Here is a 62,629-nt window from a genome sequence, read left to right as displayed (position 1 = left end):
TCCTACATTGAGGTAAAGACACATTAGAACTTAAACTTTAAGTCTCTTCTCTTGCTTGGTCCGATCCCTCACAACTCTTAACTAATTTGACCGTTAGGGGCCCCGGGAGGAACCCCAGGAGCGGAGACTCTAGGATATCTCCCGGGGCCTCTAACATCTTCTTTCTCTCAACAAGTTGGACCCATCAGCTTCGGATGCTGGAAATTATGTTGTTGCCCTCGGCTCCACATTTGGCAACAACAATTGGCATCGTCTATGGGAACGTCTTTAAAACTTTCCCTTAAGAAAAAACAAACCTAATTTAATCGACTAGTGTCCCTGAAATGGCTAACAAGAAAAACCCCTTCCCTGGCATTCGAAACTACGATCGACTAGTTCGAGTTGGCCCTTAACAGGTTGGACAACCTGGCCTAGCAATTGGACAATATAGGGCATCTGGTAGGAAGCCACCTATTGGGTGGCTGCCCTGCTGGAAGTCATGGACAACTTAGTGGGCGATCCGCCCATACCTCGCTAAGCCAACACTTGGGGGGATCAAAAGGAGCTAACCCCTCGAATTCTGATAGTAAGAGTTTACGGGTTAACAAGCCCCGTTCCAAGACCCCTCGGCTGGGAAGACGAGGTGGCGAACCTGTAGGGCCCCATGCCAATTGCAAGAATCACAACCATTGACACCATTGCACTGCGACCAATCGGGACGACGGTAGGCACCCAGGCTACCATAGTCCTCCTCCAAGGGTAGGAGGCCGATGCCACACCTCCTCCCTACCAATTTTCGACCTCTGCGACCTCCTCAATGATCGTCATGCCTTCAAGGCTCAAGATGTACTGAAGTCCGAGCACTCCAGGAATAGGGCCAACCCGTTCTGTGTGATAGAGAACCAAGATCATTTCGAAGCAACGATGCCCTACATCGACCAATACTTCGAAGATATTCAAGTGCAAATTGGCGCCCTTCAAGACTAGCTTCGACAGGTAAAGGAGGGCCAAGGTGATGCCTCTACCAGTTGCCCTACCACATCCAACCGAATGGAGGTGTTGAAGGATTCCGTTCTCTCTAAGCCCCTTTTGCCAAATTTCAATGCCCCAGCGTTGGAGACCTACAACGGGAGTACAAACCCCGAGGACCACCTATAAAGCTTCTGGGCCTTCACGCTCCTACACGGGTACACCGATGGTTTTCCAATGGTTTTCCACATTGCCTCTACACTCCATTGGCTCTTTGGAACAGTTCGCGGACCTTTTCCTAGGTCACTTTATGAGCAGTCAACGGTGTCAGCAAACTGTTATCTCTCTGATGTCTGTCAAGCGGAAGCACGGGGAGAGTCTCCGGGCATACATGAAGAGGTTCAACTAGGAAGAACTCGAGGTCAAGGACCTCAACCCCTTGGTCTCCATGCACACAGCCATTAGTGGCCTCCGGCTTAAACCCCTCAGCTGGTCCAATTCCAAGACTCTGCCCAAGACTAAAGCCGAGTTCTTGAAGAAGGTTCAAAAATATATCACCGTCGAAGAGGCTAAAGCCAACAAACGCCTCCAAGAATCGGAAGTTGAGGCCAACTAAGGGCCCAATGGCAAGAAGGTGAAGGAAAAAGACGGCCTCGACGGCTGTCCCACCAACAAAGGCGGAGAAAAGATGCCGTTGACCCCTTCCTTCACTAAGTACACGCCAACAAAAGTGGAGAGAAGAAGCCACTGACCCCTTCCTTCACTAATTACACGCCACTAAACTCCTCCTGAACGCACATACTGATGCAAGTAAGGAATGGGGAATTCATGAATTGGCCGACTAAGTTGAAGAACCCGAGAAGGGGGAATCCCAATAAGTATTGCAAGTACCACCACGACACTAGCCATAACACTAAGGACTGCTACTATTTCAAGAACAAGATCAAGTCCCTCATCCATCGTGGGCACTTGAAGGGTTTTGTCAAAGGCGATGCCCCAGTGTCATCCTCACAGCAGCCATAGGCTGAGCCCCATAATCATCGCTCCTTGGCCGGAGTCAGTGAAATCATAGTCGGAGGCTCGGCCTCATGGGAAGCATCCACCTCATCTCGAAAAGCATATGCCCAACAATACAACATCTAGGGTCAAGCACTAAAGAGGTCAATGTTACAAAACCTCATTTCCTTCTCAAATGATGACCTACGGGGGGTATCTGTGCGCTACGTTGATGCATTGGTGGTGTCAATGACCATCACCAACTACATTGTGAAAAAGGATTCACATAAACAATGGCTCTTGAAGGGATAAGAGATCCATCATATGGATGACCGAACCCTGCAGGTAGGTTAGGCGAAATTTCAAAAATTTCCTCTCCCCTCATCTGAGAATCACATTCCCTGTTTTAGAAAATCTGCATTTTCAAAGATCAATCTTGAACCATAAACCAAACCAGATCTGAAACCAAAAGCAGGAGAGGAATATACCTGATACAGAGAAGCAGTATCTCCTAATGGAGGTGTTCACGCCCAAGGTAGGAACCAAAGACTGCTCTCGCTGAAGATGGCATAGTGTAGGATGAAGCAGAATCAACAATGTTCTTCCAAAAGAACTGAACCCTTCACAAAAATTCGCTGGAGGCAGTGAGTACACTTTCAGATCAGCCTTTCTCCAAAGACTGATATCAAGATCCAATCTTGATCACTCCTGCTAGAAACAGGAAATCGAACTGGCAGTAATGGCGATGGCAGGAAGGAGGCGGCAAGGAGAAAACAACTCAGTCTCACTGAGTGTTGTGTTCTCTCTTTGAATTTCGAATGTGATTGATCTTCTATAGTTGCCGCCCCCATTAGGAGTTGCTGATCCAAATCATATTTGGATCTGAATTCCCCTTAAGAGATAAGGATAGATCCTTATCTTATTTGCATATTAGATCAGCCCTCTCCTAATCTGATTAGGAGGTTTCCAGATCTGAATTTGTATTCAGATTTGGACTCTCTGAGCGGATAGGGTAATCTGCTAATCTAATTTCAGATTCGCCCCTTCTTTAACTGATCAAATCAGCCCAGTTCGAAATGGGCTTTAGGCCCATTAATAGTATGTGCTCACTTAGCCTTCCAAATTGCTGCCCAGTTGGGCTTCCTTGTATGGCGTGGGACCCAAGCATTGAATACACATCAACCACAAGGGTTCAGCCCAACCTTTGTTACAAGGCCTAGCCGAATTCTCTGGAAAGCCTAGTGAACCCCCTGAGCCCATCACATGCACTCTATGGGCCCAACACTTACATTAAGTGGTCCTTGGGCCAAGCCACCTTGTAACACCCAGGGACTATGGGCAGATACAAGATTAGCCCATCAGGTATTACCCTCAATGGTCTTACACTTAACTTCTCAGCCCATAATGATCATACACTGCCCGACAAGAGAGGACCTCTCCCTCGGCTGCAAGGAACAGTGTTGCACTCTCTGCTCACATGGATCCCGGGAATTAAAACCTTTTGCGAACAATTTGAAACCGTAACATATATATACTTTTATATCTCATATAAATATATTTTGCAAAACAAATCTCAACGATTGAAATCGGCTGCCGGCAGTCTTGGTTTCCATCAAAGAGAGTGCATCCCCGATCATTACCTTTGTCCGGTTCAAGATTTCAAGTAATCCTACACTACATGTGCTTTGGGTCTCACCCTGGCAGTTGAGACAGGCCACCCCAACACTTGGCAGCACACTAGTGTCAATCTTAACAGGATAAATCTCCCTAGACTTATCCAACGGATGTGAACATTCTAAACTAACACGAGTCTCATTAAGTGTCCAGTTTAAGGGTATTACACAGAAACACACCACAAGAACATGAATCAAATATGCACTTTATTCATTTACAATAAATGTCATAAGTACATCAAACTGATTGGAGCTAAGGGCATACAATTGTCTAACAACTCCCACTTGCACTTAGGTCCAATCTGGTATAAGCCGAAGTCTCATATTTTCCATGTGTTTCTCAAACACTTTTGGTGTCAGTGGCTTAGTCAATGGGTCTGCTACATTCTCCACCGACGCTACCCTCTGAATCAGGATGTCCCATCTACCAACAATCTTCCGCAGTACATGGTACTTCCTCTCAATGTGCTTGGACTTCGAGTGGGCTCATGGCTACTTAGCCTGAGCAATCGTTCCATTGTTGTCACACAACAACGAGATGGGTGATGTGCTGGACAGAACTACTCTCAATTCGTAAATGGACTTTTTCATCCACATGGCTTCCTTGGCAGCTTCACTTGCGGCAATGTATTCGGCTTCGGTTGTGGAGTCTGTCGTGGACCCCTATTTGCTGTTTTTCTAGCAAACAACACACGATGTCAGGACGAGCTACCATCGAATACCAGACAAAACTCTTTTGTCCTTCGAAGGTACTTCAGTATATTTTTCACAGCGGTCCAGTGCTCCTGCCCTGGGTTGGCCTGGAATCTGCTTACCACACTCACTGCCTAAGCAATGTCAGGACGAGTGCACAACATGGCATACATGATGCTCCCTACGACTGAGGCATAGGGAACGTCCTCCATACCCTCAATCTCCTTAGAAGTCTTGGAAGACATCTTCTTGGAGAGAGTAACTCCGTGCTTGAAAGGAACATTTCCTTTCTTGGAGTTCTCCATGCTGTATCTCTTGACAATTTTGTCAATGTAGGCAGATTGAGATAATCCTATTATTCGCTTCGATCTATCTCTATATTGTTGAAAACCCAGTATATAGGAGGCTTCTCCAAGATCTTTCATGGAGACTTGCTGTGAAAGCCATACTTTCACCGTAGTCAACATTCCTACATCATTCCCAATGAGTAGAATGTCATCTACATACAGAACCAAAAACGTAACCTTATCCCCACTGGCGGGTGGTTGAAACGTCCAATCACCATCTTTTTTGTTAGCGAGAGCAAAAGAAAGTAGAACGGGTGCTCATGAGTCAGTTTTTTTACGAGCTATCCGAGTTTGGCTTAAATCAAGTTATAATTAGTTTTTATAATTCTTAATTTTACATATATTAAATAAAAAATATTTTTTATATGTGATATTTTTATTTTTATAAAATATTTGGTTCACAGTCAAGTTTGAGCTTACGAGCTTTTGACTTGAGCCGAATTTAAGTTCGAGTCTCTAGTTTAAATCAAACTCAAACCTCATATTTTATTGGTAAGCCAAGATCAAATAGTTAGATATTTGGCTTGGCTTCACTCAAATCCACCCCTAAGTAGAAGCAATTCCCTTCCTAGAAAAAGTTTAGCTGTCAATGTTCGTCCGAATGTGTTGTCATCAAGGTTTTCGAACCGCCGTTGACCCGGATGGTCGGATCGTTCGGCCCGGGAACCATCTAGGCAACCGGTTCCATTTTACCCCAAACCCGATTTTTGGCCAAAAACCATTGAAAAAGTCAATAAACTGTTGAGTCGGATGGTCAAACCATTAATCCATTCAACGGTTTTGACCATTTATTATTTATTATTTATTTTTTTAATTTATTTATCAAAACGGGCCATCCATTCAATCCCGACGGTCGGACCATCGGCCAAAAAATCAGTAGCAAAAATAGTTATGTTTCCAGGTCGTTTTTTAAAACTGGTTGTCATTAGTGCTCTCTCTCCGCCTTCAGCACCCTTACTTTTTTTATGAAGTTAAATACGGGCTAATGTATCACAACACACAGAGAGAGCCCTACCGGCAATGCAGGACAGCCAAAGTTTTTTATCCCTTAGTGGTAAAGGGCTAGGGGCAACCACTGTCTGTTGTTTTTGTTTCATGGGGCTACACAATGGGGTAGTCCATACCAATAACCTGCCATTCCTGCCTCTTGTTTTTATCATGTTTTAACTACTACTTTATTGCCCATGACCCAGTAATTGAGATAGTCATTTCGCATCCCTTAGAAAAATGGATGGAGGCATTGGATCAAACAGGTTATGGTAACACTAATAGACCCTAAGGCTGTGCTTGATTGCAGTAGAAAAATCTCTATGTAAAAGTCAGTCGATAGAAAAATAACTCCATAAACCTGCATAATCATAGGCTATGGTAAGGAACTTAAGGTTGTGTGTGATTACAATGGAAAGATCTCCATGTAAAAGTCGGTTGTTGGAAAAATAAATCCATTGGTTTAATATTTGAATGGATTTTTGGGGGATTTTTTATGTGAAAATCGATGTAAATGTATATCGATAAAATTGATATATCATTTACATTGATTTACAATGAAAAAATAAATCCATCCCAAACAAACGCTTAAAAAAGTGGACTGGGTGTGAAATTTTACACTAGAAACAAAGACGTATAAATGTGAATCAGCGATGGAGTTTTATGACGATTCACATTTACATCGCAATCAAACCCAGCCTAATTACATTTGCCACCAGACGTAACAGAGTTTCCAAAAATCAAAACAATGGTAAAAAGTGACTATGAAAATATTAGAACCAAAACATTAAAAAAAAAAAGTGTTTTATTGTATATATTGAGTATATCGATAATTTAAATCTCAAGTAAATCGGGGCTGAAAACTAAAAAGACCTTGTTTTTCTTTCCTGTTGGACCTATTGGTCTTAGGATCTTGTTTTCTTCGCTTTTTTTTTTTTTTTTTTAAGAAAAGTTAAATTTTTTTGGTGTGTTCTGGATGAATGATACACATTGTATTCTGGAATTAATTTCTTGAGATTTGAGAATAAAAGACGATGTCATGTGACACGAGTAGGTGATAGTATGGCAGTTGAAAAAAACCATAATGGGCATGGCTGATGGCTTGAATGCTTACTCATATGCAGATATGATATGAACCATATTTGATACGACACTGTGGTAGCAATGTACTGAAACAACAAAATAAAAAACCTTTGTGATGTGACCCCATTTTAAATTAAATGAACTGACAACAATAAAATCGAAAGCCTTCATTTTTTGTTTACGTAGCAAAAGTAAACTCCATATTGGAGGAGTTAAAAGAGTGTGGGTCAACCGGATACAGAAGTCGGTTTAGTGATACGCCCGGGCTAAACAAGTAGGCAAGTAGCAACCAATTAGGCAGTTGACCCAATAAATAACTAGGCTTTACTTTTACGTTCCTGTGTCTGTGTGTCCCTCATTCCACTCCAAAAAACACTCGGACTCACGGTGGGTGATGATGCGCAATCCGGTCGGTCTTAGCTGTCAATGACCTTGCCTCTGAATTGAGTAACTGGGGACCTGAAATGGGGGAGATGAAGAAGCTCCAGGGAGAACCCGGTGTAGAGGCTCCGAAGCTCAAGTTAGAATCCTTCAAATGCAAGATAAACAAGATAGCGCAAAGTTTGCATACCTTGTTCTTGGGAGGTAGGGAGCCTTTTATAACCACCTCGCGCACTCACTTCCAGGCTTCTGTCAGATCGGGCCTGACTATCTCTAAGCTCCTGCCAATTTGGATGTCATCCCTTCTGGCCGGGCAGAACCGCCACTGCTCCTTTTGTCGGAACCATTTCTGCGGCTGGTGACGACGGTGGCAGGTGGCGGTGGCAGGAGGCCGTTTGAAGTGCGGCTCTCAAGCGTCAGATCCCAAATCAGTCAGGTGCGCCGCCCTTGGAAACGAACATCCTTGGTGTCAGGTATGGTACGCTTGGTTAGTCTGGCGTTTCGGAGGCGAAGTGCCGGAGTAACGGGGGGGACAAAGTCTTGAGTTCGGTTTGGGGAGTGCTCCAAGCTTCCATGGGCCAGCTCGGGTCACGGCTTCGTGAGGTTTATGGCACAGGAGAGAGCTCGGGCTCCTTGTAGGGAGCTCGGGTCCTTAGTAGCGAGCTCGGGCTCCTAGCAGGGAGCTCGGGTTCTTAGTAGGGAGCTCGGGCTCCTAGTAGAGAGCTCGTGCTCCTTTTTCTTTTGGTGTGTTTTGGGCGCTCTGTTGCCCCGAGCTGTTCGCTTTTGCCACGCGTCGAGTGATGGCGAGGTCGGGCCAAATTTCCCTTCATCAATTGCCCCCCCACTCCCTGCGCCAAGGGTCTTGGTCTTGGCGCGGGGAGTTCCTAAGGCGGGAGGATTTTGGCCCGTAATTTGAATTTTATTCAACTGGCGGCGCCCACTTTGGTTTGATTTTTCAAAAAGGCGCGCGTTTGGGAGACGTGACGGTAGCCGTTTTCTCAAATTTCGGGAATCGTGCTGCAACCGCTTTTACTGTGGGGAGACGTGCGCTGACACCCTGTCAATTTCAAAAAGGCGTGCGCTGGTCACGTCTCGGCTTCGAAGGACGTGCGGTCAACGCGATTGTGGGTCGTTGGATCGACTTCGATCTGGATCGTCGTTTTCCGGTTGTTGTGGATATAAATAGCGGGGAGGGGGGACCCCAGTCGCCGCTACTATACCTCTCGAGCTCGCGTCTAAGTTTCAGTTCGCGTCCAGGCTCTTCAGCTCGCGTCCCAGGTTCCTCTTGTTCGAGCTTTCGTGGTCTACTCCAGTCTTCCCGGGTGAGTTCTTTTCCTGGAACCCGTCTTCTACCCCCTGATGTCTAGCTCGGATGGCTCAGACAGTCCAAGCGGGTCTGATGCAGGTTCTACGAATCGTTTTGCATCCCCCGGTAGTTCTAGCGAGCCTGATGTAGATCTTGAGGAAGAGGTTGAACCCATAGGTCGAGGGGCCTCAGGTAGTTTTGCGTCCACCTCTCGTCGGGGTTGGGCTCCAGACCAGTTCGGACCTTCGACCATGATGCCTGAGGGACTCCAATCCCTCATAAACTACTATAACTTGCCTGGGGAGTTCGCCTACTTTATCCCTACCGGTAGCTTTCCTTGGGAACATGGTCCTGATGAGATCGTGATATTTCGGGAGCAGCTTGCTGCGGGGCTGCGGCTGCCTTTCCATCCTCTTCTTGTCGAGGTCCTGAACCACTTCGGTGTGACGGTCGGCCAGCTTCACCCGAACTCCATTAGGAATTTAGTGGGGACGATCTCCCTATTCTGCGAGGAGAACTTTTCTTTGGACTTGGAGATTTTTTCTTCTATTTTAATGCTTAAAAAGCAAGTGGGTCCCCTTCCTGGGCGTAGGCGGGCATACTACCTGTCTCCTCGCCCTGGCTTCAAGCTCTTACACGAACTCCCTAATAAGGTCCCAGCGTGGAAGCGGGACTATTTCGGGGTGCGAAGTGCGCTGGGATGGCCGTTTCAGACCGACTGGGGGATGGTCGCTCCCGACTCTGGCGTCACACTTGACAAAGAGACGGTGAAGGGCCTCCGTCAATGGGCGCGGCTTGGGTTGAAGTGTCAACAGTATCTGACGGAGGCCAAGCTTATTGCTGCTGGCCTAAGTTCAGGTAGGTTCTTCCCCTAGCGATCCTGTCTTGCTCTTCTTTTGCTTGTTTTACTGATGCCGAACTTCTTTTCGCAGGTGCGATGGACTCTCGAGGGACCCGAGGTGGGCACTTGTTCCAGGGCATGAAGAGGAGAAAACGGGTGGCTAAGCGAACTCGCGCCGAGCTACCCCAGGGTGCGGAGCCCGAGGTGCTGGACTATTCGGCGGAGGATCAGCCTATGGAGCCCGAGATGGTTCCTCCTATGCAGGAGCCGGCGGGGGCTCCTTACGCCGAAACTACTCACACGGGGGCTCCCGCCTACTCCGGGTCTATCCAAACGCGAGCTGGGCCATCAAGCTCGGGGGCCCCGGGGGACTTTAGGAGTGTGCTGTCGCCTACTCACACTCTTCAGAGGAGTAAGGAGGCCATTTTCCCCGAGGAAGTCGCGGCGTGGACTGATCTTCCTCTGCACCAAGTGGCCTGCCGTGCCGTTACCCATGCCATGGTGGTAAGTGATCTCCCTTTTTTACAGTTCTTCGGCTTTTATTCTTCTATTCGTTCCTCTGACCACTTGTTTCCTTTCGATAGGTGAACTCTTCTATTCACGCCTTGGCGAACCAGGTGGAGAGGAGCTCGAGGCAGGCGTGAGCTGCCGAGGAGGCTGCTCGCCTCGCGCGGTCTAGGCAGGCGAGGTCTCAGAAAGATGCTGAGGCTATGGGAGTGGTTGTGAAACATATGGCGGAATTGAAGCTGGACCTACAACATCAGGTCGAGTATCTTCAGGAGGATATCAGGGAGAGGACTCAGATCTTCTCTCAAGGCATCGAAGATGCAAAGAAGAAAGCTGTTAGTGATTATATTGCTTCGCCGGACTTCGATGATCTGATGGTGGACTCCTACAGGAGGGGTTTCAAGCTAAGCCGGTGGATGATCCGGAATACGTACCCCGAGCTCGATATCAGTGCCATATCCACTTCGCGTATTACTCTGGAGATGGCCAACGCTGCGGATGGTGAACCGGACTCCGAGGGGGAGGCAGGGCCTTCGGGTATCGTCGAAGTGGCTTCTGATAACGAAGAAGTAGCCCCGGACTTGTAAAAAATGAAATGCCTCATCATTTTTTTTTTGTACACCTCATTATCTGAAATGAAATGGCCTTTTTGCTCAAGTGTTGGTTGTCCTGTCTTCGAGCTGTGTTTTTTGCCAAACTGACTATTTCGGTCCTCTACTAGTTCGTTTTCTACCTCAGCTTCGGGGTACTTGGCGGTCTATAGGTAGTATCGCCTTAGGTTGACAATGTTCCATGCTCGGGGTACTCATTTTCCCTCTAGGGTTTCAAGCTCGTATGCCCCCCCCCCGATTGCTTTCTTTACTCTGTAGGGTCCTTCCCAATTTGGTCCAAGTTTCCCTACACCGGGTTCGGGCACCATGACCTTACGGAAAACCAGGTCGCCGACGTGGAAGTTCCTCTTCTTTACTCTGGCGTTATAGTACCGAGCTACTTTTTGCTGGTAGGCCGCAGTTCGGATGTGCGCGAGGTCTCTCACCTCGTCCAGTAGGTCGAGGTTGGTGCATAACTCGCCTTCGTTTGTCTGTTCGTCGTATGCTTCTAGTCGCAACGTAGGTACTTCGATTTCCGCCGGGATCACCGCCTTGGTGCCGTAGGTGAGGTTAAAGGGGGTCTCTCCTGTGGCGGTTTTTTCCATGGTTCGGTGAGCCCATAGAACACTTGGTAGTTCATCTGGCCATAACCCTTTGGCTCTGTTCATTACTTCTGTTTGGCCATTTGCCTGCGGGTGTGCGACCGGTGTGAAGTTCTGACTAATTCCCATACTTTGGCACCATTCTTGGAACTTGATATCCTCGAACTGTTTGCCGTTGTCAGAGATCAGTACCCGAGGTAGCCCGAAGCGACATACTATGTTCTTCCAAAAGAAGTTCTGTATGTTTCATGCTGTAACTATTGCCAGAGGTTCAGCTTCTATCCACTTTGTGAAGTAATCTACTGCCACCACTAGGAATTTTCTCCCGCCTGTCGCTGGTGGGAATGGCCCCAGAAGGTCGATGCCCCATTGGGCGAAGGGCCATGGACTGGTGAGGTATTTGAGGTCTGCAGCGGGCTGATGGTGGATATTGGCATGCTTCTGACACTTGTCGCATTTTCTGACGAGCTCGATGGCCTCTGTCTTCATCGTTGGCCAGTAGTATCCTTGTTGTAGTGCTTTTTGGGCGAGGGCTCTGCCCCCCAGGTGTCCGCCGCACAAGCCTTCATGAGTGTCGCGGAGTACCAGCTCGGCTTCGGCTGGGCGCAAGCACCATAGGTAGGGGAGCGTGTATGATCGTCGGTACAACCGTTCGTCTGACGTATTTGGCTGCCTGGCGCTACACCCTCTTGGCTGTGTTGCAATCTGCGGGGAGGGTTCCGTCTAGCAGGAAGCTCGCGAGTGGGTCGATCCAGCTCGGCTCTGCTTCAGTGACGGGAGCGACCTCTCCTGCCCCACCGAGAATGCTGGGCCGAGGTAAGTCCTCTATGTACACGGTTCTCATGGCGTTGTGACTCGTGTTGGCTAACCGGGACAGGGCGTCGGCCTCAGTGTTCTTTGACCTCGGGATTTGCTTGATGAAGTGTGAGTAGAAGTTGAGCAGAGCCTCCTTTACTTTTGCCAAGTATGCAATCATAGTGAGTTCGCGTGCTTCATATTCGCTTGTAACCTGGTTGACCACGAGCTGGGAATCACCGTAGATAACTACGTGCTTTGCTCCAACCTTGTGTGCTAGGTTCAACCCGGCTATCAGTGCCTCGTACTCCGCCTCGTTGTTGGACGCCGCGAACTCAAAGCGTAGTGCGTATTCCAACCTTGTCTCACTCGGGCCGCGTAACACTATTCCAGCCCCGCTGCCTTGCTGGTTCGAGGAGCCATCTACGTGAAGGATCCATGGCTCCTCATCCCAGTTCGCGCTTGGTCTAACCAGGAGAGATGCTATGTTGGCTGCTACTCCACGGGGTTCGGACCCGATTGGCTTGGGAGCTCCGAGCTCGCCCGAACTAGGGACCTCGGGCTCGACCGACTCAGGGGCTTCGGGGCTAAACGTGCATTCTGCGATAAAATCTACCAAGGCTTGGGCCTTAATGGCAGTTCTCGGCTTGTATTGGAGATCGTACTCGCTGAGTTCGATGGCCCACTTCGTCAGTCGACCGGAAACCTCGGGTTTGAGTAAAACTTGTCTCAGAGGTTTGTCGGTCAGGACGATGACAGTGTGAGCCTGGAAGTACGGGCGGAGTTTCCGAGCTGCTATCACCAGTGCATATGCTAGCTTTTCTATCTACGGGTACCTTGTCTCTACTCCCTACAAAATTTTACTAACATAATATATGGGTCGCTGGACCCGGTCTGCTTCCTTTATTAGTACCGAACTGACCACCTTGTCACTTGCCGAGAGGTACAGTTCTAAGACCTCGCCCTCCTCGGGCCGGGCTAAGGTTGGCACACTGGCGAGGTAACCTTTTAGCTCGTCAAACGTGAGCTGGCAGTCTTGGGTCCAATCGAACCCTTTGCCTTTGATTGCTTTGAAGAAAGGTAGGCAACGGTCTGCTGACTTGGACATGAAGCGGCTTAGAGCGGCTATGCGGCCGTTTAGCCTCTGAACTTCTTCTACTTTCCGAGGTGGTCTCATATCTAGGATGGCTTTTATCTTGTTCGGGTTGGCCTCAATACCGCGTCGATTGACAATGTAGCCCAGGAATTTGCCCGAGGTGACGCCAAAGACACATTTGTTGGGGTTCAATTTCATGCTAAACTGACGCAGGATTTGGAAGACAGAATCTAAGTCTTGTATTAATTCTTGTGAAAACTGTGTCTTGACGACCATGTCGTCTACATAGCACTCTATCTTGGTGCCAATCAGGGGTCGAAACAGCCTATTTACAAGTCTTTGGAAGGTCGCCCCGGCATTTTTTAATCCGAAGGGCATGACCTTGTAACAATACAGCCCGAACTCGGTTATGAAGCTGGTTTTTTCCTCATCGGACTGGTCCATCCGGATTTGGTTGTAGCTTGAGTAGGCGTCCAGGAAGCTTAGCAACTCATGTCCCGAGGTCGCGTCCACTAGGCGGTCAATTCTGGGGAGGGGGAAGCAATCTTTCGGGCAAGCTCGGTTCAGGTCGGTGTAGTCGACGCACATGCGCCACTTGCCGTTCGCCTTTTTTACCAGCACAGGGTTGGCCAACCAGCTCGGGTAATGGACCTCCCTTACGAAGTTTGCTGCGAGGAGCTTCTCGACCTCCTCGTCGACCGCCCTCCAGCGCTCTGGGGCTAAGTTGCGTTTCTTCTGTCTAACGGGTCTGACTATAGGGTCAGTGTTGAGTTTGTGAGTTATAAGGCCAGGGTCAATATCGGGCATATCGGCCGCGGACCGTGCAAAAATATCTAAATTTTGAAATAAAAAACTCACCAGTTCGATCCGTAGGGGTTCTTCGATGGAAGCACCAATCTGGAGTGTGCGAGCTGGGTCCGTAGGTGAAGTTGGGATTGCGACTGTTTCTTCTGTGGGCAAAGCTCGTTCCTCGCCTTGCTCCGCAGGCCGCTCCAGATCGAGGTCGCCGGCTGCCTTGGTTTTTCCCTTCAGGGCGGCAACATAACATTTGCAGGACTCGAGCTGGTCGCCCCGCGCTACCCCCACACCGAAGTCCGTAGGGAATTTCATGGCCAAATAGTAGGTGGAGACCACAGCCCGTAGGATATGCGTGATCGGCCGCCCTATTATGCCATTGTATGGGGAGGAGGTTGCGACCACCAGGAAGTCATGGTTGAGCCTGACCGCGCAAGGCCATGTGCCGACTTCTACAGGTACTGTTATTTTCCCGAGGGGCCTGACTTCCTCTCCGCTGAAACCTACCAGGGGAGTGTTCGCGGGCTTTAGTTCGCTCCTCCGTAGCTGTAACTGGTCAAACGCTGATTTAAAGAGGATGTCTACCGAGCTGCCCGAATCTACGTGTACGCGTCTGACCTCGAAGTCGCTGATCCTTAGTTTAATGACAAGCGCGTCATCGTGGGGGTAGCGGACTCCTTGTGCGTCGTCCTCCGTGAAGAAGATTGGTTCTTCGGTCTTCGGTCTCTTTGGAGGGTTCCGCTCCTCGAGGGCCGCTTCCCGAACTGAAGTCCGAGCTGCTGCCGAGGTACACCCTGCTACCACCGAACCTCCCACAATTACATGGATGGTTCCCCGAACTGGCCTCTCCACCGGAGACTGTCGCTGTAATGGTTCGGCAGGCCTGCTGCTAGATTCGGGGGCGTCCTTTTCGTGCTCCCCTGGCCGATTTGCCTTATTGTTATTATTGTTGTGCTGGACAAAGTTTCTCAAGTATCCGCAACGGATGAGCCCCTCTATCTCGTCCTGGAGATTATTGCACTGCTCGGTACTGTGACCATGATCTCTATGGAAACTACAATACAAATTCTTATTTCTTTCGTTCGGATTTCCTGTTAGGCGGGGTGGCCACTTCACATATGGGGCGTCCTTGATCGTCATTAAAATCTCGGTCCGCCTTGTGTTCAGTGGCGTGTAATCCGTCCGAACTGCTAGGGGAGCTCGGAATGACTGGTTCGGCTTCGGCTCTCGGGTCGGGTTTTTCCGGTCGACTGGGTTAGAGGCTCGCCTTCCCTCTTTCTTTTCTCGTTTCCGCCCTCAGTTCGTTGGTTGATTTCTTCCTCTGTCCTCATGAACTTGTCCGCGAGCTTGAGGAATTCGGCCACGGTTGCGGACTGGTTAGCTACCATGTGCCATTTGAATTCTTTGTGCGTTACCCCTCTTTTTGCCGTCGCGAGCTGCACCGCGGGGTCTAACCGCGGTATCTGCAAGCATGCTTCGTTGAATCGCTTGATGTAGCCCCGTATGGATTCTCCTTCCCTTTGGACTACTCCGAAGATGCTTTCCTCTGCTCTGGGGCACCGTTTGCTGGTGACAAAGTGTGCGGTGAAGACCTGCACGAACTGAGCCCAACACTTTATCGACCCGGGGGCCAGGTTCCTGTACCAAGTACGGGCTACCCCCCGGAGGATGGTGGTGAAGGCCACGCACAAGCATGATTCGTTGGCCCTGGCGAGGTGCATTTGGGACTGGAAAGCGTCAACGTGGTCATTGGGGTCGAAGGACCCGTCATACTTGTCCAGAGGCGGGAGCTTGAAATCTCTGGGCAAGGGGAGCGCCCTATTATGCCATTCCGGTGCCTTCGCTGTTGAGTGGGCCTTGTACCCGCACTGCTGGCCTCCGTGCTGCCGAGCTCGATGGGCCCGGAATGCTGGTAGTCCGCTGTTGCCAGTGCGCTGAATTGGTTTCCTGCGAGTGGGAACTCGGGCTTGGAGCGCCGAGGTGCCGATCTCGCGGGCGAGGTGCCCGACCCGCCTGCGAGCTGCGAGGCGGGGATGACTTTTTTCTCTCTTCGGCCTGGGGAAGAGGCCTGGCTATTACGGGGGTTTTGGGGCCTGGAGGCCTTGCCTTGGTGGGGGCGTCCATCCTGCGGGGAGGCCTTGGCCGGCCTCGGAGCAGGGTGGCAAGGTGGAAGTAGTGGTTGGTTCAGTGGCAGTTGGGGGAACTGCTGTTAATAGTGATACTGGGAGATGTTGTGCAGCACCTGGTGCTGGTGAAGCTGGTGTTGCTGAAACTGTTGCATTTGGGCTTGCATTGCCCGCATGCACTGCATCAGGTCGTCCAACCGGTTTTGGCTGGCTGCCAGGGGGACGACAGTCGGTTTAGTAAATGTTGTCTCAATAGGGGGAGGAAAGGGGATGCTTGTGGCAGGGAGGTTTATGGGCGCCACTGCTTGTGGCGCACTTAAACTGGGGATTCCATCCACCGAAAGGGGGATGGTGAACTGTCCAACGCACACCACGGGAACTTGAAGCTGTTCCCCGGTGGTGTTTGTCTCTGTGCCGCGTCCGGCGTTGCTGGAAGAGGCCATGAGCGTTGGGTTTTTTGAAGAAGAAAAAAGGGGGTATGAGAGTTTGGAGGGAGGTTTTTTGAAGCGTTTTCCCACAGACGGCGCCAATTGATGATGCGCAATCCGGCCGGTCTTAGCTGTCAACGACCTTGCCTCTGAATTGAGTAACTGGGGACCTGAAACGGGGGAGATGAAGAAGCTCTGGGGAGAACCCGGTGTAGAGGCTCCGAAGCTCAAGTTAGAATCCTTCAAAGGCAAGATAAACCAGATAGCGCAAAGTTTGCATACCTTGTTCTTGGGAGGTAGGAAGCCTTTTATAACCACCTCGCGCACTCACTTCCAGGCTTCTGTCAGATCGGGCCTGACTATCTCTGAGCTCCTGCCAGTTTGGATGTCATCCCTTCTGGCCGGGCAGAACCGCCACTACTCCTTTTGTCGGAACCGTTTCTGCGGCTGGTGACGACGGTGGCAGGTGGCGGTGGCAGGAGGCCGTTTGAAGTGCGGCTGTCAAGCGTCAGATCCCAAATCAGTCAGGTGCGCCGCCCTTGGAAACGGACATCATTGATGTCAGGTATGGTACGCTTGGTTAGTCTGGCGTTTCGGAGGCGAAGTGCCGGAGTAACGGAGGGGACAAAGTCTTGAGTTCGGTTTGGGGAGTGCTCCAAGCTTCCATGGGCCAGCTCGAGTCACGGCCTCGTGAGGTTTATGGCACAGGAGAGAGCTCGGGCTCCTTGTAGGGAGCTCGGGTCCTTAGTAGCGAGCTCGGGCTCCTAGCAGGGAGCTCGGGTTCTTAGCAGGGAGCTCGGGCTCCTAGCAGGTAGCTCGGGTTCTTAGTAGGGAGCTCGGGCTCCTAGTAGGGAGCTCGTGCTCCTTTTTCTTTTGGTGTATTTTGGGTGCTCTGTTGCCCCGAGCTGTTCGCTTTTGCCACGCGTCGAATGATGGCGAGGTCGGGCCAAATTTCCATTCATCAGTGGGCTTTGCCGCTTTGTTACGTTCATACGTCAGGCGTGCCATAACTTATCCAAGCCCACCCATCAACTATCAATGCCAATGTCTGTTTCTTTCATGTTTATTAGTATTTGTACAGGAGCAGATGACCCACACCTCTGACCCACCTTTATCTATCGGATTTGAGTTTGGAGACTCTACTTAAAAAAAGGAAAACAATTTTTCATTGGGAGAATAACGGTTCAGCTCAATGTCAGAATTTTTAGGTCTAAAGTACAATTAAGATAGGTGCCAATTCACCTTTTGGCCATTCTACGGTGGTCTACTGATCTGTACCAAAATATGGCAACCCCTCCCCCTTCACCTTCAGTAATTAACTCAACTGATACACCTTTGGTACAGATCTGGTACCCTATGATCAGAGGAAGTGAGACGGAGTGATGGGCCAACGAGTTTTACTAATACTTAATAGAGGAGCGAGAGAGAGAGAGAGAGAGAGAGAGTAATTAGTGACAACTCCCCCCACCCACACAATTGTTATTAGCCAACTATCTGGTAGACTTGTGATCTGCTCTTTTACTCTTAACTCTGCAGGACTCCTTCCAGATCCTTCCCTCCGTTTTCTTCTTCTCTATCTTCCCAGCGCATTTTGTCCCGGGAGAGAGATGGTGCACCCAGTAGCAGATGCCAACGATCAAAGCCCCTTCGGATCGCTCTCGCCTTCTGAGTTCTACGCCCGACACTCCGTCTCTCATTCCTCCGACCATATAACCAACTCCAGAGGACTAAAGCTCTTCACCCAATCTTGGACCCCATTCCCCCCTACCAAGGTCATCGGCATCGTCGCCGTCGTCCACGGCTTCACCGGTGAGTCCAGCTGGTTCGTCCAGCTCACTTCCATTCTCTTTGCTAAGTCCGGCTTCGCCACCTGCGCTATCGATCACCAAGGCCACGGCTTCTCCGAGGGTCTCAAGAACCACATCCCTGACATCAACCCCGTCGTCGACGACTGCCAGACCTACTTCGAGTCCTTCCGAGCGCGCTACCCGCCTTCGCTACCGGCCTTCCTCTACGCCGAGTCCCTCGGCGGAGCGATCGCAGTCCTTTTGCACCTCCGACGCGGGCCCCGGCCCTGGCACGGCCTCGTGCTCAACGGCGCCATGTGCGGAATCAGCTCCAAATTCAAGCCTCCTTGGCCGTTGGAGCACTTCTTGTCACTGGTTTCTGCAGTGATACCCACGTGGCAGGTTGTCCCCACCCGCGGTTCGATCGTGGAGAGGTCGTTCAAGGAAGACTGGAAGAGACGGCTGGCGTTAGCGAGTCCGAGGCGTAGCTCGGCCAGGCCCCGCGCTGCGACGGCGCTGGAGCTGCTGAGAGTGTGCAGGGAGGTGCAGGGTAGGTTGAGCGAGGTGGATGCACCGCTGCTGATCGTGCACGGTGCAGACGACGTGATCTGCGACCCGGCTTGCGTGGAGGATCTTTACCAGCGTGCAGCCAGTAAGGATAAGACCATTCGGGTGTACCCCGGGATGTGGCATCAGTTGGTAGGCGAATCCGAGGACAACGTTGAGTTGGTCTTCGGCGAGATTGTGGACTGGCTACGAAGCCGAGCCGAAAGTGCCGGAGCCACCACCGACGACAATGAACAATCCGGTGGTGGTGTTGGTGACGTATCGCAGTATTGATGATATCTATTCCTTTTTAGGGAGGGGAACGTTATTTAATCGTTACTATTTTTATCACTGATAAGCTAAGCTAAGCTCAGTAATTATTATAGAACAATAGGGTAGGGCTTGGTTTGTCTCTGGCGATCAAAAACATTTGGTTCTACTACTTCTACCGTAGACTTTATATTTGGATATAATAATATATTATTTGAATAAATAAACAAGGTTTTCATCCTCTGTTTATTCTTGATCTAAATTGTGCTTGCTCATGTCATGAATGAAACAGTCTCATTGCAATGCAATCAATATAATGATGAATCAGGGAGGGATTGGCATGTTATTTTCATCATTTAATTTCAGAACAGAAAACTGCAAATGGGAGGAATACAATTAAAAAGCAGAGCTAGTAAAAGTCCATGTTTGGTATTTAACTATTCAATGTTCTCATCTACCACCCACGAGAACTCAGAAATGCAATCATAGGCCCCATCGTCTGGTCCACTGCTTTGTTCCACAGATGAGTAAACTCCAACCGATATTTCTTTCCCAATTTCCTCTCCTCCATCTGAAACAAAGCTCCATTCCATTTTGTCATAAGTTTACACAACTTACGAGTAACATATCATTTGTTTTGTTCCTACTTACAGAAACCCCCTCCCATAAGAAAAGGGAAAAGAAGAAGATGACGATGATGATGATTTTTAACTGATTCAACGTAAATTTGGGCCTTCATTTCAGATGAACCCCCTCAGAGCACCCCCCACATGCACATCGGGACCATCTCCTGTATTGCCATTGGGAGATGTTCCCAATGGACAGTTGGGATGTGCTGTGAGCGCTCTCTGTGGGGGAGCCAATGCATATTTTCATTAAAGACGGTAAACTTTCTGTCCGGTCAGCTACTCTCTCTACAAGAGCTCGAGGCATTTCCAATAGAAAAAATCTAGTAATCACAACCCTACTTTGCAATAACCATGTTGACCAAACTTTCAACTACCAACTAATTGTCTTGCAGAAAGTAATTGTAATCAATTACCTACCAACAGTTGACAACCTTTCATTTCAGCAACTTTAAAACTTTCCAACTAACGTAAACAAGAAGCCATCTCTTAGTATTATATGAATAAAAATGTCCAAGCCATTCATGTTATAACAGAAATGGCATTTCATACCTCATTGGACAAGCCAAAATAAATAAATGAAATTTACTGTATCCTCTACCTCAATGCAAATCATGTATAATATCTTCAACTGTCAAGGTAAAGGTGGATAACACACTTAACCATAAGCATCTTCAAAAGTCAAACGTAAAAGAAGGGCAACATTTGTAATGTGCTTTGAACAAATCGAAGTGGTTACTTCTCAATATCAATATATCATTAAATCACCATTAGGTGAACAACTGATTCTAGTCTACTGATGCAGCTATGCTGAGTAGATCAACATTTCAACGAAAATCATAGTTTCCGCAAGGTACCAACTGGTTGATTGATAAGGGCCTCCTTTTGGTTGTAGCGGAGCTGCGGAGGCTTGGGATTGAATCCCGCCTGCATCAGGGTTCGGGGGTCATGAGTTGGGGGATGGGCTACCCCCATTGTGTAGCCCCGTGGAGAAGATCATAGTTTCCAAGGCTCCAAGGCAAGGCTAGAGATAGAGGGTACCTTGTCACCTATAGGATTTTTTTGAATAAAAAACCTGAATCCTAATGTAATTCCCCAGTTCTGTAGCAAGCAACAACCATCTTTCACTATAAATTATCCATATAATCTTCATAAAAGAATGTATAAAAGCTTCATTTAAAACATAGAAAATCAACATATTCATTAAAAATGGAAGAAAGAAAAGAAATTTCAGAAAATAAAAGAGGGGTGAGCCTCTATTTTTGTCCTAGGAAAAGAAGAAAGAAAACAAAGGATGAAAGAAGAAGAAGAAGAAGAAGAAGAAGAAGAAGAAAATCAATGTGTTTGGACAATATTGAGTCTTCTTTCATGCTTTTTAATTCAGGTTTTGAATCTTCGAGGGTTTAAAGCAGTATAGAACTTGATTGAACCCTAAACAAACAAGAAAAATAATAAACATAAACTAGTATTTTAATTCAAGCTGAATAGTTTATTTGAATAATATCTTTTTTTTTGATAAATGATATCTATTTTATTATTATAATCTCAGAAAGTTAAGAATATAAAAGTATCCAACAGCACCATGTAAAAAATATATTGGCAATTGAGGTGGCCCTCCATAAGCATCTTATCGCCTAGGTGTCACTCTACATGTTAAGCTATCTTGGTATTACCTAATCCTAGAGGTACTCTCTACTTTATATGATAGTGGGTTATTGTATCATTTGGTATAGCAATAGCAGTCATGCCTTTGCTGTGTTATTTGGCTTTTTATTTGATTGAAAGCATCATGTTTGGATGGTCACAAGAAATTGTTGTGATTATGTGAACTCATGAAAACCAAATCACCCAAGCATACACTCACTGTGTCATTTGGTTTATCCTTTGACTTATAACATGTCTAGGTTTTTCTTAGAGGCCACAAGAAAATTTTATGATTATATGAACTCATCGCTTTACATATTAGATTACCTTCACATTTCTTGATATTCCTATTAAGGTAGTGGATCCTATTTTTTTTTTAAGAAAAGATAACAGATTTCATTAATCAGGAGAGGGATGTACAAAGCCTTGTCAACAAAAAACAATTATCACTATAAGTTTGGCATGTATGTGCACTATACAAAAAGTCCCTTCCCAAACCCAAATTTTGCTAGGACATCTGTCAACTGGTTTAACTCTCTGGGAATCCATCTAAAACTGCACTACAAGTAAGAAGAAATCTCCCAAATTTCTAACAAGAGGTGAGAGAGTTCCCAAGGATCAGGGGTTTGTCCAAGCAAGAGGAAATCTCCCGAATGTCTATGTTTTATTGGAGGATTGCAAAAAAGTGTTGTGACTACATGGACTACCAAATCACCCAGGCATGCACTCACGGTTTTTTTTTTTTTATTGATAGTATGTTAGGCTGCATTTGGCATTCCTTATTTTAAGGACTCATCTTCTTTTTGTGGTTAAAAACTCAGTGTTCATAGGGGCATTTTAACTGCAAAAAGGAGATGAGTCCTTAAAATAAGGAATGCCAAATGCAGCCTTAGTGTTTTATTGGAAAGCCTTGTGAAAGTATTGTGACCATGTGAACACATCACAACACATACCTTGGCAATTCTTGATTGTCATAATAAGGTAGTAAACCTTAGATGTAGTCTCTATTTTTTCATATGTTAGCAGGTTGTTTTTGTATCATTTGGGATAGAAAAGAGGCATGTGCTTACTAGGTGATTTGATTTTCCATTTGATTGTTAGCATTTATATGTTTTATTGTAGGGTTTTTTTTTTGATAGATATATGTTTTATTGTAGGGTTGCAAGAAACTATTGTGACCATGTGAAATCATCAAAACTAAATCACCCAGGTATGCATTCATCAGGTGGTTTTAGCTTTTCATTTGATTGTTAGCACACTTGTGTTTTATTAGAGGGTTGCATGAAATTATTGTGGTCATTTGAACTAATCACTCAACATTAGGCTACCTTGATATTTCTAAATTGTCATATTAAGGTAGCAAACCCTATAGGCAACTCTATTTTTTTATATGTTAGTGTATCATTTGGGATGACAATAGAAGGATGCATTCACTGGATTATTTGGATTTCCTTTGATTGATAGCATGCCTATGTTTTATTAGAAGACCACAAGTGTTGGGACGGTGTAAACACATTGAAACCAAATCACCCAGGCAAACACTCACTGGGTGACTTTGTTTTTCACTTGGTTGATAGCATGTCCTCTTTTATTGGAGGGTCAAAAGAAAGTGTTGTGATCATGCAAACTCATTGCTCCACATGTTAAGCTATCTTTGTTTTTCTTGATTGTCAAAGGCAGTGAACCCAAGAGGCATAGCTTTCTTTTCTTTTTTTTTTTTTTTGATAGATCCCAAGAGGCATAGCTTTCAAGAGGCTAAGTGATGTTTTTTTTTTTCCTTTTTGAATAAAACCCATTTTTCACTATTAATTGTCACCCAGTCACCTAGGTGATGGGTTTTTTTGAATAAAAACCCATGAATCATAGGGTAATTCCTTAGGTTCCATAACAAGCAGTAACCATCTTTCACTAATAATTGTTTATAATCTTCATAAAAAAAGTATAATCTTCATTTAAAACATAAAAAAAATCAACATATTCATGAAAAATTTGAAGAAGGAAAAGAAAATTCAGAAAAATAGAGGGGTTAAGCCTCTATTTTTGACTTAGGAAAAGAAAGGGTGAAAAAAGAAGATGATGATGATGATTGTAATGAAAATAATCAATATGCTTATCAGTTCAAGTTTTGAAGTCTTCGAGAACTCAAGGCAGTATACATGTTGATTGAACCCTAACAAATGAGAAAAATAATAAAAAACTAGTACCTTAACTTAAACTGAATAATTGATTTTAATAATGTTTATTTTATTATTACAATCTCAAAAGGTTAAAAATATAAAATTATCCCAGAGCACCATGTAAAAAATATATCATGGTGATTAAGCGAGGCAATCCAGACCCTTCATGAGCGCTGCATTTCCTAGGCACCTGCCTAGGTGTTGCCTTGACAACTATGACCAAGACATCAAACATGAATCTCATGGAAGTTCTTTGGGCAATTCCAGTTTAGCAGGGAGGAATTTATTTAATGGAAAAAGAAAAGATGGATGTGGTATTTTCAGTTTTTTGTGATCGTAGAAGATGATTTCAATAAACCAAAAGGCATTCATTGCTATCAGATCTTTGCAATTACAAGAAAAGAAAGAAAAAATATATATATTTTTTTATAAATAAAAGAAAGGAAAAATATATTTAGAACCCCTTTTAGTTGAAAGTGATTCAAGCAACATCTTTTTTTTTATGAATATGATTCAAGCAACATCTTTAGATTAGACAAAAGAGAAGACATTAGGCCATATGGAGGATAGCTCATGGCATCAGGGATATACAGTTGTTAGTGGGGAATTTTCTCTCTCTGAGATGGATCCTAACCATCCTTTGGCTAGATATTCTATGACAGACTCAAGTAGCAGTCATACACTCTTGTTAGGAACATCGAAGTTCCTTAACAATGTAACAATGGATCACCTAAAGCATGGAAATATTGACCACAATTTCTCTGGTCTTCTGAACTCAATCAAGCCTTAATACCAACTATTTGGTCAGCTACACTATCCCATATTTATGCTTTATCAAGAACCATTTTTTTCTTTTTATAACTAATAAAATTTTCAGTTACCTATAAAAAAAATTAAGAACGATTTTCTGTCTGAACTCAAGTCCTTGAATAATATTTTACCATTTCACATCTTCTTTGGCTCTTTTAAAGCCATTTATTTGCACCAATTCATGCCTCACCAATGCAGCCATCAGTTGTCTATGCACATGACTAAACCATCTCAATTGACTTTCCCTCATCTTATCACTAATTGGAGCCACTCCTAAATGCTCTCTAATGCACTTGTCTCTGAATCCATCCTTTCCAGTCTTGCCACTGACCCAGCACTCTAGCCTATATAGCAATGCTGGTCTCTTATAGAGTTCTTTCATTTGATCAGCAGTCTCTTATTTTGTTTTCCATTTAGCCTCATTGGTATATGCTAAGCACACAAGACACCAGATGCACCTCGCCGCTTCAACCACCTTGCTCTAATTATATGGGTAACACCCTCTTTAATTTCCCCCTCATTATGGATGATTGATCCAAGGTACCAGAAGTCATAATCATCTACTGATCATCAATCTTAATTGTATTGTATCAAATAACAAAAGGGACAAATATCATTCAACTCACTGGGTCATATTGTTCAAATCAATTTCCCAACCACAAGAAAGTAATGCACACCAATTAATATGCGCATGTATATTGCTGGTATGATTCCATCATATTCATCAGAGATTTGATGTCTCTAATCAATTGGTGTGACTCCATAGTATTCCAAGGAGAGACGCTAAAGACTGTACATCAAAACTTAATGACTCAGCCCACTTGTTGATTTTTTTTTTTTTTGCTATTCCATGAATATCGATATTTCCATTTTCTTTTCCTCTTACAACTAGCAATGGCCACTATTTCCGTCTAATTACCTCTAAGCACACTATATCACCACTTTTTTTCCTGAACAAATCTAGAATTATGTGAAAAATAAAAGGAAATGATACCACTGCACTGAATTCATGGCCAACTAGAATTGAACCATTAAGCAAATAATAAACAATATAATTAAAGCAATGGTATAATTTGGAAGGATGGGAAAAAATAACTAATTCTAATAATAAGGCCACTCAAAAAAGTTGAGACACTCCTCAGTCATCTACTTTACTTACTTTGCATTTCACCATTTGATAGTACCTAATGAAGCTAATCTCTTTGGCATTGCTGTGAAAGCACTGTAGCACATAAGCCTGTACTTCCTGAGAAACCCATGGAGTTTCCACAAACACAGAAAGCATGAGATCCAGGGGCTTAGTTTTTCAGATGTGAGTTCCAGATGTTGGAGTATTTCATTTTCTCAGGAAACCCTAACGTTGAGGCATAGTATATAGTGACAGAGAATGTTTAACCAACCCTAACCCAGGTAGAAAGCGGATCCCTTACCTCTGTGCTTCTCAAAAAGACTTCCCAGTTCCACTTTCTTCCACATCCACGAGCCATGTTAACCAAAACTTCTGATCCTAGGGCATTTATGTCCATAACCCACTACAGTTGATCCCTACATAAATTTCCTCAATGTTCAACTAGGCACCAAAGTGATGTTTCTGAAATGATGGCTTGGTTAGAATCTTGATAAATAGAGGTAAGCTATAGATATTTTGATGTTTTTGAATCCCTCGAGAATAAGATTGATTTTTTGGTTGAACTGAAAGCTAATCATGAATCATTAACCTGAATGATCGTCATTAACCAATTCTTCAGAGCTTGACTTTATGAATTCCCCAGACAATCTATAAGATGCCGAAAATCTTTTACCTGGGGATGGTGTTTCATAGGGAAAATGCGTGAGATAAAACACTAGGACTTCTTTAAGTAAAGAAGCAATTGAACAGATTAAAAAAGAAAAGAAAAAACAAGATAAACCTGATCGATTTCTCTAATCATTCTACAAGAACCTTGCTTTTGATTGATTCATGAAGCAAGGTCCAAACAACTGGTACTTTGGGGCATCGACCACAAAGTTGAGCCTTCGCCCAAGACAAGCGACATTTAAAACATAATTCAGAAAGTCACTGCCCTAATCCAAATAACTTTGCCAAGAAAAAATATGCATTATTTGTAAACCAACCAAGCAAAACACACATACCAAAGAACCACAATCACATAGAGAACACAACTTTTAATGCAGTTCAGCAATGGGTCTATTTCAATGTATGAATCCCAGAGAAATTCCATTAGATTTGCAACTAAAGTTACAAAATCCTGAAAAATTCCACTACATTTGCAACTGAAGTTACAAAACCTAGTTTCTTGTTCTAAGACCCGAAGAACAGGGTTTAACAGGGTTTTTCTCCATTTTATTCTTGGTTTTGGATGTATTAACAGACTAGCACAACAAGATCAAATAAGAAAGTCATGCGTTTTCCTCTTCTGTTAGCAAGGCAATGTTGATGCATTGGATTATATCATCAGAACATACAGAAAAGTACTATGTTACATCAATCCATCACCATAAAAATAAGCAGTTCCCATCCTTGTTTCTGCTAGCACACTGACCACATCATTTACATTTCTATTGATTCAGCTGAACCAAAAGGGATGAGCAAAGCTCCCATTATCTTTGGGGAAGTAGTGATCTAAACTAGAGATGCAAACTCTACCAATACTCCATCTAATTGCATTTGCTGAATCTCCTTATATTATAAAACGAGAAAGCTGCAGACGATGGCTAGTTTTAGCCCAGTTAAGAAAGAAGACAGCTCATCCTAATGAAGCTAGCATATCCCAATTTTCCAAATGATATTTCCATCCAAATTACCATTCAGGATGGCTTTAGAAATACCAAGTCACATATTCCTTTTGCTTCCGTTGTTTACTGTCTGGGATGACTAGGAAATACAACTGAAATGGGAGGAATTCTTCCGAACTAATTAGGGCAACCTATTAGGCGGGATTAGCCGAACCAAAGGAAAAGGGAAAAAGAAATAAGAGTCAACCTAGAGAGGAAAAAAGAAAACAGATAAAATAAAACTCTTATGCCTATATTAAAAATCACGCACACAATGTGCTGCATTTTACTCGAGGTGTTAACTTTTCATGTAGTATGGATAGATAGATAACCAGAAAATTGTATTAGACAAGTTTCATTAACTTCCAAGTTCCAACAAGCCAAAGAGTTTGTAAGGGATAATAAATGTTTGATGAGATAGGATTTGAAAATATGCTCCTTCATAGTTCATACAAGTGCACAGGTTTAGATAAATCAACGTGTATTTCTCATAGTCTATCGCACAATAAAATGTACAGATGGGTGAGATTGCGCAGAAATACAAGACCAATCCTGGGTATCTAATAATAAGAGAGCAAGAGAGCCAAAATAGAAATTACCTGAGATTGAGGTTTGGGTTGGAATTGGTTCTCTGAAATCGAGCTATAGATGCTCCTGCGTTGTTCGAAAACAACGACTCCGGTGAAAATGCTGCCCAAGGCTGCGCCAAGAAAACGCTCCTACGTAACCCAACAACAATAAACACGTTCTACCCATTAAAAACAAATGATAAAAGATTTCTTTTTATTCCTCCTTTTAAAATTGAACGAAATGCAAGTGAAGAAGGGTATAAAAAGGAAAATTAATAGATTTATATGGTTGGGAAATACAAATGGAAGCGGACAAAATGCGACATGGGGTAAGAGGTAAAGAGATAATAGCGTTGGCTAAAATATGAGAGAGAGAGAGAGAGACGCTCACCTGAGCAAGAACGCTGATCATGGTGGCCTTCGTTTCTCCTTTTTCTCTAGGACTAGGTACACCGGAAGAACAAGGTTCTGAACTTTCTTTTGACAAAATTCACAAAACAACCATCCAGTCTTTTGTTTATAGAGGGTAATGACGGTCTATAAGCAGCTTCAGATGTCAGATGCACGCTTTTGGTCTATATGTTAGCCTGTATTTTGTATATAGATGGTGCTACTCCTTTTCCTTATTTTGGGCCGCTCATCTGATGATCACATTTTATATCTAAGTTTTGAAAAGATAGATCTTCCTGGTCGTTCCAGATTTTTGGTTAGCCACGTCTTCTGGTTTCTCACTTTCTCCAGAAAGAGGACACATGGTAGAGGGTCTACTCATCAAACGGCTTACATTTGCCTATTTCTATCGTACCACATGATGATTCCAAAGAAATTATATGGGAATGTCCATTCTTACTCCTAACTGACGACGAGATGCAGATAACTGAATTTCAAATGAATGAGAAGAAATAGAGAGAACTGGAGAAAGAGATTTCAGTTTTGATTGCAAAAAGCCGGTTTCAACTAATTCTTAGAAAATGTCATTTTATAATGGGGGAAAAAGAAAGCAGGATGATTGCTGATTGCATTAACCTTTCATTCATCAATTTCCCTGCAATATTTTAGTAATTAATCCTCTCATATTCATTTTTATCTGCATGTGTTGATTAGGGTTTCTATTGGCTTGAAGGATTTATGATCTCACTTCCTGAAACCGTTTGGTTTTTGAGGTTTCGTTTACTGGTTCTTTTTGCTTTGATGAATTCTTCTGTTTGTTTGGACTGTGGGGAGTTCTAGTCTATCTATTTATGAGTATATTTTTATTGACTCTTTGTGGGATTAATTATTTTTCTTCTTTGATGGACTATTTTGATGCTTGGACTGGCGAAGGTGCGGATGCATCCGTTTTCTTATTTTCCTTGAATTTGTTTACCATTTCCTTGATTATTAGGCAGGTCTCTTGTAAGTAGGAATAGATAATTCTGTGGTCTGCTGCAAGCACAAGCAGTGCTTATATTCTTAGATATTATAGTTGGTAAAACGTGGAAAATGGATGAGTTTTTTGATGGCCTGAGTTGCATGTCTAGGGTTTCTGGGAATGGTGGCTGATTCAATTATGATTGGGATTGTAAACTATCGAAGAATCACTTGAGAAAGTATGCTCTAACAAAAAGAGATATAGAGAGCTTGAATGATATACCAAGGTTCTGCATATTAGCAGTGATGCAACTGCAGTGGTGTTCAAAGTTTATGCAGGAAGATACTGATAGGTATGTGGTTGCGAGCAGCAATGAACAAGAAAAACTTGTGACAAACTTAATAGAATTAAGAGATAACGGCTGGTGGAAACTGAGATTGCTCTTCTGGAGAAGGATAGAGAATTAACCAAGAGATTTGGAAAATGAATTGACTTTGGAATTGGAAGATATGCAATTATGTAGTTTGCATTCTAACCTCAAGCTTGAAAGAACAATTAGTTGCAGGAACTCATTCTCAGCAATTGGGTCAATGGGTCGATGGAGATGTAAATTTTTTGAATTAAAGAACTCTGCAAATCAACAGTTCTGGAATATTAGACAAAAACTTGAGAGTGAAAGAGAATGAGGACAATGAGCAACAGCACTTCCAATAATGCAGATTGTGGATTCAGAAGTAGTGGAGAAGGAAATAAAAATGAATCTGAATTATATGATAGCGATAAAGGTTGTAAATCTGATACTCCAAATTGTTCCAAAAATAAAAAGAAAGAATTGCTACCTAATGCCAAAACTGAACACAGGATTCAAGATGGATTGACATATAGATATTCCAAAAGAAACATTTTATCTTGCTTTCGAAATGGACAATGCTATTTCCTTGTGCAAGGTGGGCAATCAAGAAAGACAAAATTGCAGTAGTCCTACAGGGTGTCCTGAGGGATATTCAAGAGAATTCTGAAGTGGAAAGGAGAAAGGGAAAAAAAGCTGGGCAAGAGTTGGTTTACAATCTTGCATAATGAACTTGAGCTGTTGGTTAGTTGATGCATGATGTAGGTCAAACTTGTCAAAGCTGCTGCCTTTCCATCCGAATTCTCAAATAAATACTAAACTCCATACTGTTCCTACAAATTGAATTCCCCAAGAGGGAACCCAATTTCTGAAGGTGATCACATTCCCATTCCCTGTGAATTACAAAAAAAAAAAAAGTCAAAAGTCTAACCATGCCTTGTCAGAAGGTTGAAATACTAGAAAGTCTAGAATACCCAAAAGAGAAACATAAAAGAGGACCCAGCAAGGCAGGTAAGCCACTTTCTTTACAAGGTGATAAGGAATCATGAATCCATGATAAAGAAAAGAAGTGAAGAGCTGAATTGGCTGAAGGGATAAAATCTTCGAAAAAAGAGTTCATCCTTGAGAAAAGATAAAGACCCTGACAGCCTGAAGCAAAGAATCCTGGATGTTTTCATTAGACTGGATGATATTATTAAATTGGATGACAAGGTGAGTACCTTTTAATGATTGTTGAAGTTTTCGTAAAAACAAGATTTCTCCAAGAAAAAGTTTATCAAGGTCGAAGTTGGAAAACAACAAAATTGTGGCTATTCATGCTTTGCTTAAGATTAAATTTGAAATGCATGATAATGAAGAGATTCAAGTAAATCTTTTTAGAGGGTTGGTAAAGGAACTGCTCCTTGAATTATATAATTATGAAAAAGAGATCTTAGTAAGGAAAAATGCATGTGATTCAAGGAAATGGTTGAGAAATGGAATAAGGACAGAGAAAACTGTAACATTGAAAGCCACAACAGAAAGGATGTATTAAATTGTTTTTTGAGAAGCAGTGAAAGATTTTGATAGAAATCATGGTTCAACATCAGAGGAATGTCAGGATATCGAGAACAAAGGGAGCATTTCCAAGGGCTCCTCATCTAAACACAAACTGTTTATAAATTATGAGGACCTCATAAGGAATGATGTCAAGAGCCACAACACAGATTCATGATATTGTCTTTAAGCAATCTGATTTTTTTTTTTTTTTTTTTTTGGGGGGGGGAGGGACTCAAAGTTTTACCTTAATTCAGAGGGCCTTAATAAGGGAGGATGTACATACAATTTTCCTATGTGAAATGGCTATTGGCTAAGGAATGGGACAAGGCCATAGAAACTTATAACATTGGCAACCTCATCAAAGAAGATATATATCAGCCTGTGTCCAGTGAAGCCATAATGGACATTGACTGCACTCATGGTTCAATGTAACAGAAGATATATATCAGCCCTCTTGTTCCCTTCCATAGGCCAATAGTAGCAGTACTAAATATTATGACCTAGAATGCCACTGAATGATAATTTATGCCAGAGTGATGAAAATTATACCTTTAATCACATCTAAGTAGAAAGAGATGAAAGAACGGAGCAGTTTTTTCCAAAAGAAAAAAGATAAAAATAGATTGTTGAATGATATATGGTTGCTTGAACCATTCTGTGCTTGAGTTAATGTCACATTTCTGTTTTTAATTTTGTATGATAAAAAGACTAGAAGATGGCTAGATGCATAAACACAAAAGAACAAGATACTGCATGTCATAGCAGGACTAGAGGTATGGAGAGAGAAAGAGAGAGGAATTACAACATCACAAGTCTTCTCAGATGCAGAGCACTTGATCAACAAGATAAGAGGAGCATACACTGATAGTATATGGATAGAACAGCTACAGCGAAGTCATATTTTGGACTCAGTACTTTTGATCTTGTAAATTTTACACATCTGAAACATGCTGATAACTATGTAGCCCATCAGTTAGCATATTATGCATGTAAATATAAATTAACCCTCCCCCTGGATAACCATGGACGTCTCTATGTAATATTGCTATAACAGAGGAAAACCAGTCCAACAATATCTGGATAGTAAAACAAGAAAATAAAGAAGAAATAATGAAGAAGCTGTTCAGGAGAAAAAGAAGAAAATGGATAAAAAGGGGAGGAGAAGAGAGCTGAATCTCTCTCTCTCTCCTTTAATCACTTTATATAAATAAATAGGATAAAATTACATGGATGCCCCTAGTTAGGTGGCTGATTCAAGGAACATAAGAAATAAAAGTATTTAAGGCCCATAAAGGCAGCCCACTACAGTAGAAATAAAGAAAGAAAATAACTGAACAAAACTAAGGCCCATTTGGCCCAACCTCTCTACATTCCCCCTCAAGGTGAGCATTGATGTCAATCATGCCCAGCTTGCTTACATAGTGTTGGAGCTTCGCCTTAGGAACTCCCTTGGTCAAGATATCTACTAGTTGTTCCTCTAAAGAGATGAAAGGGAGACACACTTCCCCTGAGGCCACTCTCTCTCATATGAAGTGCCTATCTACCTCAATGTGTTTGGTTCTGTTATGCTGAACCGGGTTATGAGCAACGTTGATGGCAGCCTAATTATCACATTACAACATCAACAACCTATCATAATAAATTCCCATCTCTTCTATGAGGGATCTTAGCCATAACAACTCTGAAACCCCATGGGCCATAGTCCTATACTCTGCCTTAGCTGGAGATCGAGCAACAACAAACTTCTTCTTACTCCTCCAGGAGACGATATTTCCAACCACCATGGCACAATAACCCGACGTGGATCTTTTGTCAACTATACTACTTGCCAGTCAGCACCTGTATATGCCTCTAACTTCATATGACCATGCTTAGCAGCAAAGAGTATACCCTTCCTGGGAATTCCCTTAAGATAAGACAACACCCTTTCTGCAGTAGCAATATGTATCTGTAGGAGCATGCATAAACTGGCTAATCACACTCACAACATAGGAAATGTTTGGTCATGTCATACACAGGTATAGAAGCTTCCCCAACAATCTCTGGAAAACTCCCTTGTTGGCCAAGCTTCCTAGTCTTAGTGAGAAGGTCTAGCACATATTTTCGCTAGGAGATGAAAATCCCCTCTTTAGATTTGGAAACCTCAATGCCCAAGAAATACCGCAACTCCCTCAAATCTTTAATCTCAAACTCAAAGTTAAGGAAGCATTTGAGATCATGAATTTCTTGTGCATCACTACTTGTGACAATAATGTCATCCACATATACAATGAGGAAGATGACATGTGAAGCTTTCCTCTTTACAAATAGAGTATGGTCTAACTGTGTTTGATTATAACCAAATTGAATAAGTACAATCTGGAATCTATCAAACCAAGCACAAAGGGGACCGTTTAAGTCTATAAAGGGATTCTTCAATTTGCACACCTTACTTTGCATATCCTTACCATACATTCCATGGGGAAGGGATATATACACCTTTTTTGTCAATTCACCACTAAAGAAGGCATTTTTGACATCAAACTAATAAAGAGGCGAATCATATCTCACTGCTAAAGGTAACAAAACCTTCATAGATGTCATCTTAGCCACTGGAGAAAAGGTTTCCATATAATCAATCCCATAGACCTGAATATATCCTTTGGAAATAAGGCGGGCTTTATACCTCTCAATCTGTCCATTAGCATGATACTTTAGTGTAAACCCATTTACAACCAACAGGCTCCTTCCTAGTAGGTAAGTCTACAATATCCCAAGTATTATTCTTACAAAGTGCTTCAATCTCGGTTCTCATAGCATCCCTTCATTATGGATTAGAAAAGGCTTCTGATACATTCTTAGGAACAGGTTGGGCTGAAATGAAAGCTAAGAAGGAATTATAGGAAGGAGACAACAAACCGTAAGAGAGGTGTTTGGAAATGCAGTGAACAGTACATTTTTGTTTACCTTTTCCTATGGCAACGGGTAGGTCAAGGTCTAGGAATGAGGGTACCGGTGATGGTTATATAGGACCTGTCCTCTCTTTAGTGATTGGAAGTGTCAGAGGCTCACTTGGAGATGGGGGGACAAGCTGTCCATGCCTTAGCTTTTGCTGTTTAAGAGAAAGAAGAAGAAAGTGGAAGAAAAGGGGAGGAGAAGAGAGCTGAATCGTGTCTCTCTCTCTCTATCCCCTAATCACTTTATATATGCTGAAATAAATAAAATAGTAAATTACATGGGTGCCCCTAGTTAGGCGGTTGACGCAAGGAATGTAAGAAATAAAAGTATTTAAGGCCCATAAAGGCAGCCCACTACAGCAGAAATAAAGAAAGAAAATAACTGAACAAAACTAAGGCCCATTCGGCCTAATCTCTCTACAATAACTCATAAGCAATTAATGAATAGTGATTATCTTCGTTTGTTTTGCTAAAAAAAGGAACAAAACACTACATATCCTTATGCATCATCATCATCTAAGCCTTGCCCCAACTATATGGGGTCGGCTACTTGAATCCTATTCCGCCATTCCATTTGTGCCATATCCATTGTTAACTTATGGGTGCTTAAATAATTTCTTATTGCTTCCACCCAAATCCTTTTTGTCCTGCTCCTATCTCTTCTAGTCCATGTTATTATGCATCATAGTATTATTTTTGCTTACACTCACTGAATCTATAACTAGCAAATAGTAATCCAATTCATGGCCTAAGATTGGAAATAAATCTTTATTGTATGTCCTGGACTTGGTTCTACCATAAGAAGTAGAAGTTTTCTATAATGACAAGGAGGATTATTCTCATGTCTTTTTCTGTCCTCAATATTTATTGAACATCTATTTAGCGGAAACTGTGAAGGTAGTAATTTATATTTTTATACCAACCCTTTTGGGGATTGATAGTCCCAATCAAGTTTTCAAATGTTCATAGACATGAACATAGGCATGGGAACACCATTTCCCGCCTTAAACATTAATGTATGTTGACTGAGCCCTGAGAATATCATTCCATGTAAACATGGATCTTTGCTTTTGAGAGGCTTTTACAGATAGGCCAGTGGGCTAAATTTTGTATTTTGTTAATTTGGACCGAAGTGTTTTCAATTATTTAAGCACTTATCCTGGACTACCAAATCTAATAATTTTACACCTCAAGGTTTCTGGCTCACTTTGCTGCATCACAGGAGGGACAATCAACGGTATGAAGTTTGTTTTGTTGTTCATTGCGGTCTTAAATGGAACTTCAACAGGTGAACAACTTGTTCAGGTGGGTATGGAGATCATCAAAGGATCTAGCTGACACTGTTGCTAGAGAAACAGGGTAGAGGTGGAAGTTATTCTCTTGTATGGCGGGGGGGGGGGGATGCAGGGAGGGATCCTAGGCCTAGGGTTTCAATCAAATAGCCAATTATATATAATATATTTCTATCTATTTCTGCTCTGTCTCTTTTTAATGTTTTTTTATCTTAGCCTGTATAGCACCCAGATAATACTACAAAAGATCATATGTAATCAGTTAGTTAAATTTCAAAGAAATTTTACGTGCGGTAAGAGCAAGGAACAAAAGAAAATTAATTGGATTAGTTGGGACAGGATGTGTAACAGTAAATTTTTTGGGGTCTTGGCTTTAAAGATCCTCAACCCTTCAATCTAATCTTACAAGCATTTGATAAATAAGAGTTTCTGGTCTGCAAGGGCTCCTTCAAACCCCTCCTGGGGTTTCAAAAGCCTGCTAGCAGGAAGAGGTATTCTAAAGTTGGGGGCTTTCTGGAAGATTTCTGATGGTGAGAATTTAGATATCTGGGAGGTTCCTTGGGTCCCAAACTTGCCAAAATTCAAACCTATAAGACCTAGAATCAACTCTCTCTCCCTTTCAAAAGTGAGTGACCTTATTGACTCTCAAAATATTACTTGGGACATTGGTAAAATTAAGGAAAATTTTAATTCGTTTATTGCTAGCAAAATTAGTGGTCTGGAGCTTCCTAGACTAGGTGTCTCGGACAAGTTAATGTGGACTCCAGATGCAAAAGGTAACTTTTCAGTTAGATCTGCGTATCCTTTAGCTTTCCATCAGGTCAAAAAGCAATCCTTCTCAGAACCCTACAGTAGTATGGAATCCAAGCTTTGGAAATAAAAAACTTGGTCCTTAAAAATCCCCCCAAAAATCAAATTATTTATTGGGAGCGTTGCTTGAACAGCATCGCTGTTAAAGATGTATTAGCCCATCGAGGGATGCCAATTGATTCTCAATGTGCTCTTTGTGAGAAGGAATCTGAGTCTGTCACTCATGCATTGCTATCATGTGATCATGCAAGGGCCTCTTGGTTCGGGTGTAACCTCACTATATCCTTTTTAAATTCTCCATCATCTGGTGTGTTTGCAATTGGTGGAAATGGTTGTTAGAGCAATGTGATCATGGTTCGGATTTTGTCCGATGATAATGCCAATAACTCTCTCAGTTATCTGATTTGGTGCATACGGAAAGCTGGAATTACTATATTTTCAATGATATTACTCCTAATCCTTATGTAACTATCTTGCCTTCAAACAGGATGATGAAGGAAGTGAAGAAGGTTTCCCCACAAGGCTCAACAGGATTGTCTCCTTCTACGGATGATGTTTCTCCTCTGTTTTTGTGGAATCCTCCGAAGCCAAGCTTGGTCAAAGTGAACACTGATGGAATCTTTGTTAGGATCAGATTAGGTGGTTATGGCTTTGTTATCAGATCTAACAATGACTCCTTTTTGGTTGGGAAAATGGGTCCTTTTAAAGTTTCCTCTCCCCTGTATGTTGAATGATATGCAATCCGTCAATGTTGTTTTTTGTTGACTGACCTGGGTCTTTTCAAATGTGATAATTGAAAGTGATTCCAGTACTGTTATTAACACTCTCATTGCTGGCTGTTTTGATTGCCCTCCTGCTGTGTGGTCTATCCCAGAAGACATTTATAGGTTGTGCGGAAGCTCTGTTTCTCTTCAGTTTGTTAGAAGGGATGCAAATGTGCCTGCCCACCTCTTGTCCTCTTCGGGTTTGAATGGACAGGATACTCTTTATTGGGCTCCCCCAGAGTGCATCCAGTATGCTTTAAATTTTGATTTGTCTGCTGGCTGTTAAAATCCCCCGTAGGGTAGCTTTCCTTTTCTGTGTTTGTTTGTCTGTCCTCTCTTCTTTGCTGTTGTGCTGTTCGTTTCCTTTCTCTTGAATGAATATTTTTTTCTCACCAAAAAATAAAAAGATAATACTACAAAACATCTGTATATGTTGGAAACTTAATCACATTTGACAAGATATAAGCTGTGAGAAATGAAACTTGTCTTCAAAAACAAGATATAGAAGCATGATGTGCACATACCAATATATACCTGCATCCATCTCTAAAATTTTAGGAAATGTAGATAATATACCTTTCTACCCTACCCATATCCATACCAGTATCTGTATTCAGGTACCATAGAGCTCTTGACGGTTGCACTAGAGTCGGGTTCTTTCTTTCACTCAATTTCATTATTAACAAAAATGACTTGATCATGTGCTACTGGTAAAGAAAATCATAGGGGTTGGAGAATTCAGACGAATGGGACATAGCTGGTCAAAGGAAGAGATGAAAAACGTTCCATGCACTGCCTGGATTAAGAGATTAGCTTTCCAGACCAAGACCACTAGCTTGTAGCTTCCTTAGAAATTTAAGCAAAATTCTCTCAAAATGTGCTTCAGATTTCAGAAGACCATGCAGATAAGAAAAGTGTATCTAGATGCTTTCCCCACTTCGAAGTATACCCTTGTTATATAGAATTTTGGACTAAATAAGAGACTGTGATTAGTCTGAAGATTATTAATTAAACCTCAGAAGAAGCATCAGCACTCATTTTGCAATTTCAGACCATCTCTGCAATTATATGCTTGCTGTTTGGAGGTTTATGTTGGTTTCAGTTGTAATGTATGCCCTCAGACAGGTCATGGATATATTGAAATTGATCAAGAAAGGAATTAAGGAATTGAGTGGAGTTACTACAGGACACCTCACTGGACATAAAGACGTGTAGTTATAAAGATACTGTGCGCTCTCACCTCAAAAAGTTGAAATTTTATTGGACAATACATGACAAAAGATGCAGAACTACAGAAGGAGATGATCCCAAGATGATTCTGAGAACACTGACATTATGAAACATGTCGCCTTCATGGATTAACCTTTGAGCCCTTAATTCGTTATTATTTTCATTTCAACTTTCAAGGGTAGTATTAGATTATTCAGATTTCAGAATACGTCCTACATTGTGATGAATTTGTCTTCCCTGTAGTATGATTCATGCTGAGATCTTTCTTGCAACTACTTAAGATGAGGTGGCAAAGTCGTAAATAATGGCGGAATCTCTTGTTACATCATCAGACCAGGACTGACTGAAGAGTGTAGTTTTGGCAGATATGGCAGATACAGCAGTTGCAGTCTTATCTGGACATGGGTCACAAGGCTACTCTTCTAAATTGTAATGGTTTTATTGGATAACTAGTAAATTAACATAATGCATTATCATTATTGTTATTATTAAGTAATTAGTATATTTCTGAATGTGCTTGTCAACCTAAAAAGTTTCGGGTGGAATTGAAAAGTTTATTTGCTTGGACACAGCAAGGTGTCTCTATTCTCAGGAAAGGATCAAAATCAACACAGAATGCTCTCCAAAACGATAAACTTTGTGTATACTGATAATTTGAAGGCGACAGAGAAGGCGCAGAATATTTCTTTACATGACCTTTTTTTGGGCTCATGAGCCTATTGATTCCGATTCAATTTTTCATGAGTATCCAGTGATTAATCGGCAAGAAAGTTGGATCAGTTTTTAATCCACATTCAGTTGCTGAACTTCCAAATCCATCTTAAACATTTGAACATGGGAATGGAAGTAAGATATGACCCATCAATCACGATGGTGTGTCATGTGGAGTTGCCGTGGGGAGTGGGGAGTCCCTCGTTGAGAAAGATGTCATTATTGGGTAACTAAGTTCTTTAGCTCTGTTTTTTGTCTGTTTTTGGTTTTGAAAGGCAAGAATAAGTTGATTTGATTTCAGAAAGCAATAATTGTTTTAAGCAATGTTCAAAATATCAACACAGGCCGCAGGCCAGCATATCAGCTTGTATCTTTGGTTTTTTTTTTTGAAACTGGTTCAAAGAAGTCGGTTTAAGACTGATTTACCCCTCGAAAGTCGAAACTCTCCCTCTAAGGGCATATCGGAAAGCCCTTGATATGATATAGGAACCATCAAAATAATAGTTTCTAAAACAAAAACAAATTTTGTTGTGTATAAATTATATGATTTATGGAACATGATATTAAATAATCAAATGAAAAGTTATTTTGAAACTAAATTTCAGGGACATGTTTTTTTTTTCAGTTTTGAAAACAATATATACAACCAACAATATGTTTTTTAGAAATAATCTGTTTTTTTTTTTTTTTTTTTTTGAACCAGCAACAATAAAAACAATTCACGGTTATAACGCCCCCTCAAGGTTCTTAGTTTATCGATATATGAGATGAAGATGAAATACCCCCTTTTACATATTCATTGCTCACTTGGAGAGGCAAATGAAGTTTGATTCTTTGGTACAATTGAAGGGCCTTTTTTTCTTGGGGGTGTGGGGGTTAAGAAAATATTCATTAGCACAAGCACAACAAGGAAATAGAACACAAACAAAGAGAAAGACAAACTAAACAACAAGGAAATAGAACACAAACAAAGAGAAAGACAAACTAAAGAACACACTGCAGCCTCCAACCTAAAGCATTTATACCGAAAGAAGAATAAAACCTAAAGCATTGCTGGTAGAAAAGTCAGCACTATGCTGGTCTACAAAATGTGTATTTTTCAGTCTAAAAAAGATAAAAGGGGTGCAACAGTAATTCCATAGTCTTCATCCATCTTAGACTAACTAATGTAAAAGGCACGTGCAAGTAAATTAGGGTCAAAATATAAGTTGAAGTTTATAAAATCAATTTTAGCTTTTTTGACTTACACCAAAACCAAGCTAAATCCGCTTTATAATAGTATAGATAGAAGGATTGTTTTGTATAGTTTATCCAAAATATCAAACGACAAATTGAATAGATGAAAGTGTAAAAGAGGTTAAAGCATTTGTCAGAAAAATACAAGGGTGGTATAACTAATTTACTTATAGAGGTTTGTAGAAAGTGCTCGATGTATTCGTAATTATGTATTGGAGCAATGATTGAGATGGTGTTTGGTTTCATTGTTGTTTATTTAGAAATTAGTATAAACTTGGTGCCACACAAGTGTTTCTTTCATTGGAGTTTGAAATGTTATTTGATTAAACCATTTATCAAAAACATTTTTCCTAGGTTCTGTGTGAGATATCTATTGGGAGATTATCTTTTTGATGCTTTCCCCCCAATGGCTTTTACTATTTAGCTTATGTGACGCCTAATGGTAAAGTAGTAATTGAATAGTTCAGGCTTAAGTTCGATTAAGCCCGATTAGTTTTTCGAGCTTGTGCTCGACCAATAAAAAGCTTGGCTTAATTAATACATACATACATATATTCGATCTTTCAAGCCAGCGACTTTTCTAGCTTATCAATAAAGATGTCATATAAAACGTTTATTAAAGGGTATATTACAGTGGCGTAGCGATATATAAGTATCCAGAACTTTCAATTGCAACACTTGAGTACTCTGAACTTTCAAAAATAGACACTTAGGTCCATCCATTAGTATTCCGTCAGTTAAACATTACATAATGCCAAAAATACCCTTTTGTGTATTGCTGAGATCATTTTCAGATAACCAAACATCTCCCCACAATGACATTCTCACATGGACAGAAAATAATAAATTCAAATTTTCCAATGATGGCATTATCTAGTGATGATTTTACTCCACAAAATGATCTAAAAAGTACACGAGAATGGTATTTTTTTTTTGATATTATATAATGTTTAACTGATGAAATACTAATGGATGAACCTAAGTGTTTGTTTTTGAGAGCTCAAGATACCAAGTGTTGCAATTGAAACTTCGGGATACCTATCTGTCACTATCCCAAGGTACAGGGTACATATCTATAATTTACCCTTAAATAAATGGAATTATTATTAAACACCCATTGAATCACCTGCCAGTGTGTTACTCATGGCCATTCGTAACCATGTAGCATATCAATACTGTTTATATGGAAATATGCTGCACCTAGGGGCGGAGTCAGGAAATTGTTATAAGGGGGGCCAAAACATAAATGAAATATGGATGGGCCCATGGGGAGCGGGGGGAATCATTGAGAAGGAGAGTAGGGGGAGAGGAAAATTCACATGGAAAGTTGTATTACAGTGGGGATTTTCTAAACCATAGGGGAGGCCATGGGTTCCCCTGCACCAATATGCTAATGTAAAAAATGGTGATGGATAGAAATTATTGGGCAACACTTCGGCAAAAGGGTGGATGGTGGATGGATTCTTCTCATAATAGTAGAGAGGAAGCATGATTTCTCAGGGCAAATAATAGTCATTATTTTGGCTATGTCGAACTACAAATGATTCAAAGAACTAAAATATTGCATGTCCAAACAACCCCTACAATCCCCAAGACCAGATCAAAAGGTGTTTGTAAAATAAAGTGCAATGTGTAAAGTGTCGAGTGCCAACCAGCTGGTTGGTAAGGTCTCTTATTAGTTGTAGTGGAGACTTGAGATCGAATCCCGCTGCACCTGGGTTAGGAATTTGGCTTCGATCAGTGAAACACCCATTTGAACAGCCTTTACAGTCTTGCATTATAACTCATGTACTTTATTTATGGGAGATATTCTCAATCCAAAGTTGCAAGAGAATATTCAAATGGTGTAAACACATGCTTGCACTGATTGAAGCCGGACTCCTAAGTTGACAAGGCCACCCCCAACCGCAAAGCGATCTTGAGTTGTGTAATGGTTAAGCCTTTAAGGAGATAAGTACCACGAGATATTATCCGGTTAGAAGTTACAACGGCGGAGCTTCTAGTTCTAGCCATTCGTTTGGGTACTTGGGAAGCTCTTGCCCGAGGCCTAGATAGAGTTATAAGTTGTTATTGTAGAATCTGATTCCAGTGAAGCGATTAATGAAATCCAATATGTGCCTTTTAAGTTCAACACCCCTCAGCCCTCTATGGCTCGCTCAGTGTAGAAGGCAGGCAAACAGGGTAGCCCATTCTCCACCTAGCGTTTTTTTTTAAGGACTCTGCATTCATCACCACTCAGCGATTGCATCTTTTTCCACTGTAGTGTCTTGTTAGAAGCATTTGTTGGGAGTATAATGGGCTTTAATCATTTTGGTATTGAAAATTAATATTTAAATTCGATCAATTAATTATTTTAGGTAATTAATAAATATATAAAATAAATATTTTATTTATTTTATATATAAACTATATAAAATTTTTAAATATTTTATATATTATATATAAGAATTAAATAATTGGTTGAATTCGGATATTTATCGAATCAAATCATGTTATATCTGAATTCGACCGATTAGATATTCAAATTATCCGAATTTGATTAGATTATATCAAATCTTGAATTTTTCGAATATCATTCATACCCCTAGAATGGATGATGTGTACACCCTGAGATGAGAATCACCTTGCCTCATTTGTCTTTATCCACTCTCAGAGTCTCACTTAGCCATATATAGCACCAAATTTACCAATACAACAAAAATTGAACAAAATTGTCAAACTCTTTATCCACTCTCACTTACAAGCCAAAGCCATTTAGTTCTAATAAAATAAGTATATGATGAAAATATTAATTATAAAAATTATAATTTGGTTTATAGTAAAAAACAAAGTAGAATAGATGCAAATGAAGTACAAATACATTTGTAGAATACACATATGCACAAGTTTTGTAAAAAATGTATGATTTGTACTGTATACATTTGTATTTACACCCTCCCAAATGGAGCCTTTTATAGGAAATGTTATAAATGTGAGACAAACTTTCAACAAACATCATTATGTTAATAAATGCATGTCCTAGATTTGCCATATAGGTTTTGGGTGGAGATGTTGACACAACACAACCATGTTATAAAACAATTGTAGAAAAAAGGGAGTCATGCCAAAAATATTACATTTTAGTATTTGTACTCTTCTCCACTTGCAATGCAATTTCATTTGCACTAGTATGACATAGGAATTCAAATGAGATGAGTGCAAATTTGGGTTCACTTGAAGATTCTTTTTTCATCCATGTTCAACCAAGGTTTTTACACTACTTATTTGTATATTTTTGCACTAGACTTATTATGTCTTCCTATTTATACTTCTTCTAAATAGAAAATTGTTGTTGAAAGAGACTAATTTTGATAATGATAATAATAATAATAATAATAATAATAATAATAATAATAATCTATATTATTATAAAGCAGATATTGCCTTAGTTTTAGTGCAGGTCATAAAACTGAAATTTGATTTTATAATGTCAGTTATCTTTATTTGAATAACATGCATCCTCATCAAATCATTTTCTGATGTATTTTATGAAACTACATTTGCAGCTACACTTTCATTGTACAGCCCGGATCTCCTAAAAGGGAAAAATCAAACAAAAAAAGTTAAGAGCATGACAGCCAGTAATGAATTGGGAATAACTCCCATGCTTGTATATAGTTGTATGTTAAATTCATAGCGAGATGTTCTTGATGTGTGGCCAGATGCCATGTTTCCGTGCATGCTATTAGTTAAAAAAATAAATAATTGTAACAAAAAAAAAAGATAAAGAACATTAGAATTATGGTAAGTCGTTGTATACTTTTGGGGTTTGTAACATTTGATTTAACACCTCTAGCTTTGCTTTACACTTCAATTTCTGTGCATCATAACCATTTAGGAAAGCTTTAAATTCTCGCTTGGGCATTTCTTGAAATGCCAAACTTACCTGGCGCCGACGAGTTAGCAAAGCTGGCTGAAGTTTGAATTGAACCTGTGTATCGCGAGACACTAAATAGCAACAAAAAAAACCCTAATAGATTGGTATTTGCTTGAAGGCATCTCAGTCCATCATCTTTTGTACAAGAGGTTCAACGACTAAAAAAAAAAATTCGCCGTAAGCCCTTTGTTCTTGCTTTTTTTTTTTTTTTTCTTTTGAGGAAAAAAATACCAACAACTCTCCATTGTTTTGTAGGTTTAGCCCTAGATCTATTACCAACGCACAACTAGAATCGTCTTCTCTACAAGAGGTTTGGTGACTAGAAAAAAAAATCGCTATCGATTTGTCTGACACCGATAGGTCCATCCAATCAGCATGCCCTTCATTCCATGAATTTTTTTTTGAGGGAAAACAAAGCCAATAACTTCCTTTTTTTCGTAGGTTTTACCCTAAATCTGTTACTAGAGCAAAACTAGTCCCATTTAGCCACTCCACGCTTCATCCTTGACAGGTCCCATTTGAGCTTTCATCCAATAAAACTTCTAATTTTTATCAAGTCTTCTTCACATAAGCTTAAACATCTTAAGTAAAAAACCCGCTTTCAAAATTAATTTTCAAGGTGCAAATAAATATATTTTATATAATAATTTTTTGATCAAGCAAATATTTTACTAACAAAATATTTTTCCTGAATCCAAAAACATAAGAAATTAACAAATAAGGAATGAGATGAGGTTAGGAGAAAAAATGGATAATTTGCATATAGTATACATCAATAAATATTGATTTCACACTTTGATAACCTATACCACACATTTTGACCATTAGATGTGGTTTGCATCATAAGTCTACCGCTAGATCTGAAAATCGGCAAATACGTGCAAGCATGTGTAATTTGGACCATTGGATCGACTAATGGCTCCTACACATCCAAGTGAAAGTGTCACACTGAAACACCCATATATTTGTTTCTTGAAACTCATTGCCAAACAGTCAACCCATGAGAAAATGTTTATTTATATTGAGTTGTAAAGTAGTTTTATGCATTGTTTCTTGAAACACCCAAAATAAGCTCAACCAAGAACCAAGTATGTGTTTGGAAGGTGAACATTTATTAACTAAACGTTTTATACTTGATTTATTTGAAAAATTAAGAAAAGTAATAATAAACCCATTTATTGACACTTAAGCATCATTAGGCACGACATCGGTAAAAGCCTATCCATTGGGGGAAGTGCTAAAATGAAGTTTCCCCTGGTGATAGGCCTGCACGTAAACTGAAACCTACATTTGCAAGTCGCTATGCATATGGATTCACATAACGGGGAAAATGGTGATCAAAGAAACACCACCTGATTTTCTAGCACTTTGCCCCTTATTCTCTAATGGGATTGACAATGAAAATAAAACATTACCCGCCCTGTATTAAGAAGATCTCTCGACGATGATATCATCATTTCTGGGATTACCATCGGAGATGTTCCTAATACACGACGGGAACGTTGTGGGGGACAATTTTGTCGGGGCTGATTTGAAATCAAAACAAACTGGGGAGGGGGCTATACGCGCACTCTCACGTACAGGGTGTCTGTCTGTAATACCTTGAAATTATTATCTCAAAGGGTTAGAATGGTCAACTTGACAATTGATACAAGGCGCCGGGCAGGCGGTGGACGTTAATTTAAAACAAAGTACGTCTGCGACCTGGGAAGAACAAATAATCAATCCTTCCTGCTTGCAAAATCTCTGCCATGAAGTAATTAAGGTGTCGTTCATCGTCACTCGTCAACGCATCGAGTTGCTTCTTCGGGAAGACTTTGCTTAATGCATTGCAAAGAGATCGCCTGCCTGGGAAAGGGAAACACGAAACAGAAAAAAAGCTCTCTGGTGAGCGAGTAGTAAAACTATCTGCGGTTTTTTGGATGATTTCTTGAGCTTAGTGGGTTGCAGAGGAAGGACAACTTTAATGGTGTTCTCTTTTCTCTTTCTTTTGTTTCGTTTCATTTGTGTTCGTTTGGGTTTCTTTTCTGTTTTCTGTACTACCTATTTTCTGGCATTTAAGAGCTCTTCTTGCCTGCCTGCCTTGCATCAGAACAGAGTTATAACATGTGCAGTCATTTTTTTTTCTCTTCTTTTTGTTTTTTCCTCCTCTTTTGTCCCGGTTCGTTCTGTCGTTGCTTTGCTCAATCAATGTCTGGCAATACAGTTGTAAACTTGGTTCATGAATCAAGACATTTGTTTATATTTGGCCACTTTTCAATCTTTCTGGGGCCAAAAAGTAAAAACATGAAAGAGTTAAAAGCTCGTTAAGAAACCAGTTTCCTTTTTTTTTCTTTCCCTTTCCCGTTTTGGTGAAGATCTTTTGTGCAGCCTTTTATGTTGTAGATCTTCTCCAGTAACTTAACTTTGTTGTAAAGTTTGTGGGTCTTTGGAAGAACCAGGAAATTCTCCACGATTAGATCCGGTTTGTCTAGAAATCATGAAGTTCTTGGAGTTTACGAACCAGGGGTTGGGGGATGGGAGAAGTGGAACATTCTGGTTTCACTTCGCATTGAGGTTCTTATTCAATATATATTTAGGCATTTTCTTCGTTTTACTCATTGTCTCTCCGGACTTCTAAAGGAACTCAAAATTCTTTTTTGGGGTTTGGAAAGCAATCTCGTGATTGGCTTAGGAAATAATCATATCATGGAGTTCTGAGCCTCTGACAAAAAGAGAGGTGTTTTTCATTTCCAGCTTTGCGCCGTGCAATTTGCATTTCTGAGAGAACCCAAAATTTTCATATTCAAATTGGTTCTGGAAATAAGAAATCCGTGAAAGCTCAGACAGTAGGAGGAAAAAAGTTGCACGGTAAATATATATATATATATGGAATTGTTAAGTTAAGTTGGCATTACTGTGGGTCTTTCGTAAGCTTTTTTTGTGGTTCCTTTCGTCTCTATGATTGAAACTTGACCTTTTGATAGAACCCGGGTATATTTTGGGACCTGAAATCTTAATTATGTTGACAATGAGGGTAAATGAAGTTTCACCAACTATTCCTCTCCAGGCTCTTTTTTATTTTTTCAGTTGATTTTTCTGGAATTTGCCTCCTTAGCTTTTGTAGAAATCTTCCAACTATTCCTCTCCAGGAGTAGATTACTAAGAAAACGATTGGGGTTTGAAGTTCAATCCTGAAAGGGAATGTGCTTGAGACCTACATTGTGGACCAGCCATTTAGATTTTGGACTTCTTACCAAGTTACCATAGTCAAAATCCTTCCTGTGGATTTTGTAAACCTCATCGCAAGTTTCGAATTTTGTGAGAATAGCGGAAGCCCAGATATCCTTGGTTCTTAGGAGCTAGCTTCACTGATCACAACGAACTTACTCATAAAACTTACTTAATCAACCACGAATTGAATCATCCATCCTTTTTGGGGTTTGCTAAAATGTTTGTTGGTGTGGATTCAGGGCTTTTAAGGAGTTGGTTTGATGGCTTTCCATGGACCAGAAGATGTTAAAAGAGGTTAATCTGTTGCCAGATGCTTTACAAGTTTAATGCCCCATTACCATGTGCTGTTTGCGGTGGCCTCACTTGCCACTGCTTATAATAATTCAGCTTGTAGGGCCGAGTATTTTAAACCAGAAAACATACGGTATGATCTCTCTCTCTCTCTCAAACGTCTGGGTGTTTCTCTATTGAAGTATTATAGGACCTCTTTGGACTGCTTATTCCCTAGCTTTAAGTAGTAGCTGGGTTGTTGGCTGCTACAACCATGACTTAGTTGAGTCATTCTGCTGTTTTACAAAAGTATTTTATGATCAGCTGAACTAATACCTTTTTCTTTTATGGGGATTATATATCTGGTCTCCAAATATATGATGGAGTACAGGTTTCATGTTCAATAGAACAATGCAAACTTTGGCATTTGCATAACTCATCATCTAAAATTTCTGGAGTTTAAACCAGAGGTTATCCGAACTAACTTACAAGACCAAGTTCCATGTTCGTGACATATTTCCCCATCATTTAATGTACTTGATTGTAGGACAAGGGAACTAATTATTTTCCTTATCTCTGTGTTACAGTAGTGGAAGCTTTCCATAATTTCAAGAGCACAGTTGGTGATCCTCAACAGTTAAGTAGTTGGGTTGGTAGATACCCATGCTTAAGACAAGGAAGTGGTGTTAACAGTGCACATAGATTGAAAGAGCAAGCCGTTATTTCTTTGTAAGCTATTACTTCCATTCTAAATTACTCTGCCCTGTAAATTTACACTTCTGCATGTATCTCTCTTTGTCCTTTCTTCCTCTTCTTTGGTTGGCTTCCAAGCAATTCACTGAGGATATTTTTGGGGGTGACTATTGGGTTTTGGATATCTTGTAAGTTGGCAGATAAAGTCTTCTTTGCATACAATCAATAATCAATTTACTGTAAATACATAAGCAATGATTAAAATTCAGAATTGAAACATGCATTTACTATTATGCACATCCAGAGTTCAAATAGATATTTGCAGGATGGTTCTTCTTCACTTGTTATAGACACATCCTCATTTATCTTTCTTAAAAAGGACAGCAATTGGGTTATCTGTTTGTGAGTAAGATTTGGGTTGATACAATGGAAAATTATTGTATTTGTTGCAAAATTGAACTATTTTATCATGTATACTTGGCTCGTCTGAACCAGGTTTAATTTTCTAGCTATTGGCCAGTTATTGAATCCTTTGAGTTTTTGAAAAATGTCTTTTAATGATGATAATCATTTTGCTTGAATGACAATAGTCAGTTCCTTTCTTTCTGTTCTCCCTTTTCACTTTACCTTCTTTTTTCATTTATGGAAATTCAGATAACTATTTCTCAACAGGTTGCGTGGAGCATGTCCTCCTTGTGCTCATAGTGGAATAATTAATTTATCACCTTGTTCTTGGATTTTCTATCCTCATCACACTTCAAATTCAGTACGAGCTGATCTCTATAGATCAAGAAAAATAAGGATAACAGCCACAGTTGATGGAGATATAAGTGTTCCAACATTTACACCTTTGCGTGCTAATCATGTTAAGAAACCAAGAAAGCAGAGATTAGCAGCCATAATTGGTGGTAGTGCTGGTGCATCTCTGCTTGTCGTTGTCTCTGTACTGCTTGTCTTCATTTGCTTGATGCGTGCTAAGAGAATAGTGAGAAGAACGTCGGAGACAGGATCTTCTGTGCCATCTCCTCTTGGTAATTGAAGTTTGTACATATCCTTTACATAGGAAAATTTCTCACAATGGTCAATGTCTTATTCATCATACATCTTCATCATGAACCAGTCATAGCAATCCGCTAAGAAATAATTTTCTACAGCAGAATGAAATGCAAAGTTAGGCTCCCTTTATGAACTTTCATTAACTCTGTTGCTTTTTCTTCTTTTCGTTTTAGTTGAGTTGGCAAGAGAGCATTGTTCTCCCCATATTGTTGCTTCCTCTCTATTTGAACAACAGAATATTAGGCAGTTATCCATCGTTGAGCTGAAGGAAGCCACATCCAACTTTAGTCAGAGTAATATTATTGGTGAAGGTGGCTTCGGTTTAGTGTATAAAGGATTGCTTCAGGATGGGTCTATGATCGCTATCAAGAGACGTTTCCATGACCCAAGTCGGTATTTTGTTCAGGAGGTAAAATTGACATGGACAAACACATATGTTTGCTTTTCCCCTGTTCTTTTTCACTTTGAAATTTTGGGTTGTATTAGTGAAAGAGATAATTTTGTTGGATTGACTCATCTTCACTTATTGTAAACTCAGATAGAGAACATTGGTCATGTCTGCCACAGACATCTTGTCAAGCTTATTGGTTATTGCCAAGAAATCCATCAACAGTTGCTTGTTTATGAATACCTCCCTTATGGAAACATTGGGAATTATCTATATGGTTCTCTCTCTCTCTCTCTCTCTCTCTCTATATATATATATATATATATATATTATCACACACAAATAGAAGCTTACTTACAAAATGATACTATGTAGATCGTGATGGTTTTCCAATTGGAAAGTTAGACATCCAAGGACGGTTGTCCATGGCGTTGGGTGCAGCCAAAGGTAACTGCTTGCTTTGAATAAAATCATGATCTGTATGCATGTCCTATTTTCCCAGGGAAGTATTGACACCTTATCTTTTAAATTCAAACAGGACTAGAATATCTGCACAGTATGGTGCCCCCTTTCCTACACATGCACTTCAGAACAAGTAATGTTCTTGTAGATGAAAATTTTGTTGCCAAAGTTTCTGATTTTGGACTATCCAGATTACTGGATGAGAGTAGCCGTGCTGGATCATCTGCAGCCATTGATTGCTTTCTTGACCCGGAGTATGTTCATCTGTACCCTCTTTGTCTTTAACCTTCTAAAGCATGCAAAGTAAAACTCTCGGATGCACAGACTATGGTAAAATAGGAAACTTTTCTATGTATAAAAGACTGTAGAACTTAGTATATATTGTGTCAAACCTGTTCTTTGATTGGGGCCATTTTGTTTAGTATTCACATTCCCAACATCACATTAGTTGTGTAACCATAACTGATAGCATATTAGGTTTCTATTGTTACCTTCCCCACTTCTATACTGAGCAGTGAGCTCAAGTGCCATACCAGTAGAATTGCCCCAACCACCAGTCTAGTGGGGAGCCATATCCCAAACAACATGCCAGTTGGGTTTTATTGACAAGTCGGGTCTTATTTTGTTCAGCTACTTTGAGAAGCCATAAAAACTCAGTATTTGACCTATAAAAAAAACTCAGTATTTGATTATTTCCGGTTTCATCTATGGCTTGTATAACTTAGGGTGGAAAATAATACTGACTTTTGTTTATATCACTAACATATGATGGGCTTCTTTCAGGTTGAGATTGTCACCTGATTTTTCTGAAAGAAGCGATGTGTACAGTTTTGGGGTCTTCTTACTGGAGTTAGTGAGTGGGCGTGAAGCTTTCTGTAGGAACCTGGCAGAATCTGAGCAGAATCTAGTATCTCTGGTACTTAATCCGCTTGAAGTTTTATTGTTGTTATACATAATAGAGTACTAGTTTAAAGCATCTGCATGCATTGGTATTCTTATAGGAAGAACATGACCATCTATCTGGAAACATTATCAAGTGAATTAGTGATCTTTTGGAGTCTACCATTGTTGCTTAGAGTGCTGACTGGCCTTTCATGCTTTGTGTCTTTTCTTTTTCCTCCACAATACTCAGGCTAAGGACATTTCTGATCTCAACTGGTTAGTTGACAAGACATTAAGGAATGGTGCAGAAGATGCCATTCAACGGATGGTGAATCTGGCATTACAGTGTTTGGGTAACAGTGTAAGAAGGCCAACAATGAAGAGGGTGGTTAGGGAGCTAGAGGTGATCCAGGAGAGAGTAATGGGTCATCAGCATGCTGATATGGTTGAAGACATTGGTGTTGTAACTTTGGGGAGTGAACTTTTCAAGTGAACCCTTCTCCCTCACTCAACAATTGTGATCATTCTTTTATTGGATTTATTGATTTTAATTAAAAGTCTCGAAAGTAAATTAAGTTTTGAACAAATAAGTGATGAGAAAATTAGTATTATATTCCAGGGAATTATCAAAGTTCAAAGCAGAGCGAAACCACCATGGACCACATGCAATATCATTCGCGACATTCGAAAACTTTGTCGAGGAGAGAAAATGGGAATATCAGATTTAAGCAGAGGCCAACCAGCTCGCGGACTTCCCTGCAAAGCAAGGGCAAAGTAATAGGGGAGACTAGTAATGGCAACGGGGCGGGGCGGGGACGGGGGCTCCCCGCTAACGGGGAAAAGGTTATCCCCATCCCCATCCCCGTGGCGGGGGGCCTCTCTCCATCCCTGCCCCTGCTAACGGGGACAAGGTTATCTCTATCCCCATTCCCCGTGATTCTTTATAATGCTAACCATTTTGTTTTTATTTTTTATTTTATTTAAAAAAATAAAAATAAAATAATTAATATTTACAATCATATTAGAAAATATTCAAACATATTTTTAAAAATATTAATATATAAATATATGTTTACATATTTACATATATAACATATGCATACATATATACATATATATTAGTGGGATCCCACAAAGCGGGGATTGGGGTCCCCGCAGGGTGGGGAGTGCTCTCCCCATCCCCGCCCGATCTCCGCTAACGGGGATGAGAATTTTTCTCCATCCCCGTCCCCACGGGGGGAAAATCATCCCCATCCTTGCCCCATTCAGGGTGGATCCCCACGGGGATGAGGGAAATGGGGAAAACTGTCATCCCTAGGAGAGACCCCCAACTTTATCATATCCTTGACAGAGTAGGGGCGAGGCTTACTTCGGCAAAAGAATGAAAAGGATATAATCCGTAAACAATAAAGACCTAAAAACATAAAATTAGGATCTTATATCGCTTGACACTTTGAACCATGCATACCTTTTTTTCAGTTTTTTAATTATATAAGGTTAGTTTTATATTATTTAATTATTAAAAAGAGTTTTTTTTTTAAATACCTTAAAAAAGAGGTATTGATACCCCCAAAGATACAAAAACAAATTGGGTTAGAATCTTACCAAAGTAGCTTTTTAATTTTTCCCTATAAGAATAAAACCATAGAAGTCAAATTTTCAATTTAGGGATATGAACCAACATTGTTTTTAAGAACAATGCATTCCTATTTCATTTTTTGCACTAGTATGCATTAGTGAAGAGTGACCATTTGTATGATGCATGTGCTTTAGAAGAAATAGATTATGAAGCATGAGATAAATGGGTAAGAATAAAGCAAACTATTTTCTTAGGCATTTTATATGCATTTTTTTGTTAATTGTATGTCTATTTATTTGCTCATTAGACCAATATATACAAAACAAGACATTTTTTCCTTATATTTATATTTGATCCTATGCAAACCTTCATATTCCAATTAGTATGCGGAATGGTTGAGGCCTAAGCCTTAGACATTTTGAGGCTAAAGGCCCAAAGGTGTAAGCCTCAAACAACTCAAGGCCTAAGTCTTGCTAATGGGGTCTAAGGCTATTGAGGCCAGGCCTTTTTTCTTAGTCTCACCTCGAGGCTTAAGCCTTTGGCCTTGCCTCAAGAACCTCTTAAAACAACGGGCAAAACTTGTATTTTGTATTATTTTGTATATATCTATAATGTGCATATTTGTATTTATACCCCTTCTGAGCCAAGAATAAAGGGCTAGAGGTTAAGGACTTCAGTTTATTTCCAGGGAGTAAAAAGGAGATGATCTAAACAGAACCCCAGTCTTCCATTAGATAGCCAATCATGTGAAAACATCTCTGGAAAGGGATTATTTTTAGGGTAAAAGATTTAAACATACCCAGAGGCTTGAGAAATTGACTTAAACATACTTTGTGAAGGTTAGATTTTATGGAATCAATTGAATGACTATTTTGCCCTTTGTTATGCTTCAAATTTTTAAAGAAAACCAGTGCTACAAAATTAAAGAGAAATCAAAACTCCACTTTCAATTCCATGCAACCCTCCTACAACCTCTCAAAGGCAACAAAAATAAATAATTAAGCATTGAGCTAGAGAAAGAGAGATTAGACTGCAACGCAATGGAGACCAAATGTAGTCAAAACTTGAAACAAAGAAAAGAGCTCAAATGCAAACTTGCCCCCACCCAATTGCTATTTAACCATTTCAGCTCCATCTCAAGTGGGAGTTCATATTCTTCCCACTCAAATTCACAGCTCCCCTCCCCATGACAAGATAATAACCGAATAATTCCCGCCACATTTCTGAAGGAATTGTAAAACCGTGTGCATTTGACGTTAGAACTAAAGCCCTGCTATCCTCATGGCATAGTACTCCTAGATATCTATTTCTAAGTCCTGCTCTAAGGTTTGTTCATCTAGAACAATGCCTTCATTACTTAAAGTTCCGTCTGAATCCTCATTTTTAACTTGGGATGATCTCCATGAATATGAGTGAGTTCAGTCATGAAGTTATTACTTTGGCACCAACATTTGATCAAACACTAGGAAGATGATGACCCGGCTTGCACCAGAGCACTCCTTCAAGCACAGTTATGGGTTTTGTGCATTGCTCAAGCCTCCATGGTGACAGGACTCTCAAATTCTTTTTTGCACATTTTTCTCGGAGGAGATACAGAACTAGAGATTGAAGGAGCATTTAAAAGGGAAAAACATGGTATTTAAAAATTTAGGCCCCGTTTGGTTTGCAGGAATAGGGGTCTGGAATTGGAATTGGAATGGGCTATTCCGATTCCAACTGTTTGGTTGGGCAGAATCGGAATCCCATTCCCATTCCTGCTGGAATGGCATTCCCCCATTTGAGGGAATGGCCATTCCCTGCCCCTATCTCATTCCTGTTTATTTTAATTCCCATTTTCATTCCTGTCTGAACCAAACAGATTATGGGAATGGACCATTCCGATTCTGATTTCAATGGATTTCGATTTTGATTCTGACTGCGAACCAAATGGACCCTTAGACGGGTCTTGTCAAGGATTAAAGTATGGGTATTAAGTATCATATTTGACAATTTGGATACGGATATGGATATGAATATGCTTGGGAAACACATGGATACAGATGGAAAATATGGAAATGCTTGGATACGCTATGGAAATGTATACAAATTCAATATTTGTATTAATAACTTCAAATTTAATGTCAAAATAACTATAAATAATATATAAATACATAAGAATTGTATATTTTAATGGTATATCTGAAAGAAATATATTACTATTCATATAACGGGATGCATAGATATTATACAAATTTATTGCTAATGCATCAATTTTTATTTTTATTAAAATCCAAGGCATAAAACATATGCAACCTTTATATTTGAATTATTATATCAATTATTTTTATTTTACTATTTTCAAATTTTAACATAAACAAAAAAAATCAACTAAAAATTAGTTCAAAATTGTTCAGTAAATAATACTTTTATTTTTGTAGACAATAAATATGTTTATATAAGATGTAAATGAAAATATCAATTAATAATTTATAAAAATATATAATCTTAACTCAAAATATATCAAATCTATTAAAATTTTGAAGATGCATATCATATGAAAATTCATAAATTTTAATTACTAAAATAGTTATTACATTATTAATATTTTTATTTTTATGAATTTTTTAAATAAAAAATTAACTTTTATTTAAATGTAGATTAGTGGATTTGATAGATTCAATTTATATTATATTCTCAAATATTTTGTAAATAATATTTTATCTTTTTAAATAATAAATACATTTTTATTTAATGCAAATTAAAATATTAATTAATAATTTATAAAATAATTATTATAACTTATCAAGTCTATATAAATAATTCTAAGTATTAAAATAATTATTCTATTAATAATATTTTTATTTGTATAAATTTAATGAAATAAAAAATCATTTATATATGTGGATTTGATAAATTATTTATTTTATTGGTTTATAAAATAATAGCTTTGAATATTATTCTTTTTAATTTGTACTTGGAATTATTGAATATTATTTGTTTATATTAAATGTAAGAATTAATTTTAATAAAAGATAATTTATTTCATTTATTATCACAAAATAGAATGCGGCTAGATGGTTAAGATCTTGCGCTCCTAGACACTAGGAGGCCCTGATTTCAGGGATTGAATCACATGAAATCCCTTTTTCTAGTGAAGTGCTTTTCCATTAAACTCGGGTTCGATATGCCTCTGCATCGGTGCGTATCAATCCAATACTGTATCGGCAGATACGCATGACTTATACGACATAGTGTCAGTCGTGGCGTATCTCATATCTTTACTGATACCAATACAATACAATACGCCCCGTATTGGACGTATTGTATTGATATTTTAATCCTTGGGTGCTGTAACGTTAATGTTAATGGTTCTAAACATTTCACTATAGGAGGGTACGTTTAAGTCCATTGTGGCCACCCAATAAGGTATATTTAAGTCCATTTAAAAATCTCAGGTTTATATGTTTTAATCAATTTAAAAAAAAAAAAAAACTTAGAGATACATTTAAGTCCTTTACCCTAATTCATCATCATACTGTTGCATCATCATCATCGGAAGCTTGAGCAGTTTGTTATTGCTACTTTCATGGAGTAATGGCAGTCCAAAAAAGATACCCAAGTAAAAAAAAAGGGAATTTGTTCCATGAGAATAAGATGCACCTCCTTGTCCTTAACCTCTTCTCATTTACCTTTCTATATACACATGCCCATTAAAGAGAACCTGATTGGCTCAATATTATAATTTGGAACAATGGAATTTTGAATTCACAAAACCAATTGAAGTTTCTTGCATTTGAACCATTCCAAAGATGAAACTGGTACACTGGATTTTTGGTGTATCAAAAACCAAGAAAATACAACAACATACATGAAAAGACAGACATTAGATTTAACGTGGTTCCAATTAATACTTTGTACTCCATAGTTTATATATTCACATTCGCTCCATTAAAATGGAAGGACTGTTAGTAGAGTTGGCTTGAGTGTTATATGTTTACTAAAGACTGATGGGTTCAAGCTTTAGATTAGAAGTTATTTCAAGTCATGATACCCATGATATATAATATAACATTTATTTTAGTTTATTTTATTAATAACATAAATGGTTTTGTTCATTTTAAATGTAATTTATTAATAGTAATTGATATTTGAATTAGAATCGGAATAGTAACAAATCAAATTTGGATTTAAATATGTTCAATTTAATCCAGTCTGTTTGCTGCACTGTTGTACGTTTATTGTGGATATGAATGTCCTAGTGACTGGTCATGGAACTCCATAGAATTGAACCAGCAGTATATTTTTTTTTCCCGGCCAATTCCATCTCAGCATCCAAATACAGCCTTATATTAGTTGATTGTTGGTTTAAGAATGCATGCTGGTAAACGAATTCGGTTCAGTTGATTGTGGAATCAATGATAATATTTCATGTCAGTAATAAATTCATTAGCCCCAATGTAATGGTTGTTCATTTGGCTGTGGAACCAATGATAATATTCTATGTCATCAGTAATAAATTCATGAGTCCCACTGTAAAAGATACGGGTGTCATGTATTTTATTACTGGTGTGGATAAGGGTGTCAATGAATCGGTTTTGGATTGGAGTCCGTCCAGTCCAAAATCAATTTAGACAGATTGGACGGACCAAAAAGATAGTGGGTTGGACCAATTCGGTCCAAAATATTTATTAGATTGGACTGAACCTGGTCCGTTCATAATAAATTTATATTGGATTTGGTTGGAGTAAGCCAATATCCGGTCTATTGATATAAGATAAGAATATAGGTGTCAATGGACTGGATTTGGGTTGAAACCAATCTAAGTTAAAATGAATTTAAATAAATTGGACTGGTCCAAAATGGTCCAAATTATTTATTGGATTGGATTGGACCTGATCCATTTGTAATAGACTTACATTGGACTGGATCGGATTGGACCAAATCCAGTCCAATAGACCCCTAGGTGTGGAACATTTATCATTGCTTCCACAGCCCGTTAAACAGCCATCGCGTTCAGCTATTCCTTGCAACTCGTGGATTTCTTTTCCTTATAAATAAGGTCTGATGACAGATGTATTTTGGTGGAATAGTCTGCAAGGTTTTGCTTAAATTGTTTTTTCACTAAAATTCCTATACATTATAAAGCTTATGTAATTACCTTTTTTTCCACACAAGGGTAAAATCTTGAGATCGCAAGCATAAGAATGGGGTTGGAATGTGAGAGTTTCTTCTTTGTGTAAAAAAATGCCAAAAATTAGGATCATATGTGGCCTGCAACTCCCAAAACCCAATATAGAAGAACACATCAAATTACACTTGGAATTTATAGGAGACCAAAAGATAACTCAATGTGACTTTTTTGGATACCTTGGTTTGATATTTCACAATCATGGAAAGATTGAGGAGAATGTCAATTACAGGATTAGAGCAAGATGGAAAAAATGGAAGGATACATTTGAAGTTTTATGTGATGAGCCAATATCAATTTAGATTAAAAGGAAAATTCTATAAAATAATTGTAAGACCAATTATGTTGTATGAGCAATTAGGAAATATGTCTAAAAATGAGTATAGTATAGTATAGTATATATATATATATATATAACTAGAAAGGATAGGATAAAAAAATGAAATAATTCATAGCAACTTAGGACTAGCTCCAATAGGTGATAAAATGTGAGAAAGTACACTTTGATGATTCAATCACGTGCATAAAAAACCACCAACAACACCTATAAAAAGAGTTCAAATCAGCCCCCCAACATCCCACAGCACATCCACGTCGTGATTGAGAACATCTCCTGATGATTATCCCAAAAATGATGATGTCATCATCGGGAGATGTTCCCAATACACGACGGGGGTGTGCCGTGGGACGTTGGGGGCAATCTTGTGAGGGGCTGATTTGGTCTCCTATAAGAAGAAACTATTTGTTTAAAGTTAAAAAAGATAGAAGGGCTAGGGTAAAGAAGGACATATGGGTACAAATATTAAGAAATAGTTTAAGCAACAGTAATTTAGGTTATGTTTGGTTTAAAGGAAAATGCATGGAAATGAAGGGAAATGTAGGAAAACTTTTACAAACCTTGTATAGATTTTCTTGTCTTTCCTTTCATTTTCCTACATTTTCCTTCAAACCAAACATAGCCTTAAGAATGGGCAAAACTTTAAATATAATGGAATGGCAAACACATGATTCATTTAGCGGCCTGTACAAATAGGATAAAGCTTGGATGATGATGATGGTGGTGCAAGTCATGGTAATCTTGACTTTAGTGGGGGCAAGGATATCTAATTTTAAGGAAAGTTATTGGGAGATGTTGCTTTGTTTTTTCTTATTTTTATGGCTATACATCTTATATTCAAGTTGAGCTTGTGGCGTTTTATAATTGTTCGGGTTATGGTTGAGTTGGCTTCGAGTGCCATGTGTCACCTCTGCGTCTGCCTTATCACTTTGGCCACGTCGGCACCATGTTAGATGGATAAGCACGACCAAGATAGGAGAACGACGTATGGATAAAAGAGGACAGCTCCACTAGGGATTAGGTCTTATCCCGAAGACCTCGACGAACAACCTCGGAAGCCTCATCCAAATAGGACATGGATCTTCAGTTATAAAAAGGTAACACCCGTTCAAGGTAAGGGACTTTTGACTCTTCAGCCTCCATACTGTTATTCTACTTGGACCAACATTGTTCTCAACTGCTCGGCCCGACCACCCATTCTTCTCACTGACTTGAGCATCGAAATACCTACTCGGGGAACAACTCCTCGGGCCTCTGACCATTTTCTTGGTTTCATATCTTTCTGCGCGACTTCGTCCTTCCACCTCGGTTTCGTCTAGTTGATAGGATTTTCTAACTGTGACCTTGGTTCGAGACACCTCAGATTGAACAACATCAATAATGTTTGAACATGTGTCGTAATCAAAATATCAAGGAGCTTGAAGTGGAGAGTGATAATGTTGTTTTGGTGGAAATTATGTTGGGTAGAATTCTCCATTCTTGTAGCATTACCTATGTGAATGAGGAAATTTCAGACCTTTTTAATAACATGTAGGTTAAGATTTTATATACTCTTAGGGAAGGTAACAACTGCACAACCAGTTCCATTTTACCTCAAACCTGGTCCCTAGTCAAAAACCATTAAATCCGTCAATGACCCATTGGCCCAGGCGGTCAAACTGTTGACATATTCAATAGTTTTTGGCTGTTTTTTATTTTATATTTTTGTTAGAATGGACTGTTTGCTCAAACCATCGACCCAAAAACCAATGGGTAAAACGGTTCCAATTACAGGTCATGTTTTAAAACATTGGTTACATGTGATAGTGCTAAACAACTATCCTCAAGTCTTTAAAATCTGTTGAAGGAAGACTACATGCATATCCCCATCTTTATCTTTATTAATGTAGTGTTACATATCCTTGCTTAATTTTTTAACCTCTGGTTATTGAGTTTTTATAGCTTTAGGCCTTATGTTTTTTTCTTTTTCTTTTTCTTCCTGTTGTAATAAGGGTTTGGCTGAATTAGAATAACTGTTGTAAACTATGAGGAGCTATAATTTCAGATTTGTGCAGTGGGCGACAGTATATATACTTCTCTAAAAAAAATGCTAACACTCTTGATGAAGTCTTATTATGCATTGCAAACTCTATTAATATTTTTCTCTCATTTATATAAATCACCCTCTTTTCATCTTGCTCCATTTTAGGGCATGTTTAGTTTGACAGAAAAATAACGGAAAAAGCGGGAAACATAAAAGTTCTTGACAAATTTTGTAAAATTCATTATGCCCTCAATTTTTTTTTTCTTTTTTTTTGTTTCTCTTGTATTTTCTATCAAACCAAAAACAGCATTAATGGTCACGCCATCTTGGAGTAGTATGGTTTGGGACTATCTTTGTGGTAGGGGAGTTTCTGTTGTCAGAAAATGCCATAAGGTATAGCTAAGCAAACTACAGAGTACAGAGTCATGTTTTATCAAATCAAACTACGATTTTGCGTAGATTGCAAATGGATCAGATCATGATCCGATTCAAGATCCTATTTAATCGAATTTAGATCATTTTTGTTCATATCTTTGGATAGGATTGGATCGGATAATCCGATAAAAAATCAGATCGGATTTGGTTCACCCCTTATCCGACTCGAGATATATTATATATTTATAAATATATATATAATACATATATGTTATTTATTTATTTATAAATATGTATTTTTATAAATTTGTTATATTATTTATTTTTATAAAAATACATGTATATATAATGAAAATAATTAAAAAATACTTGTATTTTTTGTTTTTACGTTATATAAATTAGTATATTTTATTTTTATTTTAATAATTTATTAATTTTTAAAGAAAACAAATTGGATTGGATCAGATCCGAAGATCCAACTTATCGGTAAGATTTGAATTCAAATCGAGTCCTATCAAATCCGATCAGATCCAACATGAACAATGTCGGATCAAATTTGAATATACCCTAATTCAAATCCAATCCGATCTGTTTGCATCCCTAATTTTGCGTCGGCTCTTTCTTGGGAGTTTCATTTCTTAGTTTTCCTTGATGTGGCTGACAGGGCTCTCGCCTGCTGTTAGAGGTGTAAATCATGCCGGGCCGACCGATCCAATGGTCACAAGCCATGTCGTGGCCCAAGAAGGGGTTTTAGGTCTACGGGTCAGTCTGGCACGACCTGTATATATTTATATATAAAATAAAAATTGTAAGATTTTTTTTCATTTTTTAAATAAATAATTTTGGCCTGATTCAAGACCCGGCCTAACCTAAGGTTCGACCCACAGAATAATTCGGCCCATGGCATAGGCACACACGGGCTCGAAGCAAAAATATCCCAAGAGGAAGGCACGGCCGTTTTACGCCTCTACTCGCTCGCTGTCATCCTTCTTTTCCTGTTGTATCTTAAAGGGGAAAACCAAACATGCCTAATAATAAAAGAAAATAAAATAAGCCAAAAGATTGAGGCTCCAAATGTGGATTTGCTTTTGTTAAAGTACTTAATTGAGCACCTAAGCAAAAGCAAGCGTAAATGCTTGAACTTGGAGCATTTGATCATGGACATATTAATTTCGTAACAGCACACCACACTTTTCTTTTAGACCAAAAAGAAAAAAATAAATAAAACTGTCAAAAGAGCAAAAGGGTTTCGAAGAATGATTCTGACAAAAAAGAACTTTTCTATTTTGTGGAGAATGCTACATCTGAAAAAATATCAAATTTATAATTTTATTCCCCAATAAAAATACTGTAAGTTTTTACCCTCGTGTATTTGCTTATGCCGTTAACAAGTTTTTTTTTTTTTTTTCTTTATTGAGAGGAAGGGTGTTGAAATTAGCCTGCAGTCTATCATTCCATTTACGTGGGATTTCACCAAATTCAATTTATTGTGGTTTATCCGTTTATGTATATGTGGTGGATGTTCACTGAAATCACTCAACCACTCATTCATTTGCGTGGATTTTTGGGTTTGACCTAATGCTTTCTTTTCGGACTCGTGCAAACATTTTAGAGTGAAATTCCAATTTAATAATCCAATGTTGGAAAAGTTGGACTTTCTTCGTAAAAAAGAAAAAGAAGAAAAAAGCCACGTATGCATGCATCTCCAGTTATTCTTAGTTTTTTTTATGGGCTTTCTTTTCACCTTCAAGCAAAGTTTTTATTGAGTCCGGCTTATCAGGGCAAAGAGTTCGGCTTAGTCAGGGCAAGTATATACGCGTACTGTTCGTACAACATAAAAACGCGCCACGTGTGCATGCTTCAAACGTTAGTAAATGCCGCTTCATTGGTTTCATTCTCCTCTCTCGTCAGATTCCTCTCACTCTATTCTTTCGCCGCACCGAATTGAACCCTGTTCATGCTCACTCTCGCCCTCTTTAACCGGCGGCGACTAACAGCTATTATTATTCGCTCGGTACAACAGCTCGCCAAGGCGCGAGCTCCGAAAGGAGGAGCCAGTGGTCTGAACTCCCCGCAAGGAGCCCGAATTCCCAATAAGGAGCCCGGGCTCTCCCTTAGGCCCTGAGCCTTATGAATACAAAGGGCAACAACCCGAACTGGCCTGCCCCACGGCAGTTCGGGCCATACCACTGTCCTCGCACACCACTCTAGCACTTCACCCTCGGGACACCGAACTGAACAAACCGTACCTGACACCGAAGGAGTCCGTATCTAGGGGCGGCGCACCTGACTGACTTGGGATCTGACGCTTGACAGCCGCATTCCAACGGCCACCTGCCACCGCCATCTCCAGTTACAAAGACGGCTCCGACAATGAGTAGTGGCGGTTCTATCCCAGCAGAGGTGATGACACCCGAACTGGCAGAAGCACAGAAATAATCATACCCGACCTGACAGAGGCCTCGGAGTGAGTGCGCGAGGTGGTTATAAAAGGCTCTCTACCCCCCAAGGACAAGGTATGTGAACTTTGCGCCATCTGGTTTTATCTTGCCTTTGAGAGAATACTAACTTGAGCTTCGGAGTGATCTCGCCGGGTTCCTCCCCGGAGATTCCCCACTTTCTTCTCCGTTTCAGGCCCCCCTGTTGCTCCAA

The 62,629-nt window shown here is 40.3% G+C and overlaps 3 protein-coding genes and 1 pseudogene across 6 annotated transcripts; 2 read left to right on the top strand and 2 right to left on the bottom strand.

Annotated features, from left to right (window-relative positions):
- Nucleotides 1–17,801: 17,801 nt before the first annotated feature.
- Nucleotides 17,802–19,059, top strand: LOC104594851 (caffeoylshikimate esterase-like). The gene has a single exon (XM_010255368.3). It carries the CDS (start codon nucleotides 17,802–17,804, stop codon nucleotides 18,819–18,821), a length of 1,020 nt encoding a protein of 339 aa, XP_010253670.1. The 3' UTR covers nucleotides 18,822–19,059.
- Nucleotides 19,060–19,077: 18 nt separating this feature from the next.
- LOC104594850 (zinc finger, C3HC4 type family protein) lies at nucleotides 19,078–27,948 on the bottom strand. Its single transcript, XM_010255367.3, has 3 exons — nucleotides 27,790–27,948; nucleotides 27,429–27,548; nucleotides 19,078–19,368 (listed from the first exon to the last, which is right to left on the bottom strand). Exons 1-3 carry the CDS (start codon nucleotides 27,808–27,810, stop codon nucleotides 19,252–19,254), a joined length of 258 nt encoding a protein of 85 aa, XP_010253669.1. The 5' UTR covers nucleotides 27,811–27,948; the 3' UTR covers nucleotides 19,078–19,251.
- Nucleotides 19,317–25,764, bottom strand: LOC104594848 (small ribosomal subunit protein uS14z/uS14y/uS14x pseudogene; annotated as a pseudogene).
- Nucleotides 27,949–45,238: 17,290 nt separating the features above from the next.
- LOC104594847 (putative serine/threonine-protein kinase PBL28) lies at nucleotides 45,239–51,083 on the top strand. 4 transcript variants are annotated; one of them, XM_010255363.3, is made up of 10 exons: nucleotides 45,239–45,419; nucleotides 46,985–47,169; nucleotides 47,603–47,744; nucleotides 48,381–48,739; nucleotides 48,938–49,173; nucleotides 49,303–49,429; nucleotides 49,528–49,599; nucleotides 49,691–49,868; nucleotides 50,398–50,530; nucleotides 50,747–51,083. In XM_010255363.3, exons 2-10 carry the CDS (start codon nucleotides 47,085–47,087, stop codon nucleotides 50,987–50,989), a joined length of 1,575 nt encoding a protein of 524 aa, XP_010253665.1. In that variant the 5' UTR covers nucleotides 45,239–45,419; nucleotides 46,985–47,084; the 3' UTR covers nucleotides 50,990–51,083. The 4 variants fall into 4 exon arrangements, with proteins under 4 accessions (XP_010253665.1, XP_010253667.1, XP_010253666.1 ...); XM_010255365.3 differs by having other exon boundaries at nucleotides 45,362–45,501; XM_010255364.3 differs by lacking the exon at nucleotides 45,239–45,419 and adding an exon at nucleotides 45,465–46,382.
- Nucleotides 51,084–62,629: the final 11,546 nt, after the last annotated feature.

This window comes from Nelumbo nucifera, chromosome 2 (assembly GCF_055504915.1).
Source record: "Nelumbo nucifera cultivar China Antique chromosome 2, China Antique-T2T, whole genome shotgun sequence".
NCBI lineage: Eukaryota > Viridiplantae > Streptophyta > Magnoliopsida > Proteales > Nelumbonaceae > Nelumbo > Nelumbo nucifera.
Note: the sequence above shows the minus strand (reverse complement) of the source record. Positions and strands in the feature narration are given on the sequence as shown.

Bases quoted from the DNA above. Each gene is read 5' to 3' on its own strand.
- LOC104594851 (XM_010255368.3), top strand. From the start codon at position 17,802: ATGGTGCACCCAGTAGCAGATGCCAACGATCAAAGCCCCTTCGGATCG.
- LOC104594850 (XM_010255367.3), bottom strand. From the start codon at position 27,810: ATGATCAGCGTTCTTGCTCAG. The intron at 27,549-27,789 runs GTGAGCGTCTCT...TGGGTTACGTAG, and splicing joins TGATCAGCGTTCTTGCTCAG to GAGCGTTTTCTTGGCGCAGC. The intron at 19,369-27,428 runs GTAATTTCTATT...GCTTTGTTTCAG, and splicing joins AACCCAAACCTCAATCTCAG to ATGGAGGAGAGGAAATTGGG.
- LOC104594847 (XM_010255363.3), top strand. From the start codon at position 47,085: ATGTGCTGTTTGCGGTGGCCTCACTTGCCACTGCTTATAATAATTCAG. The intron at 47,170-47,602 runs GTATGATCTCTC...TCTGTGTTACAG, and splicing joins TTTAAACCAGAAAACATACG to TAGTGGAAGCTTTCCATAAT. The intron at 49,600-49,690 runs GTAACTGCTTGC...AAATTCAAACAG, and splicing joins GGCGTTGGGTGCAGCCAAAG to GACTAGAATATCTGCACAGT.